General features: G+C 56.3%; 4 protein-coding genes across 7 annotated transcripts; 2 read left to right on the forward strand and 2 right to left on the reverse strand.

Annotated features, from left to right (window-relative positions):
• Nucleotides 1-7,940: 7,940 nt before the first annotated feature.
• On the forward strand, nt 7,941-21,989 carry AIFM3 (apoptosis inducing factor mitochondria associated 3). 2 transcript variants are annotated; one of them, XM_017520954.1, is made up of 21 exons: nt 7,941-8,080; nt 8,583-8,753; nt 13,946-14,159; nt 14,383-14,492; nt 14,688-14,797; nt 14,876-14,920; nt 15,149-15,245; nt 15,328-15,440; nt 16,307-16,393; nt 16,814-16,905; nt 17,010-17,140; nt 17,257-17,372; nt 17,472-17,543; nt 17,636-17,699; nt 18,299-18,375; nt 18,486-18,603; nt 19,919-20,017; nt 20,271-20,346; nt 20,659-20,763; nt 21,373-21,393; nt 21,612-21,989. In XM_017520954.1, the coding sequence occupies exons 2-21, from the start codon at nt 8,723-8,725 to the stop codon at nt 21,649-21,651; spliced, it is 1,818 nt and encodes a 605-aa protein (XP_017376443.1). In that variant the 5' UTR covers nt 7,941-8,080; nt 8,583-8,722; the 3' UTR covers nt 21,652-21,989. The 2 variants fall into 2 exon arrangements, with proteins under 2 accessions (XP_017376443.1, XP_017376444.1); XM_017520955.1 differs by lacking the exon at nt 21,373-21,393.
• Nucleotides 21,990-22,509: 520 nt separating this feature from the next.
• Nucleotides 22,510-39,732, forward strand: LZTR1 (leucine zipper like transcription regulator 1). Its single transcript, XM_017520943.2, has 21 exons — nt 22,510-23,179; nt 23,633-23,695; nt 26,793-26,849; nt 28,496-28,575; nt 29,053-29,161; nt 29,788-29,871; nt 30,413-30,470; nt 31,069-31,208; nt 32,315-32,516; nt 32,900-33,055; nt 33,482-33,592; nt 34,324-34,416; nt 34,586-34,681; nt 34,766-34,931; nt 35,220-35,389; nt 35,534-35,690; nt 36,377-36,503; nt 36,593-36,742; nt 37,361-37,466; nt 37,553-37,633; nt 37,901-39,732. Exons 1-21 carry the CDS (start codon nt 22,980-22,982, stop codon nt 38,015-38,017), a joined length of 2,523 nt encoding a protein of 840 aa, XP_017376432.1. The 5' UTR covers nt 22,510-22,979; the 3' UTR covers nt 38,018-39,732.
• Nucleotides 39,733-40,485: 753 nt separating this feature from the next.
• On the reverse strand, nt 40,486-42,870 carry THAP7 (THAP domain containing 7). 3 transcript variants are annotated; one of them, XM_017520958.2, is made up of 5 exons: nt 42,819-42,870; nt 42,554-42,633; nt 41,994-42,149; nt 41,361-41,501; nt 40,486-41,150 (listed from the first exon to the last, which is right to left on the reverse strand). In XM_017520958.2, the coding sequence occupies exons 2-5, from the start codon at nt 42,631-42,633 to the stop codon at nt 40,598-40,600; spliced, it is 930 nt and encodes a 309-aa protein (XP_017376447.1). In that variant the 5' UTR covers nt 42,819-42,870; the 3' UTR covers nt 40,486-40,597. The 3 variants fall into 3 exon arrangements, with proteins under 3 accessions (XP_017376447.1, XP_017376446.1, XP_017376445.1); XM_017520957.2 differs by lacking the exons at nt 42,554-42,633; nt 42,819-42,870 and adding exons at nt 42,246-42,316; nt 42,440-42,547; XM_017520956.2 differs by lacking the exons at nt 42,554-42,633; nt 42,819-42,870 and adding an exon at nt 42,440-42,547 and having other exon boundaries at nt 41,994-42,316.
• Nucleotides 42,871-52,731: 9,861 nt separating this feature from the next.
• Nucleotides 52,732-53,300, reverse strand: LOC108298244 (tubulin beta chain-like). The gene has a single exon (XM_037735702.1). The coding sequence runs from the start codon at nt 53,041-53,043 to the stop codon at nt 52,732-52,734; it is 312 nt and encodes a 103-aa protein (XP_037591630.1). The 5' UTR covers nt 53,044-53,300.
• Between the last annotated feature and the right edge of the window lie 2,173 nt (nt 53,301-55,473).

Below are 55,473 nucleotides of genomic sequence, written 5' to 3' on the forward strand. Positions count from 1 at the left end.
AAAAAAAAAAAAAAAGAACCTGGGAGTTGAAGCTGCAGTGAGCCAAGATGGCACTGTTGGACTCCAGCCTGGGAGACAGAATAAGATCCCGTTTCAAAAAGACAGTTATATAATGAAAGATTTATCTCTACTCTGTACATTAACATTCCCAAGTTGCCCTGTTTCCAGTTTGTTATATACCTTTCCAGAGTTATTCCATAACATACAAGCAGATACATCTGTAAATTTTTTTTCAATTTTTTTCTTTACACAAAGGTAGCATAGATTATTTGCTGTCTTATGCCTTGTCTTATCCCCCCAGACCATCTTAGAGATTGTTATGAATCAGCATATTGAGTGTCTTTGTTCCTTTTCACCACTGTATAGTATTCCATGAGACAGATGTACTGTCACTCATTTAATCTCCTATTGATGGACATTTAGGTCCTTCCCAATCCCAGCTGGTCAGATGTGTTAAAACATCTTCCCAAGTGATTTCTAGGTCAAAAACTCTGGGCATTTGCAATTTCGAGCTGGTGTCAAATTGCTCTCTGTGGGGATTTTCTCAATTCACACTTTCACCAGTGATATATAAGAAAATAGTTAGGGCTGAGCATGGTGCCTCACTCCTGTAATCCCAGCAATTTGGGAGGCTGAGATGGACGGATTGCTTGAGTCCAGGAGTTCAAGATCAAGCTGGGCAACATGGTGAAACCCTGCCTCTACAAAAAAATTAAAATGGCCATGGTGGCACATTCCTGTAGTCCCAGGTACTCGGGAAGATAAGATGGGAGCAGGAGGTGGAGGCTGCAGTGAGCCATAATTGCACCACTGCACTCCAGCCTGGGCGACAGAGTGAGACACTGCCTCAAAAGAAAAAAAAAAAGAAAATATTTAAAATATTTAGGCCCAACACGGTGGCTTATGGTTGTAATCCCAGCACTTTGGGAGGCTGAGGCAGGTGGATTGCTTGAGCTCAGGAGTTCAAAACCAGCCTGGGCAACATGGTTGAAACCCTGTCTCTACCAAGAAAATACAAAAATTAGCTGGGCATGGTGGAAAATGCCTGTAGTCCCAGCTACTCAGGAGGGCAAGGTGGGAGGATCACCTGAACCCAAGAGGTGGAGGCTGCCGTGATGAGTTGTCATCATGCCACTGTACTCCAGCCTGGGCCACAGAGCAGGACCCTATATTTTTAAAAATGTATTTTTAACACAATTACAAAACACTGTTTATAATTAAAAGCAATAGGATATTTGTAATAAAAAAAACCTTTTCATGGCAGAACAATATTCCACTCTGGCTGAGACAGCTTTTTTTTTTTTTTTTTTTCTTTTGAGACACAGTCTTGCTCTGTCACCCAGACTGCAGTGCAGTGGTGTGATCTCAGCTCACTGCAACCTCCACCTTCTAGGTTCAAGCAATTCTCCTGCCTCAGCCTCCCAAGTAGCTGGGATTACAGGCTGGGTTTCACCACGTTGGCCAGCCTGGCCTCGAACTCCTGACTTGGCCTCCCAAAGCACTGAGATTACAGGCATGAGCCACCATGGCCAGACTGAGACAGCTTATACTAGCCCATTAGTCACTAGGAGTGTAAAGATTATTGCCAATTGTATGTGTGTGTGTGTGTGTGTGTGTGTGTGTGTGTGTGTGTGTTTAGAGACGGGGTTTTGCCATGTTGCCCAGGCTGGTCTCGAACTCCCAGGCTCCAGTGATCCTCCTACCTTGGCCTCCCAAAGTACTGGGATTACAGGTGTGAGCCATGCTCCTGGCCTGTTGCCAAGTTGATGATAGGAATTCCTCAGGGGTCTAATTAAGGGCCGCAGGGACAGAGCCACCCTGCAGCCCTGTGGGCTTGCTCTTGCCCAGCCCTCACTCTAGGAGTCCTCTGACCTCTTCCCCTGACCTCTTGCCTCCTCCATCCCAGCGCCATTCCTAGGTTTCTTTCCTGAAGACACATGGAACTGGCACAGTGGTATATGCCTGTAGTCTCATCTACGTGGGAGGATGAGGCAGGAGAATCTTTTGAGCCTAGGAGTTCAAGGCTGCAGTAAGCTATAAACTCCTGAACTCCAGCCTGAGTGACAGAGAGAAACCCCATCTCAAAAACAAAACAAAAGAAGACACATGTGATGAAGACCCCTTACCCAGCTCCCCTGGTTCCTCCAAACCAGCCAACCTCCATGCCAGGCCCCTGCCCAGAACTTTGTGCCACATTGTACTGTACTAACATATTCTGAGTTCTCCAGAATTTACCATCTTATCTGCTTGCCCACACCGTTTCTTCTGGGTGAATGCCCTCTTCCTCTCCTATGGATTCCTACGGGCATCTGCCCTCAGCTCCTGCCACCTCCCTCTGTGAGAACAGGGATCAGGACTGGCTATCCCAGAGGCTGGGGACAGTACAGTGTGGGCCGCAGAGCCAGCCATTTGAGGTGGGCCTAGTCTGAACTGAATAGGTCAATGGACTGGAGCTGGTTTTAGACATAGACTTGAGAATCCAGAGAACCCCAGAGCCACAGGGACAGAGCCACCCTGCAGCCCTGTGGGCTTGCTCTTGCCCAGCCCTCACTCTAGGAGTCCTCTGACCTCTTCCCCTGACCTCTTGCCTCCAGAGAATCCAGTGGGTGCTGGGCATACAGTGATCAGGCCTGTGTAGACAGACCTAGGCTGAGGAGAGGCTGGGCTGCAGTGGCAAGGCACAGAGGCAGGGGCAGGAGTGGGGAGGGGTTTGGGCCCTGGTTCTTCAACCTGGGGAATCCCCCAGCCTATGCTTCCACATGAAAGAATCACTGTGCAGCTGTGGGCACCGCTGCATCAGCTTGCCCCTCCACACAGCTGCCCTCGGCTCATGTTGGCTATGCTATAACAGTCCTTCAGCATTTCCTGGGGATCAGCTAATTAAGTCGAGGTCTCTGCATCTGGAAATCCACCTCAACCTTCAGGGAAAAGGCCCCTAGTCTTGGTCTCTGTCTTCAGAACCCCAAAGACTCAAGGAGAATCCTGCTAATTCTCAGATTGGCCTCCAGGAGGCGACAGTGTCAATCACAATGTTAGATACCGAAGCTGGCTCAGTTCTTATTTTATTTATTTTTGGAGATGGAGTCTCGCTCTGCCGTCTAGACCGGAGTGAAGGGGCGCAATCTCTGCTCGTTGCAATCTCTGCCTCCCGGGTTCAAGCGAGTCTCCTGTCTCAGCCTCCTGAGTAGCTGTGATTACAGATGCGTGCCACCACACCCAGCGAAGTTTTGTATTTTTAGTAGAGATGGGGTTTCACCATGTTGGCCAGGCTGGTCTCAAACTCCTGACCTCAAGTAATCTGCCCGCCTTGGTCTCCCAAAATGCTGAGATTACAGGTATGTCGTGGCAGAATCATGGCTCACTGCAGCCTTGACTGCCGGGGCCAAGGCATCCTCCCATTCAGCCTCCCAAGTGGCTGGGACTACAGGCTTGCATCACCACACCAAGCCAATGTGTTGTTTTGATTGTTTTTTATAGAGACAGTTTTGCCATGTTGCCCAGGCAGAGATCCTCCTGCTTCAGTCCCCCAAAGTGTTGGGATTACAGGCATGAGCCGCCATGCCTGGCCACTTTCTTACCTGAATACCTGCACCCTGTGCTTGGAGACCCTAGGGTGAGGGGAGTGGGGAACAGGAGAACCTGACAGTAGAGGGTGGATGTAAGGAGAAGAGGCACAAGCTTGCTGGGCGATGGGGTGTGTCCAGGGCTGGGGATCCGCCTCTCTCCCAGGCTGTGGAATTATCCCCCCCACACTCACTGCTTCTCTAACCTTGGCTATCTCCTCCTGTCTTTGGGGTGTCTGATGGGCCTGGGGGACCTCCCAACTGCTCTAGGTCATCTCACCGCAGCCATGTGCTCCATTTGGTATTGTTAAGGTTGCTGGAATATTATTGTCTTTCCAGAACCATCCTTGGGGCAAGATCAGGACGTCAGGCTGCCTGGAGCTCAGAGCCCTCCTGGGTCTTCCTGGGGCCCCTGGTCCACAGGCATATCCCCTAAGCCTGAGGGCCCTTTGAGAGACAGCACTTCTAGCCTGCCCTTGGTTTTAGCTTTTGTTCCATGAAGATCTTGTGATTTCTGCCCCAGCATGGGGCAGCGGGAACCTCAAGCGCAGGGCCTGGGATTAAGGAGGCCACAAGGGACTTGCCCCAGGTCAGGCCTGCACTTGCCTTGTGTCAGGGTAGCTCCCCAGGTTGCTGGCCTCCTCACCGCCCCCACACTGACCTGTTTCCCCAGCTTTATCTCTGACACCCCAAACTTAGCAGCCCCGACCCCATTTCCCAAGCACCCCTGTGCCTGGATCTGTGCCTGTGGAGTTGTCCTGGCAGCAATCTGGGAGAGCACTTCAGTTACTCACTGTGTCCTGGGGAGGCTGCAGCAGAGGGGTCCACTCACTGATTGGCGCAGTCACAGACTTGAATTGTGCACTGAAGGCCCTGTGGCCTTGCATGAGCCTGGAAGGCCTCTCCCCTCCTGCTTCCACCCCTCCACCCGGGAGGCCAGCCTGCCTAGGGCTGCTCTGCCACTTAGCAGTTGTGTGGGCCTGGTGAGTCCCTAACCTCACTGAACCTCAGTTTCTCTGTTTGTGAAATGGAGATGGTACAAAGAGAACTTTCCTCCTCAGCTATTGTGATGGGTAAGGAAATAAATGCATGCAAAATCACAGTTATTATGGGACACCCGGTCTTCCTGGCTGGAGGAGATTCTGAGGGTGGGGTGGGGGGTGGGGCGGCAAGATCACCATGTGTGCGAAATCTCCAGGCAGGCTGGTTGGAGACGGAGGGCACCAGGCCCAAACACGGCCATCTGCCCTGTGATGGGACCCTCCTGTGGCGGTGGCAAAGGTCCTGCCGTGGAAACGACACATGAGCTGAGAGGACTTAACCTGAATTGAGCCACATGTGCCCTCCGGGCCTTGGCACCACACCATCTGCCCCCAGTGTGACCCATGCAGGGCCTGCTCCTGACGCTGAGCGAGACTAGGACTCCCTGGGCTGCCTTTCCTATCTGTAAAATTGTAGGAGGGTGGTGGGAGGGGGGAATTAAATTTGCCCCCTGGGTGGGGTGGGGCACAAGTAGTCCCAGAGGATGGCCTGAGAAGGCCGGCTGGGCCTGACACAGGAAACTATGACTGCTGTCCTTACTGTCCTCCTTACAGGAGAGGAGAGCAAGGCCCAGACAGGGGAGGGACCTACACGGCCTCTGTGCTCCAGCCTGCTGGAAGGACAAGGTCTACAAGGCAGAGATCAACACATTAAGGACAATGAAACACTCAAGTGTTAGCGGTCAGAATAATCAGCCCTAATACAGGGGAGGCTGGTCAGGGAGGGCTTCCTGAAGGAGGAGGCACAACACCAGGGTGCACTATGATTTCTGGAGATCCCAGGAGTTCTCCTGGTAAATGACAGGTGAGAAAAAGAAAATGTAATAAAATATAATTGAAAACAGACCCTGGTATGTGTGGAGAGCGCGCCAGGAGGAACCTAGGAGACTGGGGAACCTGAACCCCCCAACCAGTGAAGGGAGGTATGGGCAGCAAGGTTTGATTGGGGTTTTCCTTCTTGCGGAGGCTACTCCGACTGATTCAAGTTCCCCACTCGCTCACAGATGGTTCCGAGACTTAGGAAAGAAAGGAAAGGAAAAAAGAACCGTACCCTGCGCTCGCCCCAGCTGGGCATCCCTAGGAGGTCGCGAGGATCCCCGGAGACCCAGACCCCGGCCCGGGGCTCCCCAGGCCAGAGCGGCCCCCGGCTGCCTCCCCACGCCCCGCGACTCCGGTCGGGAGGTCAAGGGCCCCGGCCTGCCCCCTGTTCCCCGGCCGCCCCACACCTGCTCCGGCCCCGCGGGGCGGTGCTGGGCTCCGCGGGCTCCCCGGCCGCAGTGCAGCCGCAGCGCCAGCCCCGCCCCGCCCGCGCCTCCCCGCCACCCCCCCGCGCCCGCGGCCCCGAGCGTTTCCCGAGCCCAGGCCCGCGCAGAGCCCAGGTGAGCGCCCGCCCCGGGGACCCTGGCCCTGGGGACCCCGGTCCCCGCCCCCTGCCCCGGCTCCTTGGCCCCAGCGGGCGCCGGGGGCCAGCGCTTGCGCTCGGGTCTCCGACCCGGGGCCGGCGCGTTAGGGGCTGGGGGTCGGCAACTGGGGCCAGAGACACTGGCTGGGGGCCGGAGCGCCCCGCGTCCTTCTCTCGTCCCACAACGGCCCCTTCCCGGCTCGCCGCGGGGCCCCACTGTGTGCCAGTCCCCCTTCCAGGGCTGCAAGGTCTGGCGGGGGCACCGGGACAGAGCTGGCTGCTGGGACCGGCTTCCCAGAGAGAGGGAACTGCACGTGCAAAGGCGGGGAGAGTGGACAGAGGCTTGCGCCTGAGCTCCGGGGGAGGGGAGAGCGCGGAGCCCCCACACTCTAAGGCAGGACTGGCGTCAGATGCCATCCCTGGAAACTATTGGGACGCCTGGAAACTACTGGGAGCCCGATCTGGGCGGAAGTCCGATCTGGGCAGGAGCCCTTGGGGATGAAGCAGTGGGGGCGGGTGGGCCAGAGGTGGAGGAGTCGGAAGAGGACCCTGCCCAGCCTTGGCCCTGGGGGCGCCAGGAGCCCTGGGAGGGTGGAGGGGAGCAGAGGCCACTCTGTGAGGTGGGGGTAATCCAGTCCCGCTTCACAGGTCCCAGGGTCCCTAGAACAGACACAGACTCCTGCTGGGTGATTGGCACTGCGCTCTGCTGGAACTTTTCCGCAGTGGGCACCTCGTGGGCAAGGGACAGCAAGCACTCTGGCACTCGGCACAAACCCGAGGGCCCTCCTGCCCTGCCCCTGGCAAGGACCTTTGCCTTTGAGTGCGGTGACCAGGCTTCAAGCTGATCTAGCACACAGTAGGCCGAAGGCATAGGGGCCCCACCTAGTCTCCTTCCTGGTCTAGGCCCTGGGGGATTCAGGCCCCCGGTGAACTCGAGAAAGGATGGCACAGCCTGGGCAGGCCCCCGGTGGCAAGACCAGGTCTGACCTTTCCTGGGATCTGTGGCTTAGCAGCTGAGGACTGAGGTCAGGCAGGAAGGAAGTGGGCAGGGCTGAGCCAGAGGTGAATCCAGGACCTGGGGAGGGGCCACCTAGTGTCCAGGGAGGGGGCAGGTGGGGCTGGTGGCAACTGAGTTTTATAGACCTTCCTGACAAGTTGGAGAAAGAGCCAGGGCACAGCCCAGTGGTTATGGAAGCCACCGCCTCCTCCCCTGTAATGGGCACCTTGAGGGCCGACAGGAACAATGGTCCCTCTCCATCCTGTCCTTTTGTTTCCACCCCTCACTCTCAGGCACCCACCCATGGCCCTTCCTGGCATCTGGGCCAGACCAGGGGGCCTCAGTCCCACCTCAAGTGAGACTTCAGGAAGAACTTCCAGGGGAAACAGGAGGATGGCAGTGGGATGGACGGTGGGGAGGTCATTTGCAAACAAGGCAGCTATGCCCTGGGCCTTCCGAAGTCCACCTGTAGGCTGCATCTTCCGGAAGGCCCACCCTGGGGCCTGGGAGGCACCTGGACTACAGTGAGCTCCCTGCTGTGCAGGTGCTCCCTCCCCCAGGGCACTTTGCTGGGCCTTAGGGTGATATGGGGGCTTTCTGGGCCCCTACCCATCTTAAAACTGACTAAAGTGGGGAGGGTGAGAGGCCACATGGATACCCCTACCTGCTGCTTGACCTTGATGAGACCTTGGCCCCTTGCTTTCCCCATCTGCTGTTGGCTGTTGGGCATGACCTCAGCACCACAGACCTGGGCTGGAGTCAGGGGTAGGGGGAGCTTTGGCTGCTGGCCACCGGCGTGGCAGGGCTGTGTGCCTGGCTTCACTTTCCCCTAACCCCATCACGCCTGGGCTGGCCGCCCACTTCTGTTCACCAGAGAGCTGGGTTTCCCTGGGGACCAGTGGACTAGCCCAACCCCACACCGCCCCCCAGCCCCTCCTGGCCACAGCTTGAGCTGGGAGGAGGATGGAGGCTGGGCCACCTCCTGGACCCCCGCCCTCCCTGCCCTGCCTTCCAAGGCCCGGCAGCCTCAGTCCACTGCTGGGTCTGGAACACGGAGCAGTGGCTGCCCTGTGAGGAGGTGGGTGTCCAGAGTGCTAGCCAGGGTGGGGCTGGACCAGGGGGAGTCTGATGTCACCCCCATTGTAGGAGGGAGAAGACCGAGGATGAGGAGGGCTTCAGCTTGCCCAGGGTGACCCACTGCTGGAGCCTAGGCACGGTGGTCTCCCGGGAGAACGGAGGGTCCCAGAACTCCCAGGCTGTGGGATTTGGAGAGGGGAAGGGAGGGCGTGAGGAGGCAGCAGGAATCAGGGAGGATTTCCTGGGCAAGGCAGCTTCAGGGCTGGACTGAGGGTGGCCGAGGTTGGGGCAGAGGAGCTCCACTGGGAGAGTGAGGGAGCTGAGCTTGGAGGGCTCCAAAGGGGAGGTGCCCTCCAGGACCCCCTGCTCTGGGATCAGACTCCCCTACACGCCATGGTTCCCAGCTCAAATGTAAGACTGTTTCCGAAGCTCCCGCAGTCTCTCTCCATCTACCTCTGCCCGCACACACGCCCCGGTCCTGATGGCCCCAGTCTCCCCTGCAGGTCCTAGAGCAGCTCCAAAAGGATGGCGGCACCAGCGTCTCTAAGGCCTGCAGGGGGTCCAGCCCCATGGGGGGCGCCCTAGGCCTCCGACAGCTCCCCATCTGTGCTCCTGCCTGCCGGCCATCCTCAGGCCACTCGCCATGGGCGGCTGCTTCTCCAAGCCCAAACCAGGTACCTCCTGTCTTCTTGCCTCTGTCCTTCCTCCTCCCTCCCTGCCTCCTCCTCCCTCCTCTCCCCCCCTCCCCCTCTGCGCTCGGCAGGCCTCTGAAGTAGGTCAGGCTAGGCAGGAGCCCGCTCGGAATGTTAATACGCTACCGCCAGGAGGGGGTAGGGGGCCTGGAGCAGTTCCCCCGCTGGCCCCCGCTCCCGTGGGTGCCCCTTTTTCCTTGGGGCTTTGAGTGGTGGTGGAAATAACAGCAGGACCCTTCTCGGAAAAGGAAAGGCAGGGTTCCTCCTGTTGCAGGGTTGGGGAAGGGGCTATGCCCCCAGGGCCAGGGAAGGAGGGATCTGGGGACACCCTCAGACACTCTGTGACCTGGGGCATGCAACTTACCTATCTGAGCCTCAGTTTTTCTCTCTGCAAAAGGGAAGGGCTGGCCACCCTGACCTCTCTGTTGCTGTGAGAGTGTCGTGGGCAGATCCCGGCCCGCTCCCTCTCCTCTGACCCGCTGTGTGGCTTCGGGTTGCCTTCTTGGCCTTTCTGGGCACATTTCTCCATTTATACAGGAAATCGTCACCCAACCTAGCCTGTGCGGCTCCAGCCAGAAGTGGGAGTGTCCTGGGGCGCTGGGGAGGCCCGGGTCTGTTCCCCACTGAAGACTCGTGTCTGTGGAGCTCTCCCTCTGGCCCCCCACTTTCCCTCTTCTCTCCTCACAACACCCAGGGAGGCAGGAGTGTGCAGCTTTGTCACAGATGGAGAAACTGAGGTTTAGTGAGGCCTCAAGAGCCCAGCCAGTGCTCCACTTACCCCGCCAGGCCGCCCTGGCCAGCTCGCCCGGCCAGCTCACCCCAGCTCCCCTTACCTGATACCCATCGGCTCCGTTACCTTGGAACTTGTGGGCCTTTTCTCCTTTTCCTGGGTCTAAGCGAGAACTTGGGGGAGGGAGGAGAGCTGTGATGACCCACCGGGCAGAGGGACCCACCTGCCCCTGCTCCAGGAAGCCACTCTTCCTCCCCTGGCTCCTGTGCTGTGGACACCCAGGCCTGGGATGGATCCCTCCCTGCCTCAAAATGTGCCTTGGGCAGATGATGTCCATTGTCTCCCCTTAGAAGTGGGTGGGATGATTCCAGCTGGCCTCACACCAGACTTCTGTGGCACTGCTGGGCTGGCAGGAGGCTCTGGCAGAAGATGCTACCTGCAGGTTCTTTTAAAGGACCCCAAAGGGCTGGCCTGCCTGCGACCCGTGGCCCCAGGACCCAAAGGTAGTGCTAAGACCTTAGGCAAATCCAGTCCTGTCCTTTCCTGGCTGTGTGGCCTTGGGCAGGTAATCTCACCTCTCTGAGCCTCTGCGTCCTCACTGTAAAGTGGGGCTGTTGTGCCTAGCATGGGGCCTGCACACGAGAAGCACTTGTGGACTATTGTTATCCCTTCTTCCCTGAGCTGGGCTCTGTGCCGCCAGGACTCCCCTGCGGGGCTGGAGCCAGAGGCTCAGGGTCCAGGTGCCCATGCTGGGCAGGTCAGGCATGAGGCTTAGAGAATTTCCAGATGTGGGAGTAACAGTGTTTTCGGAGTGAGGGTTCAGCTGAGGTCATAAGGGGCCACAGAGAGACCAGAGCAAGCAGAAGGCCTCTGTGCAAACCCTTCACATCCTGTCTTGTTCCACTCAGTTCTGTGGCTCTGTGTGGATCAGTACCTGCTTCCTGGGCTCCCTCTGTGCTCCTGCGTGTTCTGTCTGAGTTCTTGATAAGACGAAAAGAGTAAGGTGGGCTGGGCACAGTGGCTCACGCCTGTAATCCTAGCACTTTGGGAGGACAAGGCAGGTGGATCACAAGGTCAGGAGTTCAAGACCAGCCTGGGCAACACAGTGAAACCCCATCTCTACTAAAATACAAAAAAATTAGCTGGGCATGGTGGCCAATGCCTGTAATCCCAGCTACTCAGGAGACTGAGGCGGGAGAATCGCTTGAACCCAGGAGTCAGAGGTTGCAGTGAGCTGAGATTGCACCACTGCACTCCAGCCTGGGCAAGAGAGTGAGACTCCATCTCCAAAAACACACACACACACACACACACACACAAGGATAGGAAGATATCAGGCCAGTCCCTCACCTAGCTCAGAGTTAGGAGGAAGTGCAGCTCTCTTAGCATCTGTTAATCTGCCTTTTATTAGGCCACAGCTGCTACCGACAGGCTTTCCATCCTCATCATGGCTGCTAGGCTCAGAGCTAACTGGTAAAACACTGCCGCCCAATTCCATCTACCGAGCTTCTGCTCTGGGTTACAAACATTATTTCCTTCAGCATTCCCTATCGCCAACGAGGAAGGCATTTGCTCTTCTCTCTGTTTTATTTTTGTTTTTTGAGATGAGGTCTCATTCTGTTGCCCAGGCTAAAGTTCACAATCATAGCTCACAGCAGCTCAAGTGATCCTCCCACCTCAGCCTCCTGAGTAATAGGGACTACAGGCCTGCACTACCACGACTGGCAATTTTTTTTTTTTTTTTTTTTTTTTTTGAGATAGAGTCTCACTCTTTCACCCGGGCTAGAGTGCAGTGGCACAATCTCAGCTCCCTGCAACCTCTGCCTCCTGGATTCAAGCAATTCTCCTGCCTCAGCCTCCTAAGTAGCTGGGATTACAAGCCCATGCCACCATGACCAGCTAATTTTTATATTTTTAGTAGAGACGGGGTTTTGTCATGTTGGCCAGGCTGGTCTCGAACTCCTGACCTCAAGTGATCCTCCTGCCTTGGCCTCCCAAAGTGTCGGGATTACAGGCATGAACCACCGCACCTGGTCTTCTCTCCATTTTACAATAAAGGCATCTTGAGGTCTAAAGGGGCTAAGGCAGAACTATGGGCAGCCGGAAGTCATGGAGCTGGGGCTGATCCCCTTTTGCGAGCAGAGACGCCCCTCCCATCCACCTTTCCAAAGGGCCCCTGATTTAATGGCTTCTGTTCGACTGTATCAGTGAGCAGGCTTGGAGCCTTCTGGGAGGAGGTGGAGGGTGAGAGTGGCCTGGCTTGGCGTTATCTGGCCCCCCTGCCAGGCTATTCGTGAGCTCCCACAGCTTCCAGAGCTGGTGTCAGCTAAGTCCACAGATTTCTCTTTTTAATTCTTCCAAAAACATTCTAACACCATTACATAAAATATAGCAAATGGAATGAAAAACCCCACCCATAACCCCCCATCCGATATGACGGGCTCGTGTGCTTATGTGCTTTGCCTGCTCCCTGCCGGGCTGGAGTCAAGGAACTGACCTTTGCCCCTGTCCCCTGCTATGCCTGGGCCTGAGCTGGGGGCTGGGACTTGGGGTTGGGGAGGGGGCCTGGCGAGGGTGGGGGATTAGCAGAACATAAGATGAGGGATACGCAGGGGCCGGGCAGCCAGGAGAGGCAACTCCTGAGCTTTGTCTGGGTAGATGGGAAGGATGGCGCCCCAGCCCAGGGGACAGCTCAGGTAAAGGGCTGGAGGTGCAGCTCAGCAGCCTCTCTGGGTTCTTGGTTTCTGGAGTGTCAGGTCTGAATGAGGCGGTGGGGAGGAGAGGTGAAGCCCGGAGGCGCTGGTGCCTTGGGAGGTGAGAGAGGTACCTCCTGCTCCGGCGTCGGGCCCATGCCGTGCCAGGGGCTTAGCGTCCACCGCTGAGCATCCTCCCTACAGCAGCAGCCTGGGGGGCCGGATTATTGCTACTAAAAATTCTGTTTATTGTTCTCTTCTAATTAGAAAAATATCCCAGGCACATCATAGGGAATTTGGAGAATGTAGAAAAGTACAGAGAAGAAAATGGCAATCTCTGGCTCAGTCCCCACTACAGCTGGCCCCGTGGGCATGCGGGGTGGGGGCCTCTGTGTGGAGGCTGTAGGGGGCTTGTGCCCCCTCTGTGTCATCTACATGCATTCCCATGCTGGGGTTCACCCCCAGGGCACACGAGGACACTGAAAACCCAGCACCTGCTCAGTGATGAAGGATTCTCAAATTGGTGAGAAGAGCTATCTTAAGAAGTTGAAATTGGGCAGGGCGTGGTGGCTCATGCCTGTAATCCCAGCAGTTTGGGAGGCTGAGGTGGGTAGATTACCTGAGGTTGGAAGTTCAAGACCAGGCTGACCAACATGGAGAAACACCATTTCCACTAAAAATACAAAATTAGCCAGGTGTGGTGGCACATGCCTGTAGTCCCAGTTACTTGGGAGGCTAAGGCAGGAGAATAGCTTGAACCTGGGAGGCGGAGGTTGCAGTGAGCTGAGATGGTGCCATTGGACCAGCCTGGGCAACAAGAGTGAAACTCTGTCCAAAAAAAAAAAAAAAAAAGAAGAAGAAGAAGTTGAAATTATGCTGTGTACATTTTTTTTAATTTTTGAAAAAAATTTAAATATATGGGAAAGTTGTAAGAATGGACAATGAATCCTTGACTTCCTGTCATCCAGATTCACTAGCTGGGAACTGAGCTGCTGCCACTTTTGAATCCCTGTGTGCACATGAGTCATACCCTAAATGTGTCCCTGAGCTGTCAGGGACATCGTCATTGTCCACTGGAAGATCCAGGACTTTCGGGCCTCAGGGTTCTTTCTGCTGCAGAGATTTCTGCAGCCAGGAGAGTTGCAGGGTCGGAGGAACTTAGCTCTGTGCCCTGCTTCACTAATACTGTAATTGAAAAAGGAAGCCAGGTGTGGTGGCTCACGCCTGCAATCCCAGCACTTTGGGAGACTAAGGTGGGCAGATCACTTGAGGTCAGGAGTTTGAGAGCTGCCCAGCCAACATGTTGAAACCCCATCTCTACCAAAAAATACAAAACTTAGCCTGGTGTGGTGCATTCACCTGTAGTCCCAGCTACTGGGGAGACTGAGGTGGGAGAAGCACTTGAGCTTGAACTCAGGAGGCAGAGGCTGCAGTGAGCCGAGACTGCATGACTGCACTGCAGCTGGGCGACAGACCGAGACCCTGTCTCAAAAATAATAAAAAATAATTAAAAAGAGACATGCAGAAAGGAATTTATGCAGACCTGGGTGCACCCCCAGCCGTCCATGCTCCTCCTCTGCTTTATGCCAGGTTTAATGCTCTTTGCTGGTGATGCAGAGGGCATTCTGGGGAGGTTGCCAGGCAGGGCTGAGCCTCCTGGCACCCCGAGGAGCGGGACTCTGTGTCCAGCTTGTGGGATGGGGGAGGAAGTGGGCTGAGCTGGGGAACTCAAGGCGCTGCCCTGCCCACAGTGGAGCTCAAGATCGAGGTGGTGCTGCCTGAGAAGGAGCGAGGCAAGGAGGAGCTGTCGGCCAGTGGGAAGGGCAGCCCCCGGGCCTACCAGGGCAATGGCACGGCCCGCCACTTCCACACGGAGGAGCGCCTGCCCACGCCTCACCCCTACCCTAGCCCTCAGGACTGCGTGGAGGCTGCTGTCTGCCACGTCAAGGACCTCGAGAATGGCCAGTGGGTTCCGGGCCTGCCTGGGCGTGGGATCAGGGATCCAAAAGTGGGAGGGTGAGGCACAGGCCATAGCCCGGGGGCAGGGGGTGGCCTGAAGGCTCCTGGTCACTACCTCTGTGGCCTCTACTGGTCTGGGGTTGCTCCCCAGAAGGCTCAACACTGGGAGGAGCTGCCAGAAGGTTGTGCCTGGGGTCTGACCTGTCCTCTGAGTGTTGCGGTTCCCCAGGATGCGGGAAGTGGAGCTGGGCTGGGGGAAGGTGTTGCTGGTGAAGGACAATGGGGAGTTCCACGCCCTGGGCCACAAGTGTCCACACTACGGAGCACCCCTGGTGAAAGGTGAGCTGTCAGGTGGGAGGCATGAAGGGGACCTTCCAGGCCCCATGCCAGCTTGGCTCCTCCCCAGGCCCCAGGATCTTCCTCTATCAGAGAAGCCTCCTGGGCTGTGGGGAGGGGCCCGCAGTTGCCGGGGCACAAGGATCCTTGGGAGGCAACCCCTGCTGGTGGCCCCAGCCTAGCACCTCCCCTTCCCAGGAGTTCTGTCCCGTGGTCGGGTGCGCTGCCCCTGGCATGGCGCCTGCTTCAACATCAGCACTGGGGACCTGGAGGACTTCCCCGGCCTGGACAGTCTGCACAAGTTCCAGGTGGGGCCGGGAGTGCGGTGGGGTGGGAATCAGGGGTGTAGGGTTCGGGGCTGGTCCTGAGCAATGCAGCCCTTGCAGGTGAAGATTGAGAAGGAGAAGGTGTACGTCCGGGCCAGCAAGCAGGTGAGGGGGTGGCTCAGGCCTCAGGTAGAAGGAAGGAGCGGGGAGGGCATCTTCGCCCAGAGAACACCACATGCAAAGGCCCTGTGGTGGGAGGAGCTTGGCACGTATCACTGGAGCAGAGTGAGGGGTTATGGTGGGGATGAGGCTGGGCTGGACTCCAGGACTTGCCTGCCAGGATGACGGCATGTGGAGGATGGCAATGACTCTCCATCCTTCTGCCACCCACAGGCCCTGCAGCTGCAGCGAAGGACCAAGGTGATGGCCAAGTGTATCTCTCCAAGTGCTGGGTACAGTGGTAGTACCAATGTGCTCATTGTGGGTGCAGGTTGGTAGTGGAGTTATGAGGGGCAGGGTGGGAGATGGGGCTGGAGAGACGTGGTCCCTGGCCCATGGGCCCCTCCCCTCAGGTGCAGCTGGCCTGGTGTGTGCAGAGACACTGCGGCAGGAGGGCTTCTCCGACCGGATCATCCTGTGCACGCTAGACCGGCATCTTCCCTATGACCGTCCTAAGCTCAGCAAGGTAGGGGGTGGGGCAAATGGGGACCCTGCCCCTCTCAGTCAAGCCCACTTTGAGCCTTGCTTGTCACCCCACGGGGGTCTGGCCAGCTGCCCTCTCTGCTTATGCTAGGCCTGTGCATGGTGCCCCCCAAAATTCTAAGTTTTTTTTTTTGTCGTTGTTTTTTGAGACAGGGTCTCGCTCTGTCACCCAGGCTGGAGTGCAGTGGCTCTATCTCAGCCCACTGCAACTTCCACCTTCTGGCTTCAAACAATTTTCATTCTTTAGCCTCTAGAGTAGCTGGGATTACAGGTGTGCACCACCACACCTGGCTAATGTTTTGTATTTTTAGTAGAGACAGGTTTTGCCATGTTGCCCAGACCGGTCTTGAACTCCTGTGTTCAGGCAATCCACCTGCCTCGGACTCCCCAAATGCTAGAATTACAGGCGTGAGCCACCGGGCCGGGCTTTTCTTTTTTTTGAGACAGAGTCTTGCTCTGTCACTCAGGCTGCAGTACAGTGCCTGTCTCACAGCTCACTGCAGCATCAACCTCCACCTCCCAGGCTCAAACGATCCTCCCACCTCAGCCTCCCGGGTAGCTGAGACTACAGGCATGCACCACCATGCCTGGCTAATATTTTGTATGTTTTGTAGAGACGAGGTTTTGTCATGTTGCCCAGGCTGGCCTTGAACTCCTGGGCTCAAGCGATCCTCCTGCCTGAGACTCCCCAAGTGTTGGGATTACAGGCGTGAGTCACTGTGCCTGGCCAGACCTGGGTTTGCTGAGTTCTGTCCTGCAGCCCCTGTGGCTGGGGCTGGCCCCACCTTCCCTGAGCACCAGGGTCTTCTGCTGTAAACTGGCTCCTCTCAAGCTGGCTGTCTCCTGCAGTCCCTGGACACGCAGCCTGAGCAGCTGGCCCTGAGGCCCAAGGAGTTCTTCCGAGCCTATGGCATCGAGGTGCTCACCGAGGCTCAGGTACAGGAAACAGACCCCAGGGAGGGAAGGCGGGAACCCTGAGGTTGTGTGGGTCCCTGGGGCGGGGAGGGTTGGTGCTCTTCCTGGCCCTACTGCCCAGGCACCTGGGAGGTGCCCTAGCCTTGGGAGACAGCAATGAGCTGCTTCTCAGTGGGTCATGGGCACACACAGAGCCCCAGGGTGTGCGGAAATGAACGATCGGCCTGGATAGGAGAGCCTGGTAGGACTTGGGAGGGCAAGGAGGGTTTGAAGGGAAGGTGACGTCTGAAGCTTAAAGAACAAAGCCCAGGTGGCAGGATCTGCTCCAGCGGGGGCTTCTCAGAAGCTGTGGCTGGGCTCTGGGTGTACGACAGGACCCAGGAGTGGGCAGCGAGGTCCAGGCCCTGCCCAAGCTTATGCTTTGCCTGGCGGGGGTTGCAGGTGGTCACAGTGGACGTGAGAAACAAGAAGGTCATGTTCAAGGATGGCTTCAAGCTGGAGTATAGCAAGCTACTGCTGGCACCAGGGAGCAGGTAGGAGGGTCTCCCTCTTACCCTTCATTGGATACTGGGCAGGCCACTGGCCTGGATGGGGCTGGGGCTGCCACGAGGCCTTCACTGATGCTGCCATGTCTCAGCCCCAAAACTCTGAGCTGCAAAGGCAAAGAGGTGGAGAACGTGTTCACCATCCGGACCCCAGAGGATGCCAATCGTGTGGTGAGGCTGGCCCGAGGCCGCAATGTGGTCGTCGTAGGAGCCGGCTTCCTGGGTGAGAGGTAGTGGGCGGTGGGGATGGTGGTGGTCAGGTCATGATGGACAGTTCCAGGGAAGTTCTGGCCCAGGGAGGTGCAGGGTACCAGCCTGCCACCCCCTGCCCACCACCAGGGATGGAAGTGGCAGCTTACCTGACAGAGAAGGCCCACTCTGTGTCTGTGGTGGAGCTGGAGGAGACGCCCTTCAGGAGGTTCCTGGGGGAGCGCGTAGGTCGTGCTCTCATGAAGGTGAGCCCACCCCAGGACCCAGTGCCTCAGAGCCCTGGGGCCCAGCCCGGCCTCTAGCTGGGCTCTCACCCACTGCCCACCTGCCCATTTGCCTGACAGATGTTTGAGAACAACCGGGTGAAGTTCTACATGCAGACGGAGGTGTCAGAGCTGCGGGCCCAGGAGGGAAAGGTGGGCCCTTCTCCCTTCTCCCTGCTGCTTTCTGTCCTCTGTCTCCTAGCCTGGGAGCTGGGCCCACCTGTTCACCCACCAACTCCCCACAGCTGAAGGAGGTTGTGTTGAAGAGCAGCAAGGTCGTGCGGGCTGATGTCTGCGTGGTGGGCATTGGTGAGTGGCCGTGCGGGCGGGCAGGCGTGAACCAGCACAGTCGCCTGCACATGCTCACATGTGACCTTGCGTTAGTCCCTTCCCCTCCCAGAGCCTCAGTTTCCACCATATCTGACAAATGGGGACCCCAACCGCCCCCACTTCACAGAGCTGTTGGGGAAGGTGTGTTCCGGGCTCAGCCCAGGCCTGGCACAGAGGATACTCCCAGTGCCTGCAGCCCAGTAACCCTCCTCTCCATGCCCTGCGAGAGTTGACAGACAAGCCTTGAATTGGCTCCTGCTCCAGCTGAGGTGCCAACCTGGGGAGGGGCTGACCTGGGAGGTGGTAACACCTGCAGGGGCTGAGGAGGTATGGCATGCTGCCCCCCACTTAAGGGCATTGTGGAACCCTTCTGGGAGGAGGCAATACCTGAGGTCTTGTGGGAGGCACTGGGGTCTGTGGAAGCCCGGGTAGTGGGCCAGGGTGCATGAAGGCCCCAGGTGGGCAGCCCCTGTATGATCAGTCTGGGGCTGGTATACCACATGCAGGGTGTGGGGTGTGGAAAGTGACTATGCAGAAGGAAAGGACAGGGTGGTGGACACAGGCCTCCGTCTGGTCAGGTGCGGTGCCCGCCACTGGCTTCCTGAGGCAGAGCGGCATCGGTCTGGATTCCCGAGGCTTCATCCCTGTCAACAAGGTGGGGCAGCTGGTGCTGGGTGGGGAGGGCCTGGTCTTGGCTGGGTGTTTCAGGAGGTTCAGGTCAGGGCCCCTGTCGCATCCGTGGAGCCCTGGGCCCTCTCTCTACAGATGATGCAGACCAATGTCCCAGGTGTGTTCGCAGCTGGTGATGCCGTCACCTTCCCCCTTGCCTGGAGGAACAACCGGAAAGTGAACATTCCACACTGGCAGATGGCTCATGCTCAGGGTATGGCCAGTCCCGGGGTATGTGGAGGGGTGGGAGGGAGTCTCAGGGTCTCAGTGTCCCCACGCCCATGTCTCAGTTGCTGACCTTGGGTCCTGGACACTGTGTTAGGCATCAAAGCTCTGATGTGGGTTCTCTGGCCAACCTCATCCTGACGATCCAGCCAGCACACAGAGTGACACTTCATTGAGCCAGCCACAGCTTCTCAACCTCAGTTTTCCTTCTGCTAGTCTCTCCCTTTTTGTCCTCAAGGACATATATTCTGCAGAATTCCTAATCAACTTGGGGAGGGAGGGAGGGATTGAATGGGTCATCTTCATACTTCATGCCTCTGTTTCCCTTGGGCCAGTCAACCGTCTCTGTGAACTCAGTTGCTTCATGTAGGTCCCCAAGGTGGCATCTAAGCCCAGCAACCTGGGCTCAGTGGAGACACTGTTTTCTGAAGAATAGCTTTCCCATCCTCATGTTTGCTGTCCACTAAGTCCCCCAAGCCTTGCCCACGGTGCACACCTGGTCTGGGACCCTAAGCTGCAGATGCCATCACATTAGCTGCCCCACTTCCTCAGAGAGAGGACTGCCAGACTTGCAGCCTGGGACAAGGGACTTCTCTGCACCCACCTCCCCTTCCCTCTGCCTGTACACCTGAAGGTTTGCATTGAAACCCCACTCCTGGTACCAATTTCTGTCCAAGTACAAAGTCTAAAGTTGTTGTAAGTAACCAAGGCTACTTATCAGCCAAGTGTAATTAGGATTTAACTGGGAGAGTTTAGGAGACTTTGAAGTACATCCAATACAGGGGTCTACTGGGGCCTCATAGGCTGCGTATGACAGCCAGCCATCCCCACAGCCCTTCAGGGTCTTTCCCCTCACTGTTGGCTTGCATCACCTGAGGCTTCCAGTGGGGACCACCCACGCTGGTCTCTTTGAGGCCTTGTGCATGGCTGTCATCTGTGCCTCCCTGCATACTTATGCCCCATTCTCCTCCCTTTTCAGACCTGATGTGTCTGATTAGGTGTCTCTGCACAGCTGAAATGGTGTAGTAGTCCCCCAAACCCAAGAAACAGACCTTCCAGAGGCAGGGCACTTTATTCAGATTCTCTAGGGAAGCAATCAAGTGGCTCGCTTTCAGCCAGGTGTTCCCCTGCACCAGTCAGCTGCAGGTGCAATTAGGCAGTGGGCTGAACAATGATGTCTCTTGACCTCTGGGGAGACCAGGAGGAGGAGCCACACGTGTCAGGGGCCCCCACAGTATCAGGAGCAGGTATTGTGGGAGTGGTAAGGGCGAGAATCGGGGTTTTCATGGCCCTGGGTCCTGCAGGGCGCGTGGCAGCCCAGAACATGCTGGCGCAGGAGGCAGAGATCAGCACCGTACCCTACCTCTGGACCGCCATGTTTGGCAAGAGTCTGCGCTACACGGGTAACCCCGTGGCCTCGGATGGGGGCGGGACCGAGGGTATTAGGGGCGGGGCTTGGATGTGGGGCGCGGCTGGAAACCTAGGGGCAGGGCTATGACCGCACTAAGGAGAGGCCGCTAAGAACTCGCTAGGGGCGAGGCTAGGAGCTACCTAAAGGGACATGAGCAGGGCCTGGGTGGGGTTAGGAGGGGATCCTGTGAAGTCTCCTTCCCTTCCCCGGCTCACGTGGGTGCCACCCACCTGCCCGGCCCACAGGCTATGGAGAAGGCTTCGACGACGTCATCATCCAGGGAGATCTGGAGGAGTTGAAGTTTGTGGCTTTTTACACTAAGTGAGAGCATCAGGATGCAGTGTGGGCGCGATGCAGCGGGAGCTCAGTCGGGAAGGGGGATTCATCCCAGGCAAAATCCCAGAAAAACAGCCCAGCTCTGAGCCCCGCTGAAGACTGCTGGAGCTTCCCTAGGAAAGCCTGAAGCTTGTGCATGGTCAAGCCGCAATGTGCAAAGCAGGGGGGGCTGGGTGCATTTCCTGTTGCCCTGGGCTAGGTCCTTCCCTGGGCCCCAGATGGACAGCAGTGCATCAGGGTTTTCAAAAAGGGGCTACTGCCTGGCAGTCCTCAGCCTTGGCCATCCTCTCCCTGCAGAGGCGACGAGGTGATCGCCGTGGCCAGCATGAACTACGATCCTATTGTGTCCAAGGTTGCTGAGGTGCTGGCCTCAGGCCGTGCCATCCGGAAGCGGGAAGTGGAGTGAGTGTGGGTGTGGGAGGCCTGGAGAGGGGAGTAGTTTTCTGGAGGACTGGCTAAGCTGCCCATGACAGCCAGCTACCCGACAGCCTTCCAGGGCTTTTCCCCTCACTGTTGGTTTGCATCACCTGAGGCTTCCAGGACTACAGGGAGGTATGGGGCAAGTATTATGGTTTGGGAGTAGGCTGTTTATGTGCTTACAGTGGATGGAAGGGATAGGGGTGTGTATCCCCCCGCAGGGCCAGTGCTGTGGGGACGGGTCAGGACCCAATACATGGGCGATCACCAGGCCTGGGACACCTAACTGGATGTGGTTGTGCTGAACCTGATAGACGCTAGATGGGAAACACAGCTAGTGATGCCCTGGGTATACCCTTCACAGAGATGTTAGGGTGGTTCTAGGGGTCACTCAATACCAGCCAGTTCCCTCATCCTGGCATGGTGCCAATGAGATTCACCCTCTGGGAGGGACTGGGGACAGCCTGGAGGCCACTGAGGGGCTATGAGACAGGGGCAGGCTTCAAGCTGGAAACAATGGAGGACCAGAAGGGGACATGATAAATGACATGCTCTCTCCATGGCCTTCTGTTTCTCTCTCTTGCCTTCGTGAAGGCTGTTTGTGCTGCACAGCAAGTACGTGTCCTTCATGTTGACCATTCTGAGCCTTTCCCATCTCAGCCCAGACCCTCCACCCAATGGTCTAACTCCATCTATCCAAGTACACCTCCCTGCTGGGCACCAGGGTCTGGCACAGAACAGACCCCCTGCTATCCTCAAGGGCCAGCTGCTCTGGGTGCCCAGAGTGGAGAGGCTTTCTGCTGTCCTGACCCCTCTTCCCCTCATTCTTGCAGGACTGGCGACATGTCTTGGCTTACGGGGAAAGGATCCTGAGCTCATATGCAGTACACTTGGGCAGGCACGGGGTGGGGGTGGGGGCACCAGGGGCAGAGGCGAAGCCTTGGGGGCAGGTGCCAGTCTCCAGTCCCAGGATCCCCCAGGTCAGAACCTGAGCCCTCCCAGTGCTTGCCTTCAGCCACCTGACTCCCCTCCAGGGAGGCCTCTGCAGCCTCCAGAAGATGCTCAACCCTCAAGGCCTCTGCTGCCACTGACAGCTGGCACTAGAGGCAGGACAGGCCCTGTCTCTTCTCCTTCTGTTGGGACTGGTCCCCTGAAGGACCCAGCAACATGTTAGACATAACTGTAAAATTAAAACGCACACATTTGCAGATCTGTATGACTCCCAGCGTAATTGGGCCAACAGGCATAGGGCCAGACCACAGGGAAACAGGCACAATCACACAATACTAGGTGCCACACCAAGGAAATGTGGCCTGTGAACGCCCAGAGGAGGTAGCAACTGATTCTGCGCCCCCTGCCCTCCCACATCTCTCTCCCCCTCTGCGATCAGGCAAGGCTTTTTGCTTTTGGCTCTGAATTTTGAGGGAAGGGTACTACAGGTAGAAGAGACAACACGCCCAAAGGTCTTGAGATAGTAAATGCTCCTTCAGAGGTGGCTCATGCTTGACACTTTGGGGCATTTGACCACTTAGGGCTATGGGAGCTGTGTCCTGAGACAGACCCCATGACTTTCATAGCCGGAGCATTCTCAATTCCCATGTCGGAGGTGAAGCAGCTGAGGCCCTGCTAAGTAGGAAGGAGAATCCAGAAGCTCCTCGCCGCGTTGCCTCCCAGTCGACAAGAACGCCAGGGAATGAGGGAAAATGCGGGGTGTCAGGGCTGGGGGCCCTAGCAGCAAAGGGAGCGTTGAGCCGCCTGCAGAGGCCGCTGCGAGCCCGGAACCCTCCATGTGAGATCCCAACTGCGGCGGACGATCCAGGCCAGAGTCACGCCCAGACACAGGGCATGCTGGGAACTGCGAGCCCACCGCTGGTCTTCGGGCGGTGTGGGCCTGGGAGGCACCGGGGAAGAGCAGTTCCGAGGCGTTGGGGACGGGACACCGCATTCGCTAGAAGGGACAGCCCAGCGCCAGTCCCCAGAAAGTTCCACGGTCGCCGCGAGGCAACCAACCCTGCACTCGCCCGTGGTCTCTTGGCCAGCTCTAGGGTTGTAGGGAAGAGCGAAAGGCCCCAAGCGCGGCGCTGGCCGGAAGTGCCGCGCCATCAGCGCAGGGCTCGCCGGGAAATGTGGTTCCTTTAGGCGGCCCGGGGCGGTGGCCGCGAGTTCTGCAGGCAGCGCGGCGGATCCGGCGTGGACCCGGGATGGCTGGACCGGGCAGCACTGGGGGCCAGATCGGGGCTGGGAGCCTGGCAGGCGGTGCGCGGTCTAAGGTAGCCCCGAGCGTGGACTTCGACCACAGCTGCTCGGACAGTGTGGAGTACCTGACGCTCAACTTCGGGCCCTTCGAAACAGTACATCGCTGGCGGCGCCTCCCGCCCTGCGACGAATTCGTGGGTGCTCGGTACGGTGGGCTTCAGTGGGTCCTGAGGGCAGGAGGGGCGACCTGCAAGGGTCCCAGGGCGTGGTCCAGGGGTGGGGCCGGGGCGTAGCGTTCTGGGGAGGATTCTGGTAGCGGGGGGTGGTGCTGTACAGGACTCTGTTCAGGGCAGGGGAGAGGGTTCTGAGGGAGTTCCAGAGCCCGATGACCCGGGGCAGGGTACTAGAACTAAGTTGTGTTTGTGGATATTGGGCTGGGGTCCCAGGTGCTCTGAGCTGGGGTGAGGAGTCCAGAGAGTCCTGGAGCCGTGTCAGGGGTCCTCACTTGCAGGATGATTGGTGTTATATTAGCAGTTATGGATCTTAGCAGTTGAAAGATGATATCTAACTTCTGTGGCAGCTTTTCTGCTTAGTCCCATTCCTTGGGTGCCCCCCAGGAGGGTCCTGTCCTCACCTCCCTGCACTCCTTTCTTTCCAGGCGCAGCAAGCACACAGTGGTGGCCTATAAAGATGCCATTTATGTATTTGGTGGAGACAATGGGTGAGTGAGTCTGAGCATCAGTGTTTGGACCAGGTGGGGAGAAACACTATGGTCAGGGACTGGACCTGTCCAGTTCCATTACTGTCCTTTCAGATGTTATCTAGTGCCTCTAAGCCTCAGTTTCCCCATCTGTGAGGTTCCCTGCACTCACCTTCCTGGTGATAAGGATTAAATGAGATCCTGCACTCATGGTCCTCAGCACATGCTCAGTATGTGGAAACGTCCCTCTTGTTCTGAGTAGATGCAGCCTTGAAAGAAACACAACCTCTTTGCGGCCAGCCCTGCAAGTCACTATTCTTTCCCTGGGCCTCATCTGGTATGGAGGACACAGTTTTATTTATTTCATGCAGTTTTCATTTTTTTGTGAAGGTTTTCCCACATTGCGCAAACATCAGGCAACAACCTGATGTTTTATTGGTGGGCACACCTCCTTTCACATGAACTGTCTCCAGTTAAGTTGTGGCTGGTTTCCTTATGCAGAGGGTGGAGTATTTGCACATGACCAGTTGTGCCCATGTGTCCTAGCCCTGCCTCTCAGCCCCAGGACCTGGAGTGAAGCCCTGGAAGGGCTGGCCTCTTACTGGTTCTACAGCCTTGGTCCTCGGCAGGTCTCCCTGGGGGGCTGGCTTGGAGATGGTGCGGTAGTCAGGACCCCACCAGGGTCTGCAGACTGCACAGAAAAGCCTCCCTGGGCGTGGCCCGGGCTTCAAGCCTGTCTTCCTCCCACTCTCTTTCCCCGGGTGTAGCCGGTGGGACCCATTTACAAGAGCAAGTCAGAGCATGCCCCTCATTGGCTCATTCTCCTGTGATGCCTCCCTGCCTCTCTGAGTAAAAGCCCAACCTCATGAGAGTCCACTGCTCCTCTGCCCTCAGTCTGTCACTGCATTGGGGCTTCATTGCCTTGTTATGTTTGGATTGTACCAAGTGCCCCCCTGCTCAGGCCTGTGCACTACCTGTTCTCTCCCCTCACCTTCCTGCCTCTCTGGTGATGCTTCTTGTGACTGAGGCCTTCCTTGGCCATCTGGACCACCAGAGACCATTGCCTCCCCTTCATGCCTCTTACTGTCTTCCTTTGTTCCTGAGGCATACAGATATTGGTTATTATCCATCTCTTCAGTCAAGGCAGGGCCTGTGCTCCTTTTACCATTGAATCCTAGCATCTAGAAAACTTAATAAAAGCTTGTCAAATGAAGGAATGAAGTAAAGAAGAGGCATCTACCCACAGGCGTTTACTGGAGCCTTGATGAGAACCCTCCAAACCAGAAAAGGCTTTGGTGTCCAGTGCAGGGCAGCAAGTGGGACATGGGGGACCTTAATCCTCAAGCGTGTCCTGAGCAGGTAGTTTCTGTGACAACTGTGTAGCAATAAACAGAAACATTTTTGCTGGAATGTGACCAAAAAATAGGATACAAATTTGTCTCACTTTGTAAAGACTGTCTTAGTACAAAGAAAGATGGCCTGCTGCGGCACGTGGGGCAAGTGAGGGAGGGAGAATTATAGTCACACCACTAGTTTCTAGGCTCCTGGCTTCCTGGCTGCATCGCCTCAGACACAGCCTTTGAACCACTAGGCTTTGTCGCCATCTGTGAAATGGAGGTGGGAGCACACCCAGTGGTGCAGACTGAGACGGTGAGGGGACACCCAGCATAGGCTGGGCATGAGGGTGCACTGGGCTCCTGTCAGTTTGCCCTTCTTCCCAAGGGCTGTGTAGTAACATGCCAGCCAGTCATGTTAGGTGGTGCAATGGCCAGTGGATTTGTTTTTCTATTTAATTGTATCTTTAACATGATTATTTTGGTTTTTGCAGTAAAGAAGTGGCAGGGGCCAGGTGCGGTGGCTCACACCTGTAATCCCAGCACTTTGGGAGGCTGAAGTGGGAAGATTGCTTGAGGCCAGGTGTTCAAGACCAGCCTGGGCAGTAAAGCAAGACTTCATCTCCCAGGCTCAAGCAATTCTCCTGCTTCAGCCTCCCGAGTAGCTGGGATTATAGGCACCTGTCACCATGCCCAGCTAATTTTTGTATTTTTAGTAGAGATGGGGTTTCACCATGTTGGCCAGGCTGGTCTTGAACTCCTGACCCCAAGTGATCCACCCTCCTCGGCCTCCCAAAGTAGTGCTGGGATTACAGGTGTCAGCCACCTAGCCCAGCCCGTTGTCTCTCTCTCTCTCTCTCTTTTTTTTTTTTTTTTGAGACTGAGTCTCACTCTGTCCGCCAGGCTGGAGTGCAGTGGCACGATCTTGGCTCACTGAAACCTCTGTCTCCCGGGCTCAAGCAATTCTTCTGCCTCAGCCTCCCAAGTAGCTGGGATTACAGACGTGTGCCATCACACCCAGCTAATTTTTGTATTTTTAGTAGAGACGGGGTTTCACCATGTTGGTCAGGCTGGTCTTGAACTCCTGACCTCAGGTAATCTGTCAGTTTGGCCTCCCAAAGTGCTGGGATTATAGGCATGAGCAACCATGCCCAGCCTTTAAAAAAAATTTTTTTTAATTAAATTTTTTTTTTTAATAGAGATGGGGTTTCACCATGTTGGCCAGGCTGGTCCTGAACTCCTGACCTCGTGATCCACCCATCTCGGCCTCCCAAAGTGCTGGGATTACAGGTGTGAGCCACCGCGCCTGGCCTTTAAAAATTTTTTTAAAGAAGTGGCAGGAAGATCAGAGAGACGCAGAGGGCCTCCCCTGAGGCATGGGCAAGCACTTGCATTGTGGGGTACAGCCGCAGAGAAAGGGGACTGGGATGTGTGAATAGGGGTTCTGGAGGCTGGGGTGAGGTATGAGGGTGACTCTAGCCTTTGGGTCATTTCATCCCCTCACGTCAGCTGCTGGTTGGGCTCCAGGTGGCCACGTTCATGCTTTGGTCCTGACCCAGGCAGGCTGGTGGCTGCCTGTGAGGCAGCCCTGGTGCCCACATCAATTGGGGAGCCTCCTTTGTGGTCAGCAGTCTTGCTCTTGGGCATCAGCTGGTTGTCTGGCTGGGTTAGTGATGCAGCCCAAATCAGCCCCCTACTCCACCCTGGCTACATGCAGTGCCCGTCTCTGGGGTCCCTGCAGAGCAGACCTGACTAATGCCACCCTCTTTCTGGCTGCCTTTCAGGAAGACCATGCTCAATGACCTCCTGCGGTTCGATGTGAAAGACTGCTCCTGGTGCAGGTAGGTGGCCCCGTACTCTAGGGCCCTTCCTTTCCTCCTAGAACACGGTGGCATGTTGCTGAGTCCTGGTTGCTAGCAGAGTCTCACTCATCATGGGAAGCTAGAAAGAAGCTTCCAGGAGGAGACAAGCAACAGCCCCAGGGATGCCACACCCAGAGCCAACCTGTCAGGGCTGAGGAGATCAAGTGACTGCCTACCACCTTCAGCTGCTAAGCTGGGCACGCAGGGTGGCACCCTTCTGGGCTGCCCACCTCTGCCCCGAGGCTGGCGCTAGTATGGGTACAGAAATTGCTATGTCATTTCTCTCACATTTGATTTTGTAACATGGCTAATAGTTACAAATTAATTTTAAAAATCATTCTGAAGGCTTCACAATTATTTGTCAAAAGTTGCTTAAGTATAAAACTCAGAAAAGGAGTAGCCTCAGGTAAGTAGTGTAAATGGATTCAGTACATAAAATGTAAAGGCAAGGCGCAGTGGTTCATGCCTATAATCCTAATGCTTTGAGAAGCTGAGGAGGGAAGTTCCCTTGAGGCTAGGAGTTCAAGACCAGCCCAGGTAACAAAGATAGACAGATAGGTGAAAGAAAGAAAGATAGATAGGTAGATGATAGACAATAGTTGATAGATTGATAGATGATAGGTAGATAGATGATGGATAGGTAGATAGATCATATAGATAGGTGATAGATTAGATGATAGATGAGATGATAGGTAGGTAGGTAGATAGATAGATGATGGTTAGATTGGTAGGTATTAAATGAAATTGATGGACCCTGTGCTGTAGGATGCCGCACTGCTGCTGAGAGCAGGAATGTGGATGGTCCTAGAGTAGTGTAAGGACCTGGTCACGTTCTGTGAGTTCACAGAATAAGCAGTTCACAAAATATCTACCACTTGATTCCATTTAAACAAATTCCATGGAAACATAAATATGCACCAGAGAGGTGTTCAGGGAAGACCTCAAGGTGTTGCCAGAGGTTTTCTTGTAATGGAAATTTGCATGATTTTTAGTGCCTATTTTGTTTTTTTCTTTCCTTATTGGTTATTTTTTTTTCTAAAGATGGGGTTTCACCATGTTGGTCAGGCTGGTCTTGAACTCCTGACCGCTGGTGATCTGCCCGCCTTGGCCTCCAAAGTGCTTGGATTACAGGCGTGAGCCACCACGCCTGGCCTCGATTTTTTTTTTAAGTTTCTATAATGAGACAGGTATCACCTTCAAAATACAAAAAGGTAGCCAGGCGAGGTGGCTCACACCTGTAATCCCAGCAGCTTGGGAGTCTGAGGTGGGTGGATCATCTGAGGTCAGAAGTTCAAGACCAGCCTGGCCAACACGGTGAAACCCCACCTCTACAGAAATACAAAAAAGTAGCCAGGCATGGTGGTGGGTGCCTGTAATCCCAGCTACTCAGAAGGCTGAGGCAGGACAATCAATTGAACTTGGGAAGTGGAGGTCGAGCCGAGATCATGCGACTGCACTCCAGCCTGGGCAAGAGAGCAAGACTCTGTCTCAAAAAAAAAAAAAAAAGAAAAGAAAAGAAAGAAAGGCAGCACAGGGGTGGCAAGGCCACCCTGTGGGGGTGTGGATCTCATGCCTCATGGGTAACCCCCGCTTGACCCTCACCATCCCTGTGCCCACTACTTCAGGGCCTTTACCACTGGGACCCCACCGGCCCCCCGTTACCACCACTCGGCCGTTGTCTACGGGAGCAGCATGTTTGTCTTTGGTAAGTACCCTCTTCCCTCCCAGCGGCTGTGTCGCCGTGAGGCCCACAGATACCCTGCCCTTCTGCAAGCCTGGACCTTTTGTGCTCGGGCAGTGCACAGCCGGGGCTCTGTCCACCCTTGGCTTTGTCTGCCAGTCTTCTGAATTCCGTGCTGGATCTGGGACCCCTTGCCCTCACGGCCCTGAGCTCACAGGGTTGGGTGTCTTTCTGTGTGACTGGGCTATGGCTGGAAACAGTGTCCTGCTCATCTCCGTGTCCCCAGAGCCCAGCACAGAGGCAGGCAGGCAGGCAGGCAGTATATGCTTCTGGGGCTTGTGGAGGGAATCCTGGCTTATGAATTTTCAGTGGGGCCAGATTCTGCTCCATCTCCCAGCATTTGAAACCTTAAATCCTGCCTTTGGGTTTGAGGGTTCCTTTTAAGTTTGAAACCTTAAATCCTGCCTTTGGGTTTGATGGTTCCTTACTCTCTTTACCCAGGGGGCTATACTGGGGACATTTATTCCAATTCTAATTTGAAGAATAAAAATGACCTCTTTGAATACAAGTTTGCAACTGGCCAGTGGACGGAGTGGAAAATTGAAGGACGGTGAGAAACTGCAGAAACATTTGGGACAGGCTGGGTCCTGGGTGTCAGTAGACCTGGGATCTGCCCCCTGTTGCCTCCCAGATGAGGGCCCTGAAGGCATGCTGTAGCAGGTAGTTTGGGGTTGGTGGGATCCCCCGGGGGCAGCTGTACATGGCCTGCTCCCAGCCCTTAGATTCCCTCCTTTCAGAAGAGACCCAAATGGGTTGGGTGTGGTGGTGCACATGTGTAGTTCTAGCACTTTGGGAAGCTGAGGTGGGAGGATCACTTGGGCCCAGGAGTTCAAGGCTGCAGTGAACTATGAATGCCCTACTGCACTCCAGCCTGGGAGACAGAGCAAGACCCTGTCACAAAAAAATTAAAAAAAAAGACCCAATGTATTGCTGATAGCGTTTCTGGGGTCCTGCTTTTCAGGCACCTCCTTTGACATTTTGGTGGCACCGAGGAGAAGGTTCTGTGCCTCTGTAGCTGCCTGCTGCTGTTGCTTATTCCCAGTGCTTTGTGGAGGCCCTGAAGCCCCAGTGTCGGGCAGATGTGGCCATGCTGTGGCCCCTGCACTGGCCACGTGCTGGGAGGCTCAGATCAGCGCTGGGCAGCCTCACTCCCTCCCCTCTTCCCTTGCATTTCAGGTTGCCAGTCGCTAGGTCAGCCCACGGGGCCACAGTGTATAGTGACAAGCTGTGGATCTTTGCTGGTTATGATGGCAATGCCAGGTGGGTGGTGGTCCGGCCTGTGTACCGCACCTCCAACTGCATGGAGACCCGGAGCAGGCCGTCCTGGCATTTGAGGGCTCAGGCTGGGAGAGCTCTGCCTGGTGGATATTGAGTGCCATTCTGTGTGGGGATTTCTCGGGAGGGGGTTGGGGGAAGAGGAGGATGGGCAGATGGAGGTAAGAGCCGCTGGGTGGATCCCCGTGGTTACCTGAGTTTCTCAGGTGAGGGTTCTCAGCCAGGAATTGCCCTTGGGGGCTAAGTCAGTGGGTGGGTGGGCGGTGCCCAGGCTCAGGCCCAGCCCTGGTACTTGCCCAGGCCAAAGGCCTTTTCTTCCTTATTTTAGAAAGTTGGCTTTGCTCTTTTTCTGATTACAAAAGTAGCATGTGGTTGTTTCCCAAAGCTTCAGCATCACAGAAAGCCGCACAAGTCTCCTATCCTGTGTGGGGGTAGGGCTCCTCCCTGTAGCCATCCCTTCCAGCCAGGAGTGGATCCAGCCTGACAGCTAAACCCAAGGGGTCCTCACTGGTCTGTCCTAATGCAGGTTGAATGACATGTGGACAATTGGCCTCCAGGACCGAGAGCTCACCTGCTGGGAGGAGGTGAGAGGCGTGGGGAGCCAGGGTGCAGGTGGAGGGAGGTGGGGGGCATCGGGAGCCAGGCACAGGGTCGAGGCTGCTTTCTTCCCCTTACAAAGCCCAGCCTTGACCTGAGCCTCACTCTCCTTCCTGGCGACCTGCAGGCCTTCACGGCCAGTTCCTCACTGTGGCTGCACAGTGACTCAAGGCTTTGGATAGGCAGCACGCCACGTGTGAGGGATGTGATTTTGCTTTAATCCACCCTTTATTTCAGTGCAGCAAAGGCAGCCTACTTTGCTGCTCCCTGGAGCTCCCCCTGGGCTTGCTTTCCCCTTTAGAAACATGGAATTTATTTATTTATTCATAATTTTTTTTCTTAGTCTTCCGGGCATGAAAAACATGAGTTTAGCCCCTGATGATTTAACCCTGATGACTGTAGCCTCAGCTGTTCACAGCTGGGCCCCTTGAGGTGGCTATGAGCTGTTCCAAAACAAATGAATCTGTGAACCTTCATCTGCGGAAGTTTCAAGAATAAAAGCACTGCCATCTCGGCAGTCTTGAGTGTGGTGAAATGTGAGCGGGCCCTGTGCGGCCTGGGCTGAGCTGCCCTCTCCCGCTGCAGGTGGCCCAGAGTGGTGAGATCCCCCCGTCTTGCTGCAACTTCCCTGTGGCCGTGTGCCGGGACAAGATGTTTGTGTTCTCTGGGCAAAGCGGGGCCAAGATAACCAACAACCTCTTCCAGTTTGAATTCAAGGACAAGACGTGAGTCCTCTGGCCAGCGGGGCTGGGTGAGGATGATCAGTGCCCCTGAATCCTTCTGAATATGAAGGATGTCCCCTGCACCTGGTGGCCACGGTAACTGTCCTTTTGAGCTTTGCAAACAACAGGAGGTTACAGCCCAGAGCAGGGATGTGTGGTGCCCCTGGCAGGCCCCCAGGATATGGCTACAGCTTAGCAAGATAGGGCCTGGTGAGGAGGCCCCTGGCTAGGCTTCCCTCTGAAAGTGAAGGATGTCTCTTTCCCTGTGAATGTCTTAGTCAGTGCCACCAGTAACAAACGCGGCCTGCATAGATCTCAAATGATGACAGAAGCCCAGAGGGGCCTGCAAACCCTGAAAGCTGTGGCCCGTGCTGCCCCTGGCTGCCGGCCAGCCCTTGACCCCTGCAATGGGGCTGGAGGAGAGGGCGCAAGGAGTGTGAGCTGCAGGTGCAGGGGGCTTGGGGAGGGACTTGGGAGCTTCCCTGGAGGCTGGGGGTGTGTGGGAGGAAGGGCAGGGCACCCCAGGATAAGGGAACCTGTTAGGGGCCTGGGGCTCAGCATGAAGCCAGATGGCATAGCCTTGCCAGGCCAGGATCTGTTCTGAAGTCTTCAGCTAACATAGCAAAAGAGAGGACTTGTGGGAGGTGCTGAGAATCCTGGAGGGTAGAAGGTGCTGTAGCAGCATCAGGATATGGGGTGCAGGCAGCTCCCAGGATGGGAACTCAGCTGTGTTGTTGGTCTGATGGGGCAGCGTGAAGGCAGTGACCTGCGATGGTCTCTGCACAACTTCACTCCCCAGAGAACAGGACTACCTGGCGGGTCAGATGCCACCCTCCTGCCCGTCACTGCTGCCTGCTCATGGGGGGAGGGGGAACTCTGGCAGGACCCTGAGGTGGGCTGCATGGAGCCAGGCAGGGCTGGTGCCAGCGCTGGATGGGGTGAGGGGTGCTCAGCTCAGGTGTCTAGGCCCTCCCTCTGGACCCGGGCTAGTCACTGTAGGGGCTGCAGGGGGACCTCCCAGTGAGGACCTTCCAGTGAGGGTAGTGGGGAGACCCAGAGGGTGAGCAGGAGCCCTGGCCCAGCACTGGTTCACTGTTGTGTACCCCCAGGTGGACACGCATCCCAACTGAACACCTGCTCCGGGGCTCCCCACCACCCCCACAGCGGCGCTACGGGCATACCATGGTGGCCTTTGACCGCCACCTCTATGTGTTTGGGGGTGCAGCCGACAACACCCTGCCCAATGAGCTGCACTGCTATGATGTGGACTTCCAGACCTGGGAGGTTGTCCAGCCCAGCTCTGACAGCGAGGTGACAGTTCCCAAGGGGGTCCTGACCGCTGGCTGGACTCCAGTGGCTCCTACCCTGCTCCCACGCTCCCCCCAGCTCCTCATAGCCTTAGGGCCCCCTGGGGTTCCAGACAGCTACTGGGAGCCAGTCCAGGACACCTGGGTCTCAGCCCTGGACACCTGCCCCAGCCTCTAGCCCTGGCTTCGCCCCACAGTCTACAGGGGGTTAACGCCCACACCCCACCATGGCTGCATGGGGCTGCTGTGCTGCAGACCTTTCCCGGGAAGCCCACCCTGGCCGGGAAGGGTCTGCAGCACGCCATCGAGGCCAGGATGGTGGGGGTCTCTGGGCACCTACCTGGCTCTTGCCGACTAGTCTCATGCCCAAGTCTCTCTCCTTTTCAGGTTGGTGGCGCTGAAGTGCCCGAGCGAGCCTGTGCTTCCGAGGAGGTGCCCACCCTGACCTCTGAGGAGCGGGGTGGCTTCAAGAAGTCCCGAGACATGTTTGGCCTGGACTTTGGCACCACCTCAGCCAAGCAGCCCACCCAGCCCGCCTCGGAGGTACAGGCTGGGACCTTCATTAAGACTCCATCATCCCCTGAAGCAGGTCTTGTGATCAGCCCCTCTCGCACATGGGGAGACTGAGGACCAGAGAAATACTTGCTTGGGGTCACGCCACAAAGGAGATGCAGGGCTGGGAGCCCTCGCCCAGCTGGCCAGGCTGCAGCTTTCTGGGGTCGGTGCTACACACTGGCCCAAGTGCCCTGCCCACTCTGAGGGTCTCCATGGCTCATCATGCCCCACTTGCCCGCAAGGGCACCAGCTCCTGCCTGTGTCTGTAGCTGTACCCAGGGCCCTCCTCCCTTGGGAATCCTGTCCCCTGGCCCTTCATGGCCATGAAGTACCACTTCCTTGCCCTTGCCTGGCTGCACCGGCTCCACTGTGGAGGCTCTGTCTCCCATCCCACCTTGCCTTGTTGTCCCCCAGCTACCCAGCGGGAGGCTCTTCCATGCGGCCGCTGTCATCTCGGATGCCATGTACATCTTCGGGGGCACGGTGGACAACAATATCCGCAGCGGGGAGATGTACAGGTTCCAGGTGTGGGGCCTGTGGGCCTGTAGGGCCAGCTGGGTGGACAGGTCCCCATGATGGGAAACAGGCCAAGTGGGGCGGCGGGACTTACCCAGACTGTTGCCAGAGCCATACCTGGCAGGATGGAAGCCTTGGGAGGAGCCCTCTGGGTTGAGGGCAGGCTGAGGTGGCACTAGAGTGGGCAGCCTCTGTGCACAGTGGGGCAGGTGGGTGGTGCTGGGGCTCGTGGCAGAGGCAGTGGAGGGAGCCAGGCCAAGCTGGGCTCAGCACTGGAGCCTCACAGCCATCACAGCCTGACCCAGGGCTGACAGTGGCTTGTGTTGACAGCCCCTTCCCAGGCCTGGAGGAGCAAGTGGTCAGGGCAGGGACTCACAGCCGCAGTGAGGTCAGGGCCGGCTTCCTGGAGGAGATTGGGGTGTGCTGGTGGGGGCCAGCTTGCGGACATGGGTCCAGGCAGAGTGGAGGCAGCAGAACTCTACTGGGGCCCAGCCGAAGGCGGGACTGGTGGGGGAGCCCTCACCTGCCATGGGGCCATGGACAGTTGCAGGTGCCCAGGCTGAACCCAGGCCATCGCTTCAGGGCGGGGTGGCGGCTGCTTCCTCTCCTCAAGGCGCATCTGCCTCCTGGGCCCTGAGGGTCAGCATGGGCCAGGTAGGGACTTCAGGGTCAGCCTCCGTGGCTGTACTGAGGCCACCCTGCCGTCCTCAACATTGGGCCTCACTGGGCCCCTCCTGCAGTTCTCCTGTTATCCTAAATGCACGCTGCACGAGGACTACGGGCGGCTGTGGGAGAGCCGTCAGTTCTGCGACGTGGAGTTTGTGCTGGGTGAGGTGGGTGCCTGTCCTTGTGCCCTGCTCTGCCTGCTGTGCCCGGGCAGTGGGAACTTCGGCCCTCAGAAGAACAGCTGGTGGCCCACTGGTGCCGACCCTGGTCGGCCGGGTCTCTGTTCTCTGGGGTGAGGGTCCCCTGCCCTCTGCCCATGCATCATTCTTTGTGCAGAAGGAGGAGTGCGTGCAGGGCCACGTAGCCATTGTCACAGCGCGGAGCCGCTGGCTTCGCAGGAAGATCACGCAGGCACGGGAGAGGCTGGCCCAGGTGAGGTGCTCACCTGCCCTGTCCTGACCTGACAGCCATGCCTGTTGTCCACTGGGGTGCCCTTGAGCTCCCTTCTCCCCACAGAAGCTGGAGCAGGAGGCCACCCCAGTTCCCAGGGAGGCCCCCAGCATGGCTGCGGGTGGGGCCCGGCCACCCCTGCTGCACGTGGCCATCCGGGAGGCCGAGGCCCGGCCCTTCGAGGTGCTCATGCAGTTCCTCTACACCGACAAGATCAAATACCCACGGAAAGGTCCGCCTGGGTGGGGGTGGAGCAGGATTGGTGTGGGTTGGGGTGTGGGCAGCAGAGCCAGGAGGTGGGTGCTGCCAACCCTGCCTTACTGATGGGGCCCCTGAGGCTTGGAGGCTGCGGTCAACCTCATCACTCATGATCACTGCAGCTGGATGCCATCTGAGGCCTCTGAGACCTTGTTCCCACCTGGTGGCCCCAACCCACACTCTTCCATGGGGGGAGCCCTGGGCCCTGTGCCCCACCCTCTCCTCCCCATCTCCCTGAGACTCGGGGGGCTCTGGGGCGCAGGCCACGTGGAGGACGTGCTGCTCATCATGGATGTGTACAAATTGGCGCTGAGCTTTCAGCTGTGCCGCCTGGAGCAGCTGTGCCGCCAGTACATCGAGGCCTCTGTGGACCTGCAGAACGTGCTGGTCGTGTGCGAGAGTGCCGCCCGGCTGCAGCTGAGCCAACTCAAGGTGTGGGGTGGGGTCAGCGCGACCAGGGCTGGGTGGGGTGTGCTCAGGCCTAGGCCCCCTCCCTGCCAACCACCGTGAGTCCCTCACCCTGCCTGAAGCCCTGGCTTGACCCCCCCGCCTGCCTGCCTATGCCTGTCTGCCCAGGAGCACTGTCTGAACTTCGTGGTGAAGGAGTCCCACTTCAACCAGGTGATCATGATGAAGGAGTTCGAGCGCCTCTCCTCCCCACTGATCGTGGAGATTGTGCGGCGGAAGCAGCAGCCGCCCCCTCGTACTCCCTCGGACCAGCCGGTGGACATTGGTAGGAAGCCCCATTCCCCTTTCCTGGGGGCTGGGAGTGATGGTGTTCATCTGTGACAGGAGATTTGGGAGCCATAGCACCTGCCAGGCCCTTGGGGTGGGTGCCATGGGACCCCAGAGTGCTTTCCTGGGTACAGGGCAGAAACAGATAGACGCAGAAGCCCCCAACCCACGGGGCTTGCCACAGTGGGCTGTGTCCTGGTGAGCTGGAATTCCCTGAGCTGATTTCTGGGGGTAGACATGGGGCTCCTCTTTTGGGCTGGGATGTCAGGTCTGATGGCCCAGAGTCACAGTGATCAATCTCCGGACTTCTCTTTGCTTATAATGTCATAGGCCCCTTCATTCCCCCAGCTCCCCCTGGGCCTGTGCTGACCCCAGTTGCTGGCTCTTGGTGACATCTGCAGACACCAGAGGCCATGCGGTGGGCCTGGAGGGGGCTTGATCATGAGGGCAGCAAGGGGGCACAGCAGGCTGGGTGGAAGATGAGATGCTGGGGGGTAGATTGTGTGGGGTGCCGAGGGAGGACAGAATGTGGCTGATGGTGCCTCAGGGCCAGAGTGAAGCCTCCTGCCTGGGTGAAGTTTTGTTTAGGGAAGCAACATGGGCAGATGTGCAGGAAGGTAGTGCCGTGGGGCCTCGAGGCCAGAATCCCAGGCTGTACCTGCTCAGGGTCCCTCCCACCCCCAGGCACGTCTCTCATCCAGGACATGAAGGCATACCTAGAGGGGGCAGGTGCAGAGTTCTGTGACATCACATTGTTGCTGGATGGGCACCCACGGCCGGCCCACAAGGCCATCCTGGCCGCCCGCTCCAGGTGGGTAGGGCTGGATAGGAGGGGAGGGCGGGCCTGAATGGTGTCTTCATTTTGCTGACAGCCGGGTGTCTTCCACTCGCTGTCTGCAGCTACTTTGAAGCCATGTTCCGGTCCTTCATGCCCGAGGATGGGCAGGTGAACATCTCCATCGGGGAGATGGTGCCCAGCAGGCAGGCCTTCGAGTCCATGCTGCGCTACATCTACTACGGCGAGGTCAACATGCCGCCTGAGGACTCGCTGCATCCTCGTGCCCCAGGGAGCTCCCAGGTCCCCACTGATGGGTCCCAGCACCTGCCTTGGGCAGCTTTGAGGCCTGCTGTACTATCTGGGCTGGGTGATCTGGGCCCAGTACCTCCCTCCAGAGGATTTGCTGGTGCCTGGGGCTGGGCCTGGTGCTCTCTGAAGCAGGTGGCAGCTGGCAGGGAGGGGTCTGCAGCCAGGAGGAACCAGTGGGTTCCTGACCCTCACAATTGCCCAGAGGATGGGGTGGGTCATTTCTTTGTGTGACAGTTGAGCACAGATGTGGTGCTACTCCTAAGTCATTTCAGTAGGGGTCTGAACATGGGGGGTCAGGATGCCTGTTAGGCCTGCAAGGCCATGGAACAGCACTGCAGATGTGCAGACAGTATTTTTCTGGGGAGGGGATTTATGGTTTTCTTTGGATCTTGAATGGGACCTTTGACCCATTAAGCAGTTCAGAATCCATTTAGAGTGCCCGCTGGCGTCTGGGCTGGATTGGAGCCTGGCCTCTGGTGAGCTTGGGACTCCAGCTGCGCGCCTCCTTGTCCTTCCCTGGGAGGGTGTGGGTGATGTGGGTGGACCAGCTTCCTTTGGTCAGCTCCTTAACCAGGCCCCAGCTACCTGTTTGCGGCCCCCTACTATTACGGCTTCTACAACAACCGGCTGCAAGCGTACTGCAAGCAAAACCTAGAGATGAATGTGACAGTGCAGAACGTGCTGCAGGTAGCCCCCCAGCCCTGTGCCCATGGCTGCAGCTGCTACTGAGCGGGGGTGAAAGGGGCAGCGCCTCAAGGTCCCTGCCGTTGCAGATCCTGGAGGCAGCTGACAAAACCCAGGCGCTGGACATGAAGCGGCACTGCCTGCACATCATCGTGCACCAGTTCACCAAGGTCAGGGCTCTGGCTTCCCCTTCAGGACTTGCTTCCCCTTGGCAGTGACCGTGCCTGGGCAGGGAGGGGTGCCCAGGCTCTGTGGTCTCCTGCAGTTGTGGGCCCTGGGAGTGAGCAAAATAAGAGTAGCTCACAACTGGCCGCACTTAGCCCCGTCCTCAGGACCAGCCTGAGCCCTGAGCAGGATGGGCCATAGAGGGCTCTGCTGCCCACGCTGGCCCTTATGTGGATCTGGTACCATCTCCTTCTGGCCTGGTTGCCTTGCAGGTCTCCAAGCTGCCCACGCTGCGGTTGCTGAGCCAGCAGCTGCTGCTGGATATCATAGACTCCCTGGCTTCCCACATCTCCGACAAGCAGTGTGCAGAGCTGGGCGCCGACATCTGAGACCCTGTGGCGCCTACCCAGCGTGAAGAATTGCCATGCCTGCCTGCCCTGCCCACTGAGAAGACTGTACTAGCCACACACGTGCCTATGGCAGAGTGGGTGCACCTGCCAGGCCAAGGGTCAGGGTGCCCAGAGCCTCCAGAGAGAGCTGAGGGGATGTGTGGCTCCAGATGCCTCAATTCACTGAGGACACAGGTCCCACAGGGAGCGGATGATGAAGCAGACCTCCTCCCCTGCTGGCACCCTCTCCTGGTGTCGTGTGGGTGCAAGGTCACGGCTCAGTGATGGGGACACCAACCAGAAGTGGGGAGAGATGGGCTTCCCACCCTGTGGAGCTCGGCCTGGCGTCCGAAGCTTGGGCATGTTGTGGACCCAGGCACTGGGGCCTGTCACCAAGGCCCCTCCAACATGCAGAAGGAGGCTTGGCAGAATTGCCCCTGCACCAGGGAATCTGTCTGGGCTATTCCTGCGCTGCCCACCCTCACTGAGATCCATGTAAGGGGCTCCTCCCACCGGAACTTGAGTGGGGACCGCATGTGGGTCTCACATGACTTGAGGTGAATCCTGGAGTGAAGGGCCCTGAGGTCAGCTCCCAGGTTGGCTGGGCTGGGCCGGGCCTGATTTTCATAGGGGTTGAAGGATCCCAGCCCACCTGTGTGCATGTCAGGGCTCAGGGCTGGGCCGAGAAGCCAGCAAAGTCCCCCGTGTCCCTCACTGAGTATTCTGTCATAGATAAGCCTTCATTAAAGCCACAGCAGTGCTACCTACCATATACACCTTGCTGGCCTGGCCACCATTGCTGGCCTCAGCCCCTCAGCCCTCCTGCAGCCAAGGACTGGTTGTGTGGCCCATGGCTTGGCAGACCCCCAGACGTAGGTTAGTTGGTCTTACCTGTCTCTAGCCATGCTGTCAACTCCTTCCCCAACCTGGGGTGACCCAGTCACAATGGGGAGAGGAGCTGTGGAGGCCTCCAGGCTGGCCCCTCCCTGGGGAATCCTGGAGTGGGCTCCTGCCCTTTTGCCCCTGTACTGTGCTCTTGGCTGCTGTGGAAGGTGGGCTGCCCTCTTGCCCTAGTGAGGGCCACATGAGTCCACTCTGATGCTGGGGAACCAGTACTCCCTTACTGGGAAGAGGATTCCAGGACTCCTTATTTTGTCATGGCTGCCATGAAGCCACAGCTCACCTTGGGGAAATGACCTGCTCTTTTTTGGCTTTAGAGTTCATTTTCCTCCTCTGCCTGTGTGCACGTGGATGGGGGGCCCTGAGTGGCAAGTTGCTTAGCTAACAGGAGAAATCCATAGGCAGCCTGCAGGCTAGGAAGTGGCCTGGTGCAAGATGAGCTGGCAAACAAGGGACGGCAGGAGCAGGGGCAGAGGCTGAGCCAAAAGGCCCTCTGGTGAGGACAGACGCCCAGGGCTGTGGCTGGGGTATGTCAACACATGGAAGTGGAGTGCAGGCTAGGGCAGCCAGCCAAGTGGGCCAGATGTTGAGTCACTCAGTGGGGCCACAGAACCACCTACCCAGTTTCCACAAGATGTGGCTCTTACCACTCCCACAGGGCAGCCTCCTCCAAACCCCTCCTGGAGGGGCCAGCCCAGAAGCCTCCTTGAACTAGTCTGCAAACCCTGCTCTATGCTGACCCCGTCACTGAACCCTCAATTGTCTTTTCTAGACATGATGTTGATGTGAATAAATGAAATTACATGCCAAGGGTCCTAAAAAGCAAATTTTACAAAATTTTTGTGGCAGTTTCTGGGACTAAAATGAATTCAGTTGTGCTCTTTGGCAGGGAAAGGCCAAACTCACAGTGAGAATCATCCCACGCACGGAGCTGTTTGAGAATCTCAGCTGCGGCAAGGCCTTCCAGGTTTCTGGGAGTTGAAGGAAAAGGATGCTGAGACCAGGACCCAAGTGCTTGTCTGCAAGTTCTAGCCACCTCTTCCCAGACTTCCAGGGACTAGAAATGTCACTTGTTGGGGCTTCACTACTTGCTGGCGTGCCCCAGGAGGCTGATCATTGTCATTGTCCGTTTTTCAAATAGAGACAGCAGTGAAGGGAGCAGCGAGGGGGTTGCCCTGCTTACCCACCAGGCAGATGAGGCCTGTGGACAGAAGCCTGTCATGCACCTGTTTGAGAACTGAATCTGGACCGGGTTTTAGGAGTGTTCTCAAAGGGGCTGGCTGGCTTAAGTTGGGGCTGTTTCAGATCCCGTGGAAAGGGTGCCTTGAACTGCCTTCCTGGCCCCTACTCACATCATCCTGCCCCTTCAGAAAACCCTGTGGGACATGGAGCTGCACTGGCTGGCTGCTACCGGTTTACCAGTAGCTCTGAGGGGTGAAAGCCAGGCTCTCTGCTCTCCCTGGTGAAGGGCTTGAACTAAGCCCTCTGGGAGCTGCAGCCCCTGTCTGGGGGTAGCAAGCTTAGTACCCAGAGGGGCTCCAGCCCCCAGCTGAGCCAGACAGCAGGGCCTCCTTCTAGAATCCACTTTATTATGGCACCTGGTGGGTATGGTGGATTCTGAGGGAGAAGGAGGCTGCAGCCTTGCTGGGCAGCCCCTCGGTCAGTCCAGCAGCCCCTCCCTCAGGCCATGCTGTTGCTCAGCTGCATTGCAAAGTCCTGCACATGCTCCTTCAGAGTCTGGCGGGCATCTGCCTGTGCCCGCTTCTCCCGTGCCCGCTCCTGCTGCAGCTTGGTCAGTCTCAACCGCAGCCGCTGCTCCCGCCGCTTGCAGGCCTGCAGCTGGCGCTGGGCCTTGTCAAGGGCATCAAGAGCTGCCTCAGCTCGCCGCTTCCAGAGCAAGGCGCTGCCCACCTGGTAGCTGTGTTCATTCTGGATGTAGGCTCCGGCGGGTGGCGGCAGGCGGAGCATGTAGGCTGAGGGGGAGACTGGCCGTGGCTCGAGCGGGGAGGACTGTGGCTCTGGTGAAGGCTGGGCACTGCAGCCTGCTTCATCTGCCTGGGCACCCAGGGGGCCCAGAAGGTCTGAAAAGGGGCTGCTGAGGCCAGGCTCCAGCCTCCCAGCTGGGGAGGCTGGCAAAGTGGCAGGTGCTGAGGCCTCTTCCACAGGAAAGCAGGTGACATCAGCAGGTGGAGGTGGAGAAAATGGAGTTGTGGGCCCTCGGCCCTCGGAGCAGCTGGTAAGGGGGAAGAGAGAGACTAATGGGCTAGGCTGAGGGCCTGCCAGACCCCACTCCACCAGCCCACTTAACCCCCCAGCACCCAAACCTGATCCACAGGTTCTGTGCAGCAAGAACCCTGTCGGGCTAGACTGCTGGCAGATGACCCAGAGCCCAGTCCCTCAGCCTAGAGGTGGGAGTGGGGCTTTCCCCACCAGTACCACATACCGCTTCCTGCATCGCCTGAGCCGGGTGACTTCAGGGGGACCAGATGGATAACTGTGCCCCTTGGTCTTGGATGTCCGGCGCAACTTGGAGAAAGACTCAAATATGGTGGGGACTGCTCCTTCCTTTAGCCTGTGATACCCGCTGTGGGGAAAAGCAGCCCAGATGAGCTGGAGAGCAAGTGCTGCCTCCCCAAGCCAATCTGCCCCCAGCACCCCGGAACAGCTTCCCCAGCACTAGCGCCATGGGAGGCTGGAAAGCATCGTGCAAACAGTAAGTCTCGGGGATGCCAAGTTAGAGCTACACCAATCGCTTCGCTGCAGTACTCCTCAAAGTCGAGGTGTGTGGAAAGCCTGCACAAGCAGAGCTGGGCTGACCTGCCAAAAAGAATTCTTTCATTTGTGGACTCGCTGGCAGGACTGGGGCTCTGAAGAATACTCTCTGGAAAGGCTCATGTTTTTCCCTTGTGTCACTGGCAGTGATCCTGGGGGTGGGTTTCATTGTACAGAGCTGGGAACCTTGGAAGCAGGTCGGCCTGCCTGGCAGGCTGCTCAAGGGACTTCCAGGACCTGCAGCTGTCCCAATCCGCCTGAAGCCCCACCTCCTACCCCAATGTTGGCTGGCAGGGAGGCCCACCTGATTCCCACCAGCTCAAAGCAGTTCTCCTCAAAGTGTTTGGAGCAGAAGTAGATGTACTCGGATGCTGGGTCCCACAGGCCCTGGCCGCTGGGGTCCAGCCGCTGGCAGTTGGCCAGCCACAAGCCTCGCCTCGGGTTGTCCTTCTTGGGAAGTCTGTGGAGCCACAAACCCGTGAGCAGTAGACTGTCCGCAGCCCGGGGCTCATGCTGCCCAAGCTCCCCGCTGGGGAAAAGCAGACCCAACACGCGCCGCCACGAGACCTCCCTGCGACCCCGCCGGGCAAGCACCACCCGCCCGGGCACAGACGAGGCAATGGAGGCCTAGAGAAGAAAAGCAGTTTGCTCAGCGTCAGAGCGGGGCAGGTCCAAGGCTAGACTTCCCGTTCTCCCCTTCCCGACAGCACTTGGTCCCGCCGGGACCATCCCACTTCACCTCCCACCCACAGGTTCAAGGCCCCTCAGGACCCGAGAAAGGCGCGAAGCGTCTACGCAGTTGCGGCCCAACGAGGCGAGCAGCAACCAGCGCATGCGCACGTCAGCCCGCGCACGCGCGCCGACCTGTGGAAGGAGATGCCGCGGCTGCGCGTCTCGCGCGTGTCCCGTGTGCAGCAGCCGGCGGCGGAGCAGTGACGCGGCATCTAGGGAAGAGGCGGGAGTTAAGTCGTGAGCGGCTGTCTGGGGATCCAGAGGAGCCTCGTGCCTTCAGCCGCCGCTCCTCCCCGGAGGGGGGAGGTCTGACCCGTCGAGTCTCCCCCGGCTCCCGGCCTGTTCTCGCCCGACCCCGTCCCAGCCGGTTCTTTAGACTCCCGTCAGCGGCACTCACGATCTGGCCATTGCTGCGCCGCCGAAGTCTCGCGAGGGGTGGCGCGCGCCGGAAGTTGGTACCATAGAGACTGGAAAGTCGGCGGTGCTCCGCCCGTAGGGCGGGGCGGGGCGAAGTCCTCGTGAGTTGGATTCGGAGGCGGTGCGAGCGTGCGAGTTCTAGTCGCACCTGCGTCGTCTCCGTTCCCAGACTACCAGTGCGGTCACACACGTGGGCTTCTCTTTCGTCCGTTCAGGGCTCACTCTTCTCTGTAAACACCCGGGCACAATGGAGCGGTCCCAGTGTACGGGTCGGCCCGGGAGCGGAAGGCGGCAGTGCCCTGGGAACCTCGAAAGCCGCAGGGGCGACAGATCGCCTCGGAAAGACTTGACGGAAGAAAGAAAACCGGGCCTGGGACGCTTGCCCAAGAGAACCCGACAGAAACCAGAGCCTGCACTCACTGCCGAGTACCAGGGGACTTGAGGGAGGGCGAGGAATGCCCCTGACTACACTGGGGACGTGCGCCGGGCAGGAGGCTTCATTGTAGCCACCCTCGGGGCGTGACAGAGTCCGGAAGAAGCTGAGGATGCTGGTGGAAAGGCAGCGTCGGGAGCTACTGTGCTCAGCCTGCGGAGTCCTTGGACACATGACCTGGCGGGCTCCTAACCTGAGCCCTCACCTCTTCCCCTAAGACTCAGTGAAAATAGCCACTCCGTTTAAGGACTTCCGAAGGTTTGAATGTAAAATAATAGGCCAGGCGCTGTGCCTCACGCCTGTTAATCCCAGCGTTTTGGGAGACTGAGGCGGGTGTATCACGAGGTCAGGAGATCGAGACCATCCTGGCTAACATGGTGAAACCCCGTCTCTGCTAAAAATACAGTAATAATAATAATAATGAGGCCGGGCGCGGTGGCTCACGCCTGTAATCCCAGTACTTTGGGAGGCCGAGGCGGGTGGATCATGAGGTCAAGAGATCGAGACCATCCTGGTCAACATGGTGAAACCCCGTCTCTACTAAAAATACAAAAAATCAGCTGGGCATGGTGGCACATGCCTGTAATCCCAGCTACTCAGGAGGCTGAGGCAGGAGAATTGCCTGAACCCAGGAGGCTGGGGTTGCGGTGAGCCGAGATTGCGCCATTGCACTCCAGCCTGGGTAACAAGAGTGAAACTCCGTCTTAAAAAAAAAAAAAAAATAATAATAATGATAGCAATAATCAGGTGTGGCGGCATGCGCCTGTAGTTCCAGCCACTCCGGAGGCTGAGGCAGGAGAATCACGTGAACCCGGAAGGCAGAGGCTGCAGTGAGCCTAGATCACGCCACTGCACTCCAGCCTGGGCGACAGAGTGAGACTCCGTCTCAAAAGAAAAAAAGGTAAAATTAAGCATTTTTTCCTAATTCCCTCAGTCAAGTGGTTTGAAGCCTCCATTAGGGGAGTAAAGCAATTACTAAACATACTGACATGCTTAATAATTTCTGTAAGAAAACAGATCTTTAATTTTTCCCATAGAAATGCACTTGGAAAAAGAAGGTTATCTGGAGGAGGAATCTGTCAAAGTACAACACAGGAGAAAAACAATATCGCAATACAGAAATTTTAATAGGTAATTAGCTTTCCTAAGGTTATGGTGGGGAATACAAAGGGATGGTTGCCTGCTGCACCCTCCCCTCACTGTTTGCGTTCTTCAGCCTCAGCTTCTATGGAATCCACGCCCACCTCTTCATAATCCTTATCCAGAGCTGCGAGATCGATCCTCGCTGGCCTCAAAGAACTCCCCTTCTGCCTTCTGCCATGCCCTCCCCAACATATCAGTCTGCAAAGGTGTGCATGGCTGAGCTGATGGTCCAGGCAGTCCCAGGCCTCCGTGATGGCCACAGTGTTGCTCAGCATTCACACGGCCTGCTGCATGTTGGCCAGATCTCTCCCAGGGACCACTGTGGGTGGCTGGTAGTTAATGCCCACCTGTTGGAGATGGGGAACATGAAATGAAGTTTATATTGGCCTCAGAAATGGTAGCTCATGAAAAATTAGAGCTGTGGACCAGTTCAAACACTGTTTTAAGAATTGGTTCTAGACCCGTTCTAGGCCACAACCTCCACCACCCAGGTTCAAGCGATTCTCTTGCCTCAGCCTCCCGAGTAGCTGGAATTACAGGCACCTGACACCACACCTGGCTAGTTTTTGTATTTTTAGTAGAGACAGGGTTTCACTATGTTGGCCAGGCTGGTCTTGAACTCCTGACCTCAGGTGATCCACCCACCTTGGCCTCTCAAAATGCTGGGATTATAGGCATGAGCCACCAACCACACTCAGCATTTTTTTTTGGAGACAGGGACTTGCTCTGTCACCCTAGGGTTAGAGCGAAGAGGGATAGGGTTAGAGTGAAGTACAGGGTGCCATCTTGGCCCACTGCAGCCTCAACCTCGAGGCTTAAGCAATCTCCTCTCTCCGCCTCCCGAATAGCTGGGACTACAGGAAATGTGCCACCATGCCCAGCTAATTTTTTATTTTTTGTAGAGACAGGGTTTTGTCATGTTGCCCAGGTTGGTCTCAAAGTCCTGGGCTCAAGCCATCCACCCAATGGGGTTACAAAGTGCTGGGATTACAGGTGTGAGACACTGTAGCTGGACCATGTAAGTATTTTTACAATGAAAAACCCATGTTTTAATTTTCTAAGACAGGGTCTTGCTCTGTCACCCAGGCTGGAGTGCAGAGGCGTGATCATACCTGACTGCAACATCTACCTCCCAGGCTCAGGTGATCCTCCCATCTCAGCTTCACAAGTAGTGGGAACTATATGTGCGTGCCATCACACCTGGCTAATTTTTTTTGTATTTTGTGTAGAGATGGGGTTTCACCATGTTAACCTGACTGATCCTGAACTCCTGGACTCATGCACTCAACTCCTCACTCACCCGGGCCTTGTCCAATTTTTTTGTGTGTGTGTGTGAGAAAGGGTCTGAGTCATCCAGTCTGGAGTGCACTGGTACAGTCTTGGCTCACTGCAACCTCCACTTCCTAAGCTCAAGTGATCCTCCCACCTCAGCCTCCCATTGTGTTGAGATTACAGGTGTGAGCCACCATACCTGGCCCTTTTCCTATATTAAAAAAGAAAAAAATTGACCTGAGACATGAGAGACCATGGCAGGAAGACCACTTGAGTCCAGAAGTTTGAAAGCAGCCTAAGCAACGTAGCAAGACCCCATCTCTAAAAAAAAAAAAACATAGCCAGGTATGGTGACCGGTACCTGTACTTCCAGCTACTTCAGGAGCTTAGGCAGGAGGAGCACTCGAGCCAAGGCATTTGAGACTGCACTGAGCTATGATCACACCACTGCACTGCAGCTGGGTGAAAGAGTGAGACCCTGCCTGGCGCGGTGGCTCACGCCTGTAATCCTAGCACTTTGGGAGGCCACGGTGGGTGGATCACCTGAGGTCGGGAGTTTGAGACCAGCCTGACCGACATTGAGAAACCCTGTTTCTACTAAAAATGTGAAAATTATCTGGGCGTACAGGCAGGCACCTGTAATTTCAGCTACTCAGGAGCTACTCAAGCAGGAGAATCGCTTGAACCTGGGAGATGGAGGTTGCTGAGATCGGGCCATTGCACTCCAGCCTAAACGAAGAGTGAGACTCCGTCTCAAAAAAAGAAAAAAAAATGGAGATTACAGTACCTCACAGGGCTATTGAGGGATCAGAAATGAGGTTGATAAAATGCTTTTACAGAGAAATCCAGCAGTTCCAGTGTAGAGGCTGATTGTCCGGGACAGAACTGAGGAGACCAAAGTAGCCTTCACATAGCATGAAATTCCTGGACACCTGAGAAACATACACACAAAGCTATGAGAAGCCGAATCCGGGTAAGCTGGAGAGCAACGTGAAAGGGAAGGAAGGGCTCCTCATCTCTGAGGACACAGCTACTTTGGCCCTACTCTTTCAGCTCAGAAGGTGTCTCCGTCAGACAGAATGAATGCCCTGGTGAGGCTGCTGGGCCAGGGGAGAGCAGAAGAAGGGAGAGGCTGCTGACAGATACAGACACACAAGACACCATACCTTCAAGAGCTTGCCTGCTGGGGAGATAGGAGGGAAAGGAAGCATCATGAAATGTGGTGTGATCAGCACAGTGAGCGGGTGTGCTCCAGCTCCCCTGGGAGGGAAAGGCTGGAGGGGAGGAAATCCCTGAGCTGAGCTCCCCAAGTGAGGTGGGCGGAACTGGACACTTCAGCAAGAACAGCAGAGGAGCAAAGGATGGAGTGAAAAACAGTACTTTCTCTCTCTCTGTCTCTCTCTCTCTCTCTCTCTCTCTCTCTCTCTCTCTCTCTCTCTCTCTGTGTGTGTGTGTGTGTGTGTGTGTGTGTGTACTCCAAGCTTGGGGTGAGAGCACTGAATTTGGGAAGAGAGGAGCTGGCAGAGCCCAGATCCCCCATGACATGCTGTGGGTGATGCACTCAAAGCTTGAGTTTATCCAGAGGGGATAAAACTCCAACAGTTTTAAGGCAGGGCTTGTTTCTGGTTTAGAAAGGTCACTGGGTAGCAGGTGGGAAGGAAGGACTGCAGCCAGGAATCCTCCAAGTTCACAGAAGCTGAGAGGGTAAGTGAGAAGAGGGAGGAGCCAGCAGGGTGAGCTCCTGCAGCAGATGGGAGTGAGGGTGTGGGAAAGGGAGGGGAGGGCAAGCTCTGGACCCCAGCTAGTGACTTAGGGGGGAAAGGGTCCCCCTCAACCAGGAGGCAGCCCTTAGAGGGGGGTGATACATTCAGGTTGGACTCACATTCCCATGTGACTTTGGGACATTTAGAGGAATGTCTACCAGGCGGCTGGAAACACAGGTCTATGCTTCAGAGAGGTCCGGGTTCCTGTGGGGCAGGGAGAAGGGGAGGAGAGCTATGGGAGAAGCCCAGGGAAGGCTGGGGTGGGGAGCTGAGGGATGTCAGAGCTGGATGTCTGCACCCAGCTGGCGATACTGTCCCTTACCACGTACCTGATGTGGGCACAGTGGTCCCCTGGAGACCTGCTCCCGCCTTGCCTGGCTCCCTTCCCTGTCCATCTTCTGCTCCCTGTCCTGCTCAGCACTCCCTCTCCATCTGCAAACCTGGGGGAAGGAACCCCACCTGGGCGCACCAGGCCTCAGTTCAGCCTGAGCAGTGGCCAACAGAACACCTGGGCGGGGCCGGGGTCCCAGCAAGGCCAGGGAAAGGCAAGGAAGAAGATGAGGGAGACACAAGGGGTGCCCAGCCACCTTCAGCAGAGCAGCACCCCAGCCCACAGAGGGAAGGGTAGCAAGAAGGTGTAGGGGAGAGGCTGGGAGGGAAGGAAGGGGAGAGGAGGAGGGCCAGACCTCAGATGCAGGGTGAGTGGCAAGGGAGGGAGCCTGTGTGCACCTGCTGGCTGCCCCTGGATGGGGGCCATGACTCAGGGATCTGTGTGGGTTGGTACAGGGCAGGTCTATGCTGGGGTCTCGGCCATCAGGCTAGCACTCACTACCAGAATCCTCAGCGTCTGGTTGGCCCGGAGGCCCAGGCCCAGGCTCAGGCTCCCATCGCAGAGATGCGGTTGTTGCTGCAGCAAAGACAACAGACACCTGTGCTGTGCAAGCTTCCTAGCAGCTGTGCAGAGCCCACTGCCCCGGGTGCCCACTGGAGCTGCCACTGCAGCCACCAAGTTGGGTCTCTCGTTCCAGCCCTCTATTCACACCCCAGGAACGCTGGGCAGGTCAACGTGTAAAAGGTGGAGATGACACCGTTCAGAGGGATCATGCAGCAAACACGCCTACAGTGTCCCTGTCCTGGTGGACACCAGCTGCCGCGTCCTGGCCCTCTGAGCTCTGCAGGGGCTCCCATGTGTTCTGCCCCAGCTGGCACCTCATGCCTATCACCATGACAATGTCTATTTCAAAAAAATCACCTAGCTTCTGTCCAAGTCCGCTCTACCTCCTGCTGTTCCCAAACTCCAGGCCTCAGCACCACCCTGGGCTGCTTTGTCTCCAGAGTCAGTGCCATTTCTCTTACTTCTCAGATCCCAGCTCCAGCTGCACCTCCGTTTTCAGCCTCTGGGGCCGCCACCACACCAGGCTAATTTTTGCATTTTTAGTAGAGAACAGGATTTCACCATGTTGGCCAGGCTGGTCTCGAACTCCTGACCTCAGGTGACCCGCCTGCTTCGGCCTCCCAAAGTGCTGGGATTACAGGCGTGAGCCACCGCACATGGCCTATTGTACATTTTAGAATAACTGAGGAGGGGCGTGGTGGCTCAGGCCTGTAATCCAAGCACTTTGGAGGCCAAGGCGGCAGATCACCTGAGGTTGGGAGTTCAAGACCAGCCTGACCAATATAGTGAAACTCTGTCTTTTTTATTATTAAAAAAAAACAATTAAAAAACGTATAACTGAGGAAGTACAAATGGAATATTCATAACACAAGTGATGAATGCTTGAGGTGATGGTCACCCCATTTACCCTGATGTGATTATTACACCCTATATTCTTGTATAAAAGTATCCTGGCCGGGTGTGGTGGCTCACGCCTATAATCCCAGCACTTTGGGAGGCCGAGGCGGGCGGATCACGAGGTCAAGAGATCGAGACCATCCTGGTCAACATGGTGAAACCTCATCTCTACTAAAAATACAAAAATTAGCTGGGCATGGTGGCACATGCCTGTAGTTCAGCTACTCGGGAGGCTGAGGCAGGAGAATTGCTTGAACCCAGGAGGCGGAGGTTTCGGTGAGCCGAGATCGCACCATTGCACTCCAGCCTGGGTAACAAGAGTGATACTCTGTCTCAAAAAAAAAAAAAAAAAATCTTATGTACTCCATAAGTATATATACCTACTAAGTACCCATAAAAATTAAAAATTAATTCTGATCCGGTTGCATAGTTGATAGTATGGGCATTGCAAACAAACAAAAAATTAAAAATTAAGAAATAGACCTGTCTCAAAAAAATAAAAAAATAGAGAAAGGAAGGTAGGCAGTGTGGAGAAGAAACCCTGAAGGATATTGAGAAAGTAAAACGAGCATAACAATACCCACCTGTCCCACTCTCTGTTCTCTGTCAGCACTTAGCCAGTCTGACTTTTTTTTTGAGACAGAGTCTTGCTCTGTCGCCCACACTGGAGTGCAATGACACGATCTTGGCTCACTGCAGCCTCTGCCTCCTGGGTTCAAGTGATTCTCCTGCCTCAGCCTCCTGAGTAGCTGGGATTACAGGTGCCCACCACCACACCCAGCTAATTTTTGTATTTTTAGTAGAGACAGTTTTCACCAGGTTGGCCAGGCTGGTCTCAAACTCCTGACCTCAGGTGATCCACTCGCCTCGGCCTCCCAAAGTGCTGGGATTACAGGCATGAGCCACTGTGCCTGGCCCTAACCTTTTTCCAGTTTGCAAAAGCACCAGCACTGGCATGTCTGCGGGCTGTCTTCCAGTTGAAAGCCCCTTCTCCTGGCTAACATCTCCTCATCCTCCCTCTTTTTTGAGACAGGATCTCATTGTGTCACCCAGGCTGGAATGCAGTGGTGTAATCATAGCTCACTGCAGCCTTGACCTCCTGGGCTCAAGTGATTCACCTGCTTCAGCCTCCTGAGTAGCTAGGACTACAGGTATGTGCCACTGTGCCCAGCTATTTTTGTTGTTGTTTTTATTTTTAGTAGAGACAAGCTCATCTTACTGCATTGCCCAGGCTGGTCTCAAACTCCATAAGTCAAGTGATCCTTGCGCCTTGGCCTCCCTAAGTGCTGAGATTATAGGCGTGAGCCTCCTTATCCTTCTAATCTGGGTTCATAGCATCAGGAAGCCTTGCCTGCCTGGCTGAGCTTACCGATGTCCTCAAACTGGTAGCTTCCTACCAGTCTGAGAGTTCCTTGAATATCTGAAGTTGACCTCTCTCCATGATCCCAGCACCTAGCATAGGTCTAGGAAGGCTGGTTTGAAGAAATGCACAGAAGAAAAATGGATGGACTAACCAGAGGCTCAGCCAGACTGCTGGACTGGCACCCATGGCTACAGACACTTTTGTTTAGCACCATGGAGAGCTCCCTGCACAGAAGCAAGGATCCCTCTCTACCTGAGAACTAGACTCTGCCCAGCACTGTATTTGATAATACTACTCAATTACATGTGCTTTTCTCTTTCCTCAAATACTTCTAGGGCTGGGAGGGTCATCAGTAATCCCCCACTTTGTGCGGAGGCCCCATTTTTGCTGGACAGCTAGAAGGTGGGAAGATTCTTTTACATACCCCTGCAACTGCCAGTGCTTGTTCTGTGTGACCCTTGCAGCCGTCCTGTGCCGTAGGTGCTGCCATTGCCATGAATCAAGTGGGGAGACAGAGACCCAAGCTCCTTCACCTCTCAAGGGAGCTGGGCCCACCCACAGACCTCCACTTGGAGAAAAAAAATGGCCTTGCTGGGCCTGTCCATTTCCAGGCCCCACCTACCTCCCTCATGTACATGTGTCTGTTTGTGAAGCCTTCACAGCATCTTGGCTTCCAGGCTCTCCATCCCGGCTGCCTCTCTGGCACTTGCCATTTGGCTGTGCAGGTCCAGAGAGACATCTATACTGTTTGTCAAAGTCTGAAATAAGCCTGTCTTTTAATTTTGCTGACTCTCAGTAGTAATTTTATTTTTATTATTTATTCATTCATATATTTATTTATTTATTTTTGAGACAGAATCTTGCTCTGTTGCGCGGGCTGGAGTGCAGTGGTGTGATCTCAGCTCACTGCAACCTCCACCTCCCGGGTTCAAACAATTCTCCTGCCTCAGCCTCCCAACTAGCTGGGATTACAGGTGTGTGCCACCTCACCCAGCTAATTTTTGTATTTTTAGGAGAGACAGGTTTCACCATGTTGGCCAGGCTGGTCTTGAACTCTTGGCCTTAGGTGATCTGCCTGCCTCGGCCTCCCAAAGTGCTAGGATTACAAGTGTGAGCCACTGCACCCGGCCCCAGTAGTAATTTTTTTTTTAGAAGGCAAACTGGTTCTCTGGCAGTTACACTTCAGGGCCAATCAATTCTCAAAAGTCAAGGCTGGTGCCACCCCACTCCCTCTAAACTGCTTGAGACAGAGCAGTGCTTTTGAAACGTTGCAGAGAAGACAGTTCTCCAGGGACATCCAACAAAATGCAGATTCACAGGCATTCCCCTAACAACAGGTCCAGGGCCAGGATCTGTATGCCTAACCCAGGGTCCCAGGTGATTGTTACTATTATTGAACCATTCGAGGAGAGGCAGGTAAAAGTGCATATTCCTGGCAAAGCAAACGCTCAGAGGCATGAGAGAGAGTGATGAGATGAAGGAATCCCAACCATGCCTGCTACCTCACTTGGAATAAAATCTTCACCCTTTTTGCCATGACCTACAGCCCTGCAGACCCCTCTGCCCTCTCCACCCCGCAGCCTGGCCATGTTTTTCTGACTCCCTAGCCTAGTCACACTGCTGTCTGCCAGTCTGGGAAACAGGCCCACATGCTCACTATTCCTCTGCGTGAAATGCTCTCCCTCTGATCTTGCCATGGCTGTCTCTTTCCCACTCTGCACATTTCAGCTTAAATGTCACCTCACAGAGGCCTCCCCAGCCACCTCTTTAAAGCAGGGGGTCCCTGTTCTTCTCTAGAAGCAGGCGGTATTTATTTTGCAGCACCAATAATGACTGAGAATGTTGTTGTTAGCATGTGCTCCTTGAGGTCAGGAACTTGGTTTTGTTCAAGGTGGATCCCCAGTGACTAAGTCAGTGCCCAGCACATACAGCAGTGGGTAATGAGGTATTTGTGGAAGGAATGAAGAGTTCCGTGTGGCTGGAGTGGAAGGGGATTGGCCAAGGTGGCTGTGTGGGAAGCAGGAGCTCCACTGAACTCTCACCTTGCCCACCCCTTTCTTGTACTCCCAGCCCCCAACTCTTTCTGCTGCAGGACTTTCCATCCTGCATTCAGGCACTGGGAGTCTATCATGTGCATGGCAGGTCAGGGGAATGCACAGCCTCCCTCGTGGACATGCGACCTCTAAAAATGGCAGCCACAGTTAGGTAGCGGCCATGACGGGGGTCACAGGCGGCCATCATATTCTTAGCATCAAAGAGTTGCTGAGTGAGCTCAGCCACGGTCAGGGCCCGGTACTGCTGGCTGCCCCGGCTGGTCAGCGGGGCAAAGCCGGGCATGAAGAAGTGCAGCCGGGGAAATGGAACCATGTTCACGGCCAGCTTCCGCAGGTCGGCATTCAGCTGGCCCGGGAAGCGCAGGCACGTTGTGACCCCACTCATGGTAGCAGACACCAGGTGATTCAGGTCACCGTAGGTAGGTGTGGTCAGTTTTAAGGTCCTGGAACAGATGTTATAGAGTGCTTCGTTATCAATGCAGAAAGTCTCGTCTGCATTTTCTATGAGCTGATGGACAGAGGGTAGCACTGTAGGGCTCCACCACAGTGTCTGACACCTTGGGCGAGGGCAGGACGCTGAATGTGTTTATGATCCTGTCTGGGTACTCCTCCTGAATTTTGCCCAGGAGAAGGGTACCCATCCCAGACCTGGCAAATGGCGGCATCACTCACTTCCTCTGTGAAGCTCTAAGGTTGCTGCAGTCACTGTCCTCATCTTGCGGGTGCTGAACCAACATCATTAGTTTCTATGCTAATCAGGCACCTTCCCAATCTCCACTTCTCTCCAAGCCCATTTATTCCCACCTCATGCACCCCAATGTTCTACTGGGTCCCTGGACCTAACTCTGTTTTCATCCTGGTGGTTGGATGAAAGCCTGCAAAGGAGAGTGGTGGGGGGGTGGGTGAGAAAGGGACTTGTATCCAGCATTGTCTGCACAGCAGAGCCTCTAGCTCTGCCCCTCATGCCCCTCCTGTGATGAGACCCCCTCCTCTATCCACCAGCAACACCAGCAGGCCCCAGGTGACACGGCCCAGCTTTCAGGGGTAGAGGCTCATCCCTGAGGAAAGGGAGCACTCATGCTTGCCCACCTGCCCCAGGCCCAGCACCTACCATGGATGCTGCTGCTTTTGCTCAGGGCACCTGCCAGGGCCTCTGCACCTGCCCCACAGAGCCCATTGTCTCGAAGGTCCAGCGGCTTGACCGATAAACTGGAGCTCAATGAGGAAGCCAGAGCACAGGCACCCTGGGACAGACAGAGCAAACACACTGGCCACTATGCTGGCACATGCTCCAAGGCTCAGCTCATTCTGCCTCCCTCCCCTTCCCACCTGCCTAAGGAACACTTGCATCTCCTTTTAGGCTCCGCCCAGGTCTCCTCCCCACCCCCAGCTCTCCCTGAGTCCCCAGCAGGTTAGGGGCCTGCAGGCTCCCCAACCCTTAATGCCACCTGTCACAGCCTCAATCCCATCTGTCTCCCAGATATGGGGGATGGGGCATTTCTGGCACAGGCAGAAGCTGGGGAGTGTGGGACAGACTCAGGAGCACTCCCATGGCTGCTGTCTCCCGGGGCCTCTCCCTGGAAGCCTGGATCTAGTGTCCCTCCAGTGGTACCTGGGGCCCCAGGCCATAGAGCCGGAGGTTCAGCTCTCGGGTGCTCCCTTGGCACAGAGAGCAGGAGATGAGCACAACCCTATGGACCTGTTAAGACCTCCGGTAGAGGATGCCCCTGACCAGTTCTCCAAGGCCATGGGTGCCTGGTAGGAGTCAGGGAGACAAATGTGAACCCCTGCACGGGTATAGCCACCTGCCTCCTCCTCTGCCCTGTGTCACTACCTGGCCTCTAAAGGCACTGCTTCCTGTGCTCCTTGGGACCACTGCTCCACTATGACAGATGAGGACATCAAGGCTCAAGCAACACAGATCTTTTCCTTAAAGTCATTCAGCTATGAAAGAAAGCTGACCGGGTGTGGTGGCTCACGCCTGTAATCACAGCACTTTGGGAGGCCGAGGCAGGGCGATCACCTGAGGTTGGGAGTTCGAGATCAGCCTGACCAACATGGGGAAACCCCCATCTCTACTAAAAATACAAAATTAGCTAGGCATGCTGGCACATGCCTGTAATCCCACTACTCGGGAGGCTGAGGCAGGAGGATCACTTGAACCCAGGAGGCAGAGGTTGTGGTGAGCCGAGATGGTGCCATTGCACTGCAGCGGGGGCAACAAGCACCAAACGCTGTCTCAATAAGGGGGGCGGGGGAGAGACAGAGAGAGAAAAGAAAGAAAAAGGAAGGGAGGAAGGAAAAGAAAGAAAAGAGAAAGAGAAAGAAAGAAAGAAAGAAAAAGCAAGCAAGTAAGCAAGCTGGATGACCTGGGCAACATAGCCAGATAAAAAATTATTTAAATTAGTCAGATGTGGTGGCCCCCTGTATTCTCAGTGACTCAATCAGGAGGCTGAGGAAGGAGGCTCATTGGAATGCAGAGTTCAAGCTCACTGTGAGCTACGATCCTTCCACTGCACTGAAACCTGGGTGACAGAGCAAGACCCTGGCTCTAATAAATAAATACATAAAGTCCCACAGCTAGTGGTAGCTAATCCTGCCAGAGTCAGGCCTCTGCCTGTCTGATGCCAAATATGTTTCGTGAACATTTTCCCCCGGGGAAAACCGGAAATCTAATTTCTATGCATCCATTAGCTTAGTTTTTCCTGCGGTCTGGGAAAATCCCGCTCTGATTGCATTTCAGCACAGTCTGGCGGGATTTTGCATTTTCTTTTTTTTGTCTTTTCTTTTTAAAAATTTATTTTATTTTATTTTT

This window comes from Cebus imitator, unplaced genomic scaffold (assembly GCF_001604975.1).
Source record: "Cebus imitator isolate Cc_AM_T3 unplaced genomic scaffold, Cebus_imitator-1.0 Scaffold919, whole genome shotgun sequence".
NCBI classification, from domain to species: Eukaryota; Metazoa; Chordata; class Mammalia; order Primates; family Cebidae; genus Cebus; species Cebus imitator.

Bases quoted from the DNA above. Each gene is read 5' to 3' on its own strand.
- LOC108298244 (XM_037735702.1), bottom strand. From the start codon at position 53,043: ATGAGTGGGGTCACAACGTGCCTGCGCTTCCCGGGCCAGCTGAATGCC.
- THAP7 (XM_017520956.2), bottom strand. From the start codon at position 42,523: ATGCGCTGGTTGCTGCTCGCCTCGTTGGGCCGCAACTGCGTAGACGCT. The intron at 42,317-42,439 runs GTGGGTGGGAGG...TTTCTTCTCTAG, and splicing joins TCCTGAGGGGCCTTGAACCT to GCCTCCATTGCCTCGTCTGT. The intron at 41,151-41,360 runs GTATGTGGTACT...CCCCCTTACCAG, and splicing joins CTCAGGCGATGCAGGAAGCG to CTGCTCCGAGGGCCGAGGGC.
- AIFM3 (XM_017520954.1), top strand. From the start codon at position 8,723: ATGGGCGGCTGCTTCTCCAAGCCCAAACCAG. The intron at 14,921-15,148 runs GTGAGGGGGTGG...TGCCACCCACAG, and splicing joins ACGTCCGGGCCAGCAAGCAG to GCCCTGCAGCTGCAGCGAAG. The intron at 17,700-18,298 runs GTGAGTGGCCGT...CCGTCTGGTCAG, and splicing joins TGTCTGCGTGGTGGGCATTG to GTGCGGTGCCCGCCACTGGC.
- LZTR1 (XM_017520943.2), top strand. From the start codon at position 22,980: ATGGCTGGACCGGGCAGCACTGGGGGCCAGATCGGGGCTGGGAGCCTG. The intron at 35,390-35,533 runs GTGTGGGGTGGG...CTGTCTGCCCAG, and splicing joins TGCAGCTGAGCCAACTCAAG to GAGCACTGTCTGAACTTCGT. The intron at 37,634-37,900 runs GTCAGGGCTCTG...GTTGCCTTGCAG, and splicing joins TCGTGCACCAGTTCACCAAG to GTCTCCAAGCTGCCCACGCT.